Source organism: Condylura cristata, unplaced genomic scaffold (assembly GCF_000260355.1).
Source record: "Condylura cristata isolate star-nosed mole 26May11 unplaced genomic scaffold, ConCri1.0 scaffold00004, whole genome shotgun sequence".
Taxonomy (NCBI): domain Eukaryota; kingdom Metazoa; phylum Chordata; class Mammalia; order Eulipotyphla; family Talpidae; genus Condylura; species Condylura cristata.
The window spans coordinates 40,184,769-40,256,857 of NW_004567105.1; the positions used below are offsets into that span (position 1 = coordinate 40,184,769).

A 72,089-nucleotide genomic window follows, 5' to 3' on the forward strand; every position below is an offset into this window, starting at 1 on the left:
AACGCTTATAAAAATATATGCACTGAACAATAGCAGAACTTAAGAGAGACTTTGACAACAACATAATACTAGAAGACTCTAACCCCCATTTACAAAAATGGGCAGGTCAACTAAACTAAACATAAATTAAGAAACAACGCTTTTATTTATTTATTTTAATTTTTTATATTTTTTGCATCATGCTTCATTTTGTACATTTTTTTCAGCTTAGTTGTAATCCCCATGGACTTCCCACCACCATTTTACCCCTGTGCCATCACCATAGTCCCTTGTGCTCTTCTGGTCCCAGTTTTGATACTGTTCCCCTCCTCTCCTCTGTAGAATGTCTCTGGTTTACAGTTGTTAGTTGATGCTCATTTTTACCTTGTTACAATTACTTTTTTTTTTTTTTCATGATCCCTTACACTCCTGCTGTGAGTGAAACTATCCAGTATTTTTCTTTTACTTTCTGGCTTATTTCACTATGCGGATCCTTTTTAGCTCCAACCATGTTGCTGCAAATGGCATGAATTTGTCTTTATTGCTGAGTAATATTCCATTGTATATATGTACTACATTGATCCAGTCACCTATTTTGGGGCATCTGGGTTGATTCCACATCTTCTCTATTATAAATAGAAAAGAAAAAATCATAGGGGTTCTGGTGTCCTTTTGAAATGATGTTTTTGTGTCCTTTGGGAAGATACCTAGGAGTGGAATTGCTGGATCACATGGAAGTTCCATTTTTAGCACAGCTTTCCATAGTGGTTGGACCAGTTTGCATTTCTACCAGAAGTATAGGAGAGTTCCTTTTTCTCTACATCCTCAACATTTATTGTTACTAGTTTTTTTTAGTATATACCATTCTCATTGGCATGAGATGGTATCTCTTTGTGGTTTTGATTTACATTTACCTTACTACAGTTGTAGTCCCCGTGGGCTTCCCATCACCAATTCACACATGCGCCATCTCCTTAGTCTAGTGTACTTCCCTCCCCCAACCATTTTTTATCCCATTCCCCTTTCTACCCCCATAAATAGTCTCTGGTATATAGTTGTTCATTATTATTATTATTTTCTCACCTGGTCCTTTATACTCCCGCTATGAGTAAAGCCATCCAGTATTTTTCCTATTCTTTCTGGCTTACTTCACTAAGCATGATCTTTTCCAGATCCATCCATGTTGCTGAAAAAGGTATGTGTTTATTTTTGGTTGCTGAGTAATATTCCATTGTGTATTTGTGCCACATCTTTTTAATCCAATCATCTACTTTTGGGCATTTGGGTTGTTGCAATGTCTTTCCAATTGTAAATAAAGCAGCCATAAACATGGGGGTGCAGATGTCTTTTTGAATCCGTGTTTTTGTATCTTTTCTGTAGACACCTAGGAGTGAGATTGCTGGGTCATATGGAAACTCCATTTTTAGCTGTTTGAGAAACCTCCAAACAGTTTTCCATAGTGGTTGCATTAGTTTGATCCTGAACATTTTTTTTATATGCCTGTTGGATGTCTGAATTTCCTCTTTGGAGAAGTGTCTGCTCATTTTTTGATGAAGTTAGTTGCTCACTTCTACTGAGTTTTGTCAGCTCTTTGTATATTTATGTGTTTAGTCCTTTACATTAGTTTTGTGTGCAAAAAATTTCTCCCAGTGGGGTACATTTTTGTTTATCTCTTTTGCTGTACAGAAGCTCATTAATTTGATGGAGCCCTAGTTTTTTATCCTTTCTTTCACAGTCCTTGCTTTGGGTGATGTATCTTTAAATATGTTACTAAGGTGTACGTCGTGTAGTGTTTTGCCAATATTTTCTTCTCTATATTTTATGGTTTCAGGTCTATGTCTAGTTCTTTAATCCACTTTGAGTTAGGTTTTGTGCATGGTATGAGGTAGTGATCTAGTTTCATTTTTTTTGTATGCAGAAATCCAGTTTTCCCAGCACCATTTTTTGAATAAACATTCTTTGTTCAATTGCATATCCTTTCCTCCTTTGTCAAACATTAGCTTTCCATAAAAGTTGTGTGTTATTTGGGCAACACTACACTGATAAAGAGATGGAAGTTGTGGAGCAGGCTACATGATTCAGGATGCTGCTCAAGAGCAAGATCCTGGCCTTTTTATTGGTAAACTAATCATACAGAATTAATCATATGAGGAAGCAGAAAATGAGGCAGGGAAGTAGAAGAAATAGGGCAGGGTGGAACTGTACTTCTCATCTGCTGATAGCTTGATCTGTAGACCAAGCCCTGACTCCCAGTCAGGATTTCAATGTTATCAATAAGGCATTCCACTGATTAGCTTCTTAGGTCCTGTTATACCTCAGTCAATGGTCCCTTGGAAGTTCTGGTCATACCTCTTGATGCATACCCTTCCCAGAGTGATTCAGCTTTATGCTCTTGATTCAAAAGTTCCCTTGTAGGATTGGCCTCCTATGGCCAGGCAGTTCTGACCTTGCTTTAGGAATACAGAACTGTAAGTAACAAAATGGAGGCTGAATAGGCCATTTAGGATTAGCAGACCCATAGCTGTGGATTTGTATCTGAGTTTTCTATTTGATTCTATAGGTCTGTATGCCTGTTCTTGTTCAAGTACCATGCAGTTTTAATTGTTATGGCTTTATAATATAGTTTGAAGTCTGGGAGTGTGATACTTTCATTCCCTTCTTTCTTATTCAGGAGAGCCTTGGCCATTCATATTTTTTCGTGGCTCTGTATGGATTTCTCAGTATTTGTTCTATTCCTTTGAAAATGTCATTGAAATTTTTGTTGGAATAGCATTGAATCTATAAATTTCTTTTAGTAGTGTGGCCATTTTAATGATGTTAATTTTTCTAATCCATGAGCAAGGGATCTCTTTCCATTTCATTTAACAATGTTTTATAAATTTTCTTTGTCTTCACATCTTTTTTAGGTTTATTCCCAAATATTTGGTCTTTTTTCTTTTTCAATTATAAAGGGAATGGTTTTCTTAATGTCCTTTTCATATTGATTATTTGTATATGGGAAGGCTACTAATTGTTGTGTGTTGATTTTATGTCCTGCTACTTTACTAAACTGGTTGATTATTTTGATAAGTTTTTCTGCAGAGTTTTTGGGATTCTCTATGTATATTATCATTACATCTGCAAATAGTGATAGTTTTACTTCTTCTTTCCCTATTTGAATTCCTTGTATGCCTTTTTCTTATCTTATTGCTCTGGCTAGGACTTCCAATATTATCTTGAAAAGCAGTAGTGAGAGTGCACATCCTTGCCTTGTTCCTGACCTTAAAGGAAATGATTGTAGCTTTTCATTGAGAATGACACTGGCTATGGGTTTGTTGCATATGGCCTTTATTATGTTAAGGTATGTTCCTTCTAACCTGAGAATTTCAAGAATGTTTATCATAAATGAATGTTGGGCCTTATCAAATGATTTCTTGGCATTTATTGACATGGTCATATGATTTTTGCTTTTCATTTTGCTGATGTGTTAGATTATATTAATTGATTTTCAAATGTTGAACCATTCTTGTGTCCCTGGAATAAATCCCACTTGGTTATGGTGGATTATCTTTTTGATATATTGTTGGATTCTATTCCCTAAGATTTTATTTAGGGTTTTTGCTTCAGTGTTCATTAGAGATATTGGCCTGTAGTTTTCTATTTTTGTGTTGTCCATGAAGAAATAACAATTTTAAATGAGGAACTAGAATGGATAGACCCAACTAACAGAGATACACAGAATACTCCACCCCACCCCCACACTGCTACCTACACAATTTTTAAATATATATATATTTCTATTTATGCATACAAGATCTAGGGTGTAAGCCCTAGGTGCAGGGGGTGAGAAGATTCACCAGAGACAGAATAGGGAGCAGAGCAGGCAGATCTACTGAAATACACTGCTGAAGGGAGCAGTGGATGAGACAGAAGAAGTCTACCATGCCATCTGGGTTAACTCCCTGGCCAGGATCAACTCATCACAGAAACTGGCAATAGCTTGATAATGCTGAGAATTTAAACCCTGTGCCACCAAGGAGGCCCCTGTATATACAGTTTTTTTCAAATGCACATGGGAAATTTTCAAGAATAGACCATATCTTGGGAAAGAAGTCAATTGTTAATGAAACTAAAAATATTGAAATTATAACCAGTACCCTTTCTGCCCATAACACCCATAAAATTAGAAATCACCTATAAGAAAAAAAATAGGAAAAACTAGGAATACATAGAGAGAATACAACATGTTGAGTAACAGCAACTGGATAGAAGAGGAAGTAAAAGTGAAATTACAAAATATCTTGAATAAAAATTATTTTACAAATTACCAGAATTACAGGATAAAGCATAAAACCAGTCTTAATGGGAGGATGCAGGCCCACATTAAAAAGTGAGAAAAATCCCAAATATAAAATCTAATATCACACTTTAAATTAAATCAAAAAAGAGGAACAAGCAAGACCCAAAGTTGGTGGAAAGTAGGAAATAATAAAAACTAAGGGTAGAAATAAGTGAAAATGAGATTTAAAAGACTACAAAATGTCAATGAAACGAAGAGCTGATAATTTGAGAAAATATCTCCAGTTAAAGATATCTCTAGTTCAAGGTAAACCTTCTACCTAGATAACAAAGATGAGAAAAAATATTGATACTTTACAAAGCAGAATTATAAATGAAAGAGAAGAAATCATTGCAGATTGAACCTAAATATGAAGGATCATCAAAGATCACTATGAACAACTCCATGCTAAAAATTTGATTAACCTTGAAGAGATAGATAAATTTCTAGATCAATATAGTTTATCTAAGCTAACCCAAGAAAAGACATTTGAATTGAACAAACTGATAACAAACATGGAAACTAAAATAGAAAAACACAAAACATAAAAGCCTCCTGAAAACCAAAAGCCCAGGACAAGATGACTTCATAAATGAATTTTTATCATTATTTTAGGAAGAATTCTGCACATCCTGCTCAAATTGTTTTTAAATATATAAGAAGAAGGAGAAATGCTCCCTATATATATTAAGATGTCAACATTACCCTAATACTGAAGCCAGACAAAAACAGCACACAAAAAAGAAAATTATAGACCAATATCCCTAATGAACATGGATGCAAAAATCTTCAACAAAACAAATGCCACAATATAACACAAAGCTTGTTATACACCACAGTCAAGAAGGATTTATTCCAGGGATGCAAGGATGGTTTAATATACATATCAGTTAATGTAATACATCATATACAGAAAAGTAGAGATAACATCAGTAGATACAGAGAAAGATTTGTTAAGATTCAGCACCCATTTATGATGAAAATTCTAGCCAAGATGGCAATAGAAGGGACAAACTTCAGTATAATAAAGGGCCATACATCACAAATCTACAGCCAATATTGAAAATGAAGAGTGAACTCAGGTGCATTACTTCCTTTCACGGCTCCCAAAATAGCTGTTTCACTTAAGTCTCCTTATAAAACCTTCCCACCCCTGAGCCTCAGGAAGGGTTTTAAATCTCCACCTACTTCCTTGCTGGGCCATCCACCGCCTGGAGACTCTTTGTCCCTGTCCATTCTTATGGTTTCTGGCAGGCTGTCCAGAAAGACAGTGGTCGACCCAACACATCAATATGTTCAGGAGGACCCACTGGGCCAGTAATCAACATGTCCAGCCTCACAGGACCTCTTCTAGTGGCAGCTGTAATTTGACTCCATTGATCTGTGGGACCATTGAAGTTATCTAGCTGCCCAGTCCTCCTGATGGCAGGAGAAGCAGCAGCAACAGCAGCCCAGCTGCAGCTACTCCTACCTCAGGTGGTCCAGAAGTGGTTGCCTCTGGCCCTCAAACTAGCAATGCATTATTTCTCTGGATTCCCACTGCATTAGCAATCTAGGCAGCTTCAAAGATTGGTGAGGAGGTCTAATTCTTTAATCCCTGCACTCTAAAGACACTTCAAAAGAGATAGGCAAATTCAGAGCAATCCAGCTTCCTTAGGGTTAATGTCAAAATGCTTCATTGAGCAGCTGCTTCAGGGTCCCCAATCCTCTAGAGCTGCAGTACAGGGGCCCTCCCTCTCCTGGCTCACAGGCCTCGTCTTCAGGCAGGACTATAGTCTCTATCTTCACCCTCTTCTCCAGGGGCATATGAGACCAGGGCTGGCTGGACTCCCACGCAGGATTGAGAAGGTGTTAGAGCACCAGGAACAGCAGGCTAGAGCTCCCCCGCCTGAATTCACAGCTTCAGCTTCCTTGCCACTGGCTTAGCTAGCCTGGCTTCTCCTCTGGAACCCGGTAATACAAACCACCCCTAATTTTCAGATTGAAGTCATCTGTGGGGAATCAGAAAGACGAGTGAGTTTAGGGGATGATATTTTGGAGTCTTCCATTGTATTTTTGACACATCACAAGCATATCATAAATACTGAAGTAAACACAGCAAAACATCAGTTTGTCATAGCAGAGCTGCAGGTACAGAAGGGCCTTCTCATGATGCAGAATGTGTCGAAGATGTTTCAGGAGAGCATTTTAAATGTCCAGTCAGGAAGAACATATGCTCAAGTGGACAGGTGCTAGGCAGCCACCTGACATAGGTATTGTGTCATCACAATGTGTCACAGAGGAGTGATGTAACAGAAGAATCCAAGGCATTTCAGGATTTACTCAGTCACTGTTTCCCCCTGGCAGGAGAAACACCAGTGAGGAGATAAAAACACAATACAACAAAAACCACTATGGACAGTGTCATGTTCTCCATGGAATAGAAAAAGAAAGTGATTGGTGTTCTTCCTTCTAACAGCTCGTTGTTACTTGGAAAATGAGTGGAAGACCTAAGTCTAGGAGGCGGGCCAGGTATTTTAGGGGTCGTGCTGAAGAAGGGAGTAGTAGTGCCAGCATGAATGCCATACACCCAGAGCCCAGGAACCCTGACTCCAGTGGGTATGTAACTTTACAGAATGACTCTATAAGATCTTATATTGTATATGTCAGGTGTGCTGGTTACTTAGAAATTAACCCAATAAAAATTTCCTCTTCTTTGGAGAAAATCATTCCAAACACTCCTCTGTAGTTTTCTTTGCATCACAGGATTCATATGGCATGATGACTTTCTAGGTCAATGGTATTTCGATTAATTCCAGGGGATGTGGACCAAGACTATGAAAGAGCACGAAGCCCTGCAGTTGAGTGCCAAAGATCCCAGCCCCTTCATCTGCCCCTTCATGCTGCCTGCTGGGAAAAGAAAAACTGCAAAGTAATGAAATATCACCATCCCAATGGCAACAAAGAAGCTTTCTCACAGAAACACAACTCTCAATGAAAATGAAAGGGGTACCATAAATTTATCTTTGTGAAACATTTGAAATCACAATCAATGGTAGCAAAGCTTGCTACAGAGAAGAGGACTATATCCCAGAGGTGGGGTGAAGAAGCACAAGAAAATTGAGAAACAGAATTTAACAGCAAGCAAGTGTTTTTACCAGAAGAGCTTGCCCTTTGTGGTTAATGTGTTAGTTTTCATTTACTTCAGTATATCAAAAGGAGTCTACTAGACTATAGTCAATCTGTGGATAGTACATCCCTACCTGACTAAGAATATTTAAAAGGAAGCAGTGATTTCAACAGTCTACTTGGCTGGAGGATCTATTGATAGTTGAGAAAATCTTTCTTAGTTGCTTTTGACACAGTCTCACTGGGTCACCAATAAACATAGTAGCTTTTTGTAGAGAGATAAGTTTCTTACAGATCCCACATGGTGGAATTGCATGACTTTTTTTTTTTAACTTTTAAAACATTTTTATTGAAGTATCATTGGACTATATAATATCCATAAGTTTTAGATGTGTATCATCATATGTCAACATATGATGTATGTACTACATTAAGTTCACCACTAAAAGTTCAAATTTATCCTTCACCATAATGAAGACATGATTTGCATGATTTATTCACCATAATGAAGACATGATTTGCATGATTTATTCACCAACCTCTCCCCCCTATTATTCTTGTAACCATTAATTTGGTCTTAGAGTCTAAAATTTTACTTTTGTTTTATTTCTTTTCTTTGGTGACTCTACAGAATTAGAATCACCATACTTGATACTCTCTACTCCCTGTGGTATTTGATCTATTTCTAGAGCTGTAGTGTTACAGGCCTAAGTGACAATAAAGCTCAGGAATTCATTGAAAGAGTAAATGCTCTATATTATTTGGGCAGCAATGCAAACTTTAAATAAATTACACATAACAAAATGTAAATGAGTTAGTATATACTTACTAAATGTAAGTAGCTTCCAGACCTAAGGTCATTTTCTTAGCATTCTTAGACATATAGCAGAGAACTATGTTTTTCAATTGATAGAGAAGATTATTAAGCCACAGTCCAAATGGCTAAAATTACTTCCTGAAATTCTGAAACCACAACCCCATTTCTTCAATAGTGATCCAGTGCTTCTCCTGCTACATCAAGTTGTCTATAATGAATGAATGATCCATCTGTCTCTGGTTTTTCATATGATTAAAGTAAAAAATTTAGTTTTCTGTTGGACTACTTTGTTCCAAAGCACCTATCTTTATCTACTTTATCTTATATTTTTTTCTCTTGTTTGGTTTTAAGAGAATTTGGGTGTGAAAAGACTAACTGTAACCCACATTGTAAAACTATGGAAAAATCTACTGAGTCTACATATCCTGTCATCAGCTCCTCTTTTGGGAATATTCCTAAAGGACATACATAGGGGTAGTCATCAAAAACCACATACAAGAATGTCCAAGCGCCATCATAAGAATATACTACATCATTTAACAGGGTTTGTGATGCTAACCAACATTACAGTGGATGCCCATGTGCGTATCACACGGCAGAACATGCTACTGTAATGGAATGATGAGCCGGCCATGTTTCAAGGGCATACGGAGGACTCACACACTTAGACTGAGCAAAGGGCTGCAAGCATGGCTTATTTATTTGCAGTTACCAGCCTAGAGAGATAGACATCAAATAGGTGAAGACATAAGTATATCAATGTGTTAGGCAAATATTCTGAGGGAAATAACCCAAATACTATGATAGAGAAGAGCAAACCGATGCAAGTTAGACAGGGCAGAGCAGAGCTCTCTTAGAAGATGACATTTAAACTGGTAAGATGGTAACTGCAAATAAATGAGCCATGCTTAGAAGATGACATTTAAACTGTCCTCTGTCAGTGGTGACAGAGCTCAAGAGAGAGGTGATCCTTTCCAGATGGGAAGCAGAGGATCTGACGGGGCACAAGAAACTGTTGACTGCCTGCAGCAGTTCTTCTGTTCAAGGTGGGCTACATGAATTTCTTTACTTTATGAAGGCCCACTGAGTGGTGCAATTAGATTTTATGCCCTATGTGTATATTATACTGCAACAAAAAGTAAGAAGAAGGGTAATGAGTATTTTGAATCACTTAACTTTTGGTTGTTTAAGCTTAATAATTAATTTCCCAAAGTCAAACTGTAGCTTCATTTTAGCTCATTCTATATCCGGAAATCTAATATAACCTTTCTACTTGTTTATAGACATTAAAAACTTACATACATAAGACATATAAAAAGAGTATGTTAGTAATGTTTGCAACAGTGAGGGATAAGTATAATGTGTGTGTATATGTGTGTGTATATGTGTGTGTGTGTATATATATATATATATATATATATATATATATAAAGTGAATATATATGTATAAATAAATACATGTCATCCTAGAAATATTTTCTGTCAATTTCAAAAAAAAAGATTGGGATTTAGTTAATTCAGACTCAACTTAGAATAGCCAAGCTTGTTAAATTGGCTTAAATTAAGGTTAATGAAGATATATTGATAAATTTTTGTGTGTTGTTTTTATTTTTCTTAGGTTAACTCGATTGTGGACAATTATCCTAAGTGTGGTGTTTATATTGACTTTTCTCCTTATAGGTAAGGGACTAAGTCTTTGTCCTTATACAGCCAATTTATATGGCATGCCTATGTGAGAACAGACCTCAATGGAATGATTTACATTTGTAAGTTAAAGTTACAGAAAACACTGGAAGTGATCATGTGTACTTGAAGCATTCTTTCTTTTTCTTTTTATTTCTGACTATAAAAGGAATACAAACTGCTTTACTGGAGATTACAAAATGCTTTTTTCCTTTTAGAATCATGACTTAAAATCACTGAAATTGTTTTAAAATTATGAATCCTTAATTTATATTATTATTATTACAAACACATACAATTGATCTTTTCTAAATCTGGATGATTGAGATTGGGAATTTGACAATTTAAGATTCTGGCGCACCACAGATACTTGAAATACGAACATGTAGTTTGCACTTTTCTCATAGCCAAGATCATGGGGTTCAGGAAAATTTCTCTTTAATACATGCATTTGAGGCATACAGTGTCCAACAAAATCAAGATTTCAACCTAGTAACTGCCATGATCTTTGTAACATGATAATATTCAGGGTACTCGTGTATCCTGGGCCTTTGCTATCCTGTACCAACCTGAGCTCAGCTCCACTTTCCATTAGCTAATCCTAACTGTCTCATGCAGCTCAGCAAATATCTAGAGTAGACACCAAATAATCCAGTTTCTAATGGAAAATTGCACACTGCCTGAGACTTTACCACCTCTGGGCTGTTTTTCTTAATTTTTCTTTTGTACAACATAATGCTTTGGTATTTGTTTACACTGAGAAATGATTAGCACTGTAAGTGTAACTACCCTTCATCACCACAGTTACAAAATTTTATTTTTCTTGTAATGAGAGCTTTTAAGATTAACTCTCTTAGTACAAGGGACTTTGATCATGGATCACAAGTAGCATGGATCATAGGAAGTACACCTGAGGGGAGAATGTTATACAAAAATATAGCAAAGACATAAGAAACTAATTTTTAAAGATTCATAATGACGAAGCTGGTGTACAAAATGAAATGTGACCCCCAATGTCAAAATATACACACAGTAAGTCTTTAAGAAAAATTAAGATTTATTCTCTTAGTAACTTTCAAATACCCAATACTGCATTATTAACTATAGTTTCTATGATGTACATTACATCCCCAGGCCTTATTTACCTTATATTTGGAAGATTGTGTCTTTTGAGCCCCTTCATTAATTTATTCTACCCCCTAACCCAAAAACTTCTGGTCACCACTAATCTGTTTTCTGTATCAATAACTTTGGCTTTTGTTGTTATTTTGCTTTGTTTTCTTTAACATATAGGTGAGATGGTTTGGTATTTGTAGTTCTCTGACCTATCATTTATCAAAAGTACTGGAGATCCATCCATGTTGTGAATGTCAAGTTTTTTTTTTTTATGACTAAAAAACTACTCCATTATATCTCTGTGTGTATATACATATACACACACAAAAATACACATATACACACAAAACACATGTATGCACATATACATATATAGATATATACACGTACCTATATACATATCTACATATATGTGTGTATGTGCACGTATATGTGCGCATATATTTATTACGTACCTTCGTGTATTTGTACATATATATCTCATATTTTCTTTATCCATTCATCCATTTATTAGTCAACGTAAACTAAGGTTGTTTCCATAGCCTGGCTATTAGAAATAAAGCCGCAATGAACTTGGGGGTGCATATATCGTTTCAAGTTAATATTTTCTATGATAGTTCTATTTTAACTTAGTAGGAACCTCCTACTGCTTCCCACAATGGCTACATCAATTTACACTCCCACCAGCAGTGGGAGTTCCCTTTTCTGTGCATCCTTGTTAGTATTTATTTCTTGGTTTTTTTCATGATTGCCATTTTAGCAGGTGTGATAACATTGTGACTTTGATTTGCATTTCCCTGATGACAAGTCATTTGAGCATTTTTTTATGTTCCTGTTGGTCATCTGTATTTCTTCTTTGGAAAAATGCGACTGTATTTAGATATTCTGTTCAATTTAAAATTGGATTGTTTGGGTGCTTTTGCTTGTTTTATTTTGTCTATTGAGTTTATGAGTTCTTTAGTATTTTGAATATCACTCTTTATCAGTAGGTTTACTTATTCAGTAGGTAACTTTCATTTTGCTGATAGTTTCCTTTGCTGCAGAAACTTTTTAATTTGATATAGCAAGTCCCATTTGTTTATTTTTACTTTTGTTGTCTAATTCAAAATATTAAGGCTGACGTCAAGTAGGTCAAGAAAACCTATGTTTTCTTCTAGAAGAGTTATGGTCTCGTTTTGAGTGAAATTTTGTTTAATTTTGAGTTAAATTTGAGTTAATTTTAGAGGGTCTAAAATAGTGATTGAGAGTAATTCTTTTCCATGTGGTTATCTAGTTTTCCCAATACTACTTATTGAAGAGATAGTCTTTTCTCCATTGTACAGTCTCAACTCTTTTGTCATACTATATAGATCATGTATGTGTGATTCAATTTCTGAGTTCTCTATCCTGTTCCATTGACTATGTGTCTGTTTCTATGCCAATACATGTCGTTTTAACATTTTGCATTTCTGTATACTAATAACCTTCAGAAAAAGGAATTAAGAAAATAATCCCATTTATAATTTCAACAAAGTGAATTTAGGTACAAATTTAACCAACATGAAAAACCTTGAAATACTGAAAATTCTAAGACACTAATGAAAATAATTGAATAAGACATAAATAAATGGAAAGATAGTTTGTGTTCATGGATTGAAAGAATCAGTATTTTCAAAATGTCTGTAGTAACTCCAAGTAATCTACAGATTCAGAACAACTGCTATTAAAATTCTGGGCTGTCTTAAATTTATCTTTGCTGACTTCAAGTTGTTTCCCTCAGCTGCTACCCCCACCCCCATCTCACTATTTTGATTATTTTACAGGGCTCAAAATATCTTGCTACTCCCAACCATTGTCAACTATTATTTCAATGAAGAATTAATTCTTTGAACACTCTGCAGTCATTTTCCATATTATTACCCATAGATCTGTTATTGATTATAACAGTGTTTATCTCCCATGCTTAAAGACATTTCTGTTACTACAGGTAAAATAATGTTCCAGTTAAATTCATTAATCAGAATTTGTCTTTTCTTTAATAGGACTTAGAAATCACATGCAGCTTAAAGAAACAGGATTTCCTCAGAAAATCAGACACTTTTATGCTCTAATTGCAGAATATGGCTCAAGGCTTTACAATTACCAGGTGATGTTTTGTTAAATAATTTGCCCATCTCTCACATAAAAATTTAATATGCTACAAGGTGAGCCCAACTTGCTACATGTTATCTTTATTTTACATAAGAATACCTAATAGAAATAATATAGGAACCAGAATTCTATTAGTAGATTTATAGTTAAGAGAACCTTAATTTCTCCATACCCTCTAATTCTGCAGACTCCTACAAAGTGTTTGTGAACCTGGTACCCCTTTTTGTTTCCAAGTTTCTCCCTTTCAGAATGAGAGTGTCTATCTTAGGCCTGTCCTAACCTGTGTATTAGAAGCAGCTAACTTGTTTGAATTCACAATTTCACGGTTAGGGGGACTGATTCAGGATAAATTTCACCATTTATAAATTTCACCTCCATTTCACCAGCATCTGATTTAGATAATTACTTGGATGAGACTTTGAATTTAAGACTTTTGAGTTGAAGCTCAAAATTATTGGAAATTATTGGGATGGGATAAATATATTTTGCATGCAACAAAGGCAGGAATTTTGGGAAACAGAGGGAGGAATGCCATAGACTGAATGTTTATATGCCCCCATACCCAAAGTATGTTAAAAACTAATCCTCACTGTGATAAAATTTGGAAGTGGGGCTTTGGGGAGGAGATTGAGTCATATGGTGAGTTCCTTATGATTAGAATTAGTATTCTTATGAAAAGGTACACTAGAAAGCAGTTTTACCTCTTCTGACATGTACAGACGTCAGTGTGAAGATCTTATGAATCAGGAAGCAAATGCTTACCAGACACCGGATTTATTTAGGGCCTTGATCCTGAACTCCCGCCTCCAAAACTGTGAGAAATAAACTTCTGTTGTCTATAAACCACTCAATCTGCAGTATTTTGTTATTGCAGCCCTAATGGACTAAGTCTTCTAACACACGAAAAATAGCAAATAGAACTTTATTGTTGACCATTGCCTAATGATCTGGATGAGATGAATAGTTATAGCTAATTGGACTTAGTCTGAGACTGACATTGATGTCCTCTTTCTGGTCCATCCCATGGCTTTCTCCAGTACTCTACACTGAGTCTTGCATATCTTATGCTCTGGCATCCAAAGATCTGAGAAGAGTGAGAGGAATTATAGGCAAGACAACTACACCTTAATGGGAAGAAGGGGCAGGCCAGCAGTCGCCATTGTCAGTGACCTTGGACCTAACTCATGCATTTTCTCGGGTGTCTGAAGTCCTCTGCTTCCCAGTTCATCAATTATTGCCAATTTTTAGTCAAATCCATTTATTGCCAATTTTTAATCAACTTTCATGTGATGGCTGATTCTATGAATCAACTTGGCGAGGCTATGATGCACATATACTTAGTGGAACACTGGTCCATTTGTTGCTTTGAAGATATTTTTTATACGTTACTAAATCAGTAGACTTTGAGTAAAGTAGATCATCCTCCATAATATGATGTCCCTCATCCAATTGGTCAAAAGTCTTGAGAGAAAGACTGAAGTCTCTGAGAGAAAGAAATTCTGCCTCACGTGGGGCCTTTAGACTTGAGTTGCAACATCAGTTCCTTGGGTGTCCAGCCTTCCAGTCTGCTCTGCAGATTTCAAACTTGCCAACCTCAAATTCATATGTGTCAATACCTTAAAATAAACCTATGTGTATATGCACACAAATCCTATTAGCTCTGTCTCTCAGGATAACCTTGGATTATATATATTAGTTGAAACTTAGCAGCTTGATAATGCTTTTTAAAAAGGAAGGTAGATATACATTTCCTGTCACTCACCATGGAAAACAGATAACTATGTCCCAGAAGTGATCTTAAACACATTAAATCTGTATTTCATGTAATCCTCAAAATGATCCTTTAATAGGAGATTTACTAAATCCACTTACAGGTTAAGAAGCTGGATTAGAATGAGTAAGGGAATGAATATGTGTCCCTGAGGCTGTAATTCTGGAGGTAAAATTCAAACCCAGACTTTGCTTATTGTACCTTCTTTTTTGAACTGTTAGCAACTATACACTGAGGATACAGTTTTAATTGCCATGTACTGCACAACTTTAGTGACCATGGTCACCATCAAAAAGAATTTAAGAGCAATAATTATAAATTACTTTCTCCATTTGATTGTTTTGAATATAAAGCCCTAATTAGAGCAGCAACTTGCTGTGGGTTTTGTTTTTTTTTTTTAAACCAGAGGCACAGTCTGCAAAATAATAATCCTCTGGAATTCACCTGCATTTGTGTCCTTTAAAATTAGGTATGTTGTGGGAGTTTTGCTAAGGGGGTAAAAAACAAATATCCATGTGAGGCATTTGTTAACATTTACATCGAAGTTGTCCCTACTCAAAAGACAGTAGCCAGAATCTAACATATAAAATTTTGGATCTCCGTCAACATTACCCAAAAAAAACAAAAGAATGAAGCCACTGCCATTTCTTTGCTATCTTTACTTGACCACTTCATTTCTCAAGAGGTGGTTAACCTACATCTGCCCCACTGACTGCAGGTCCCTCCTCCCTCACTGGGCCTTACTAAGATGGGCCAGCAACAGCTCAATCCTGAGATGTCCTGGTAAAGCCATATCCTGGCTACTCAAGAGTCAGACTGAATGACCCTGTAGAGATCTCAACATCCCACAGGTCAGACTAGGAGGAATGTGCAGCCCTGGTAGGGCCTCTGAAGGCTGCTAGGGTTCTGAGAGTTTGTTTGTATGATGCTCAGAGACAAATGAATACCCCAAAGCTAATAACTCCCAGGAATTTAAGGCACCACCATGTACCAGACCCACCTTTGATGTTTCCAACTCCTGTTCTTTTCTTCAAATGTGATCATTAGTGAATATTCTTGTGGAATCATTTGCAAAAGAATAGATACAGACAAATGAAGATTTCAGTGCATCTGAATTTTTCAATTCAGTGCATTTTTCAGTAGAAGCAAATAGTCCACAAGTATCTGAAGTGATACTGCATGGTACATACTTCAGTTTTCTTTAAGTTTGCTTTACCCAATCCCAAGGGGGAGGGAGAAGAGTAGAATAAAATATTCAATGCTAATATAAATGTAACCACGCAAGCAACCTTTGCTTTCTCTCCTCTCCCTTTTTCTGTTTGTGTCCTGTATCCTTTTATACTATAGATGCTCCTACAGTGAAAGTTACCTGAAATAATTTAGGGATGGGGCAATAAGACTTTTAAAAATCTGAAAATTTAATTTTCAAGGAACTCTCATATTCATTTATCAGCAAGCTGATTTTGGAGTATTTTTCTATATGGTCTCTTAAGGCCAGAACAGAAAAAGAAATAAATATTGAAAGCACTGCTCCTACAGGCAGGGAATTTACTCAACAGAAACTGAAAAAAAAGAGGTGGGGGGGAGGTCCGGGGTGGAGGCAGGGGAGGGAGAAAATTTCTCTCTACTAAAAATAAGCTCCCAGATCCAAAACCTTGTCAGAAGAAAAATGTTGGGGCAAGCTTATATTAATTTTTTCAATTGGGGAGGAAAAAGCAAGTTGATTAATTTTCTGCACTGCACAGCATTTCACTGATGCTATCATCACATTTCACACTACAGCCTTCGTGAGATGCTCCCCTGTGCATTACTCAATTTTAAGCAGAGCAAACTGACCAAAAGTTGGAGTCAATGAAACAAAAATTTATCAGCAAAAAAGGATGGAGTGTCATTTCCCAGACAGCATTTCCAAGATCTCCCAAAAGCTATGTCCTCAGACTGTGCTGTTTATTTAATAAAACTAGGGATCTGAAGATGAAATCGTCTGAATTTCATCAATGGGCCCTGAATCCAATAACAAGAGTCCCTATAAGAAACCTAGGTGAAAATGAAAGCCAAGACCAGAGTGATGCCGTCACCAAAAAATAGGCATGGTACAACCACCAGGTATTGGAAGAAGCAAGAAATAATCTCAGTCCTCATGACTCCTGGGCTTCTGATCTCAGTACTGTGGGGTGCACATTTCTTTTGCTTTATATTGAGTGTGCAGCTCTTCAGGGGAGAGTCCGGAACTCGCACTGTATGTAGGTTGGAGTTTGGGGCAGAGAGGAGCTGTTCCCTGTGATGACCTTGCTGATCGCTGCAGGATGACACTGCTTGAATGCCTGACAGCAGCTTGATCATTCTTTTCCTGGCACAGGCACACCTGTCCAGATGTGAGATGCCCATTCCATTGCCCGGTCAGTGTCTACACTGATGTCTGCAGTTCTATACAAACGCCACAGTCCTTGTGTAGAAAGGGACTGCCTGTTCCTGTCCAAGGGCTTGACTATGTCCATTTGCTCACCAGCCCTATTTTCCCCTTCCTCGCCCTCCCCCTCTCTTTACACCTCCCCCTTTCTCCTCCTTTTCCCCTACTTGCTCCTCCCCCTTTGACACCCTCCACACCTCCCACCCCTTCCTCTTCCCCTGCTGCCTCCTTGCCAATCCCAAGCATTCTGACCCTCCTGCCTCTCTTTCAGTGTCCTCAGAATGTATTTAGCACTTTCACAACTTGGAGAAATAGGGAATTGTGTGTCCATCTTAAAGCTCCAATACAATGTCACTCATCATCAGCTCTCATCTTCAAACATGAGAATTATGTACATTAAGACTGAAAAAGACGCAGCATTTTTAAAAAGATTTATTTATTCATACAGAGCTGGGGTACAGACTAGAGTTGCAGGTGGTGAGAGGATTCACCAGAGACTAGGTTGGGGAGCAGGACAGAAAAATCGATGAAGTACACTGCTGAGGGGAGCAGCAGGCTTGTCAGGACAGGTCTCCTGAGCCATGGATCACCTCCAGGCCGGAATCAAATTTGCAATGAAGCGGCTGCTGCTCACCTGCAGTGCTGCATCCTAACCCGTTGGCACCCAGGAGGGCCCAAGGTGCAGTATTTTAAAGGACTCTGGTGTCTCCTACCCATCATCCATGTGTATCAATGTAGAATTCTTACTTTCTTCCTTTTATGAATAAAAGTAGCTCTACTTGAATGATTGTTTTTATTTTTTATTCTCAGACAAGACTTCGAACACCAAAAGTACAACTGGAAATTTTAAAGTAAGTTTTAAAGTGACATTTTTTGATACATGCAACTCTGGTGTGTTTTATGATTCTATAAATGTAAAATCCTTTCTATTTTTATGAGTCATGCCATAAAAAAGACTGGGTGGTATATATTTCAGCATTATTTATAGTAAATAATGAAAAACTAGATTTAAAAAATAGGTCATTCAAGTGCATTAGAGTATTTCCATGCAATGGAGAACTATAAAACGACTAAGACAATTATAAAATATTATAAATAATTGTGAAAGTGCAGTGGGATATAACATTTTGAATACAGTGAGTCCCACAAGCAGCATGAGATGCCTGGCTCACCTACTCTACATATCACAGCCAACTTACAACAAAGCAAGAAACAACCCCTAAACCCAAGCAAGTGGCCTACATATGTGGTAAGGGGTAAGGAAACTGTAACGAGACTATTTAGAGCTATTCAGGGCAGTACAGCCCAAGAGAGGAGGGACAGCTAGTGTCTGGAGCTCCTCAGCTGTTATAAATTCAAGGGCACCTATTCCTGTAACCAGTGCCGCAGCATGGCCTGCCAGGCAAGCCTGGCCTTTCCCCACTGCTGCCTAAGCAGCGGGTATTACTGAAAAACATGGTGGTTTTCCCAGCTGGCACCAAAAATTGCTGCCTATGGTCAGCCCCTCCTTTGGGCGCCAGCCAGGTTAAAGAGTCCAGTCAGGCAGGGATCAGCCAGAGGGAGCACCCTGAAAAGGATATAAGGCAGCGCAGGAGAGAAGCATCCACGGCCTACCTCTGGAGAAGTCAAAGAGCTTCACCTGCTCCAGACCTGCCCCTGCCACCACCTGGCAGAGGCACCAAGGCCCTGGGCTTGTCTCAAAGAGCTGTGTTAATTGGGGCAGCCGGTGACTCACAAAAAGTAGTATCTGCTCCAGCACCACCTGTTAGTGGTGCTGCCTCCATTGCTATTTGGCCAGCGACTGGTGCTGGCCACCCCCACCTTCAGACTGTGGCTCTGGGCTGCTGTGGCATCCTCCCAGTGGCCCTGCCTGTCAGTGTTCCAGCTGTGGTGAGTTGGATCCTAGCCCACTGCTTGATGGCTGCCACCACCTTTTAGTCCTTGTTGGCAGGGTGTGCCGTCTTGATGAGCAACCTTGTGTTTGGGACTTTTGCACACTATGGGCACTATCTGGGGTAGAATAGCCATGGCCCTAGAAACCCTTTGCTTCCCATTTGTTAAACCACCCCATTAGTGTTTTTCCCTGAGCCCAGTGGTCTTGCAGTTGTGCACACAGGTGGAAAGCCACAGTGATCTGTCCTCTAGTGGGCGCTGTCCTTGGGCAGCCATAGCCCTGTGCCACACCCACATCAAAGACTTTAAAAGTCAAGCACTAAACTGGAGAGAGGGTACAGAGTCTGCATGAGAACAGGAGTGCACCACTGGATAATTGTAGGAGTAAGGGTGCAGAGTGGCTGTTACTGGCTTGCGCCTGAGACTATCAAATTAGAATTCTGAGAACACCTCAGACCAGTTAGAACAGCTCAAATCAGTTTCCCTGCATCCTCACAGAAGAGACTATCATTTGCTGCCTGAGGCTGTGTTATGTGTAAAATCTACCAACACCAAGACAACAACTAAACAGTCTAACTAACCAGAGCTTAAGCTCCTGGACCTGAAGAACAGAAGCAAGCCCAACAGGGTGAGGCCTCATACTCTGGAAAGAGGACAAGTTCTAGCTTGTGGCCTGTCTCCGCTCTAGTCCTCATCCAGCACTGCATCTAGTGTTCAACCACCACTTAGAGGGTGAGTCTGACAGAAGACGACTGCATGAGCTGTTTCAGCTGAGGACTGAGCATAGGGGAGGGGATTACTATGGATCCTCACCACATAAATTGGGTACCCCAAAGCACTGTCATGAACTTAACCCTTGCTGTTCCCTGGGCATGATCTCTGACTGCCCTTCTACCCTGCTCCCTTCCTATTACTCCTTCCTGGCACCAGAGTGTCAGCTATTTGAGCAGATACAAAGACTAGGTTTATGAAATAGATATCTGAAGATCCTGGGTAAAAAAAGAAAAAAAAAAACTAGAATTATATGCAGTTTCTTGGAAGGGGGTTATAACCAATTTATTAATATTTAAAAAAGGAAGCGCCTGACAATCCATAAAAACTGAAAATGAACCGACAGAAAAAAAGTATGAAGAGAGAGAAAGAAAGAGAGAGAGAGAAAAAAAAAAAACAGGAAGCCTAAGTCCAGTGGAACTTTGGAATAAACCTGTTGATTTTAAGGAAACTCCTACCCATGCTTGCCAATTTAAGAAAAACAATGAATAATCAAAAACAGTACCACAATAAAGTATAAGAAAAATGAGATAGTTAGCAACTAGAACTCATGGATCTTAAAAATGCCATAACCAAACTATAAAATACAATGGAGGACCTTAGCAGTAGGCAAAGGCGAGCAATAGAAAGAATCAGTGAGTTTAAAAGTACAATGATGGAGAACACATGAAATATAACAAATACTTTAGGAAGGAGAATTTTAAAAATTAAAGCTGATTTATCTCAATTTTGTTACTAGTTTTTACATAGAAGAAAAACGTAGAAGCACTATCAGGTAGCAGTGCTGTATGGGAAATGGAGTGGAGTGGACAAGGCTCTTCCACCCCTGCCACTGGCCTCTGGGGCTGCCACCTGCGGCCTTGTGTCCCTCCTAGGTACCATTGCCCACAGGGAGAACATCTTATTGCAAAATGCACTTGGGAGCATGAGCACGGGGCCAGAATGGGGCATGCAACCTGGCTGATGGCCACCTGGCCTAGAAGCCAGGAGCACAGGTAACATGTAGCTGTGAGTCCGGTCGCCCAGGCGAAGGTCACTGTAAGGGAGATTGTTAGGAAAGCTAAGAGGAGCCAGAGACCACAGAGGGGCAGGGGACTGGGAGGCTTGGTTGCTGCTTCAGCCTCCCAGCCTGCGTGTCTGCCTATACCTGGTCCCCTGCTTCAGCATTAAAGACAGGCATATCAGATCTATCAAGGGCTCCAAAATCCTTTTTCCTCTGGTGGAATCAACCTTGAACCTGCCCACCATACACCTGATTTGCCAAAACACTTACTTTTCAAAATTTTTAAAACCAGCCCAGAGTACTACTTGTGGGCCGTGCAAGCAGCAGTGTAATGGGCATTTTACCATTTGCCACAGTAGTCCCACTGGGGCTCAGGCTGCAGGCAAATGCCAGCAGTTCCTGGCCTCGGGAGAGACTGCTCTTTCAGACTCAGAGACTCTCAGACTCTTGAAAGGAATGTACTTTCTGTTCTCTGAAGGAAAAGGAAAAAAAGAGCACCCAGGAGCCAACCTGCAAAGAAAGAAGTAGAGTAGCTTTGCTGAGACAGGGGGCTGCTTCAAATGCCCCAGCCCTGCCTCTGACATCTCCTGAAAGGAACAGCAAAGGCGCGGGGTGTGGTGCCTCAGAGCTGTTTATTGTTGCTGGGAGACAACAACCCACATAGAGCTGTAACACTGGTGCCACTGCATCCTCATGACTGGTCCTGACTAGCACTACTGGCCAGTGCTGCCTGGCAGTGTTGATGGGTGACCAGCACTCTGTGCCTGGGTCACTTTTTTTTTTTTTTTTGGTTTATTTATTTACCCATACAGAACTGGGCTACAGGCCAGATATGCGGAGGGTGAGAGTCTTCACCAGAGACAGAGTGGGGAGCAGAACAGGCAGATGGACGAAGTACACTGCTGAGGGGAGCAGCGGGCGAGTCAGGAGAGCTCCGCCATGCCATGTGGTCACCTCCAGGGCAGACGGGAATTGAACTCATGAGGAAGTGGCTTTAGCTTCTAAACCCACTGCACCCACTGCACCACCAGGGAGGGCTGCCTGGGTCACCTTTTGAGAGCTGTTGTTCGTCTAGCACTGCTTCCTGGTGTTGTAGTCTCTGTCGACTGGCCCAGCACCCAGTGCTTTCCATCCCGACCTTCATATTGTTGTCACGGGCTGCTACGGTAGTGTTAGCAGCCCCACCTATGAGTACCTCACAGGTAGTGTGAGGCCCAGCTGTGATGAGTGGATGTCACACCCACTGCTTGCTGGTGCGCCACAAACTCTAGGCCATTATTGGCAGAACAGAGCCATTTGGATGAGGATAGTTTTATTTGAAATCTCTGAACACTGTGGACAATATTTGCAGTGAGGTAGCCAGCCACTTCTGGCACTGAGAAATCCGACTCCCCTGTGTGTTGTTAAATAAGCCCCGTTGTTGTGCCCTTGTCAAAGGGAAGGATGTCCTAAAGGAACTCTGCAGAGACTTATGGACTCCACCCCCTACTCCAGCTTTCTGGACCCTACACATTACTCCAGTGATTGGAAACTACAACTCCCAGCAGTACCAGGGAGAAAACTGCGAGGACCCAAGGGTGGAGCTAGCAGGAATTCTGGGACATTTGGGGGATAAATAGGGCATGATTGCATCTCTTGCTCTCTTGCTGGGAAACGGCTCTCCGGACCATGTGACTCTGTGTGTTCAGTCAGCCTAGCCCTAAGGTATTCCAGATACTTTGTATCCCGTTCTCTCTCCCTGGGTTGTTTCCTATTCCTTTCCCCTCATTCTCTCTCCCTTTGTTGTTTCCTATTCCTTTCCCCTTTTGTAAATAAACCCGCTATTGACCCTTTTGTATGTACCTGCAGTATAACTGAATTGTAAGCACACGGGTGAGGCCCCACAGACAGGCGGCCCAGTCCACTCTGGGCTACCCTGTAACACCCTGAACCTGAGTAGTCTTGCAGCTGTGCATGTGGGTGGGAACTCTGTTTCGCAGCCATCCCAAGCTGGGTAGGTTCATCTTTAGTTCTTGCAGACAAAAATATAGTTTTGGAGCCTTCAGTAGATTTTTATAGACCTTTAATGCTGAATTAGGAGACAGGCCACTTTTCTCTCTCAGTATTTCTCTGGCTCTTTCCTCTCCCTGACCTCTTGACTCAAAGAGATGGCCACCCTTATATCCTCACACCACTCGAGCAGGTGTTCCCACTTACAGATGTGTATGCCCATGCTCTGGGCCCAGGTGTCGTCCATAATTACAGGTGCATAAGGAAAACTGCATTGCCGTTCATAGATGCTAATGGCGGGAGGGTAAAAAGCCTGCCAATTCCGTTTACAGACAGTGGCCTGTCTTCTATTGGACACTGTCCTTTGAGGCTCTAGCCCTGCTATTGGCCCCCATGCCTATGTCCCGTATGGCTGTCTCAGTCAGCGATCACGGTGGGACAGGAGGCAGATGCATCTGGCCTGGACTCTGAGAAGCTCTGATTTCTCTGCAAAGATTTTTTGGTTTCTCCTCTTCCTGTGGAGATGGGCTGCGGAATGCACCTTCTTTCTTTGGAGTCCAGGAACAACGTTCCCTTTATGAGTCAGATACTGACTCTGAGGTCAGAAACTGAGCATGTCCTTTTTTAAAGATTTTATTTATTTATGCAAAAAAGAATTGGGGTAAAGGCCAGAGACACGGGGGGAGGGTAACAGTATTCACAAGAGACAAAGTGAGGAGCAGAACAGGCAGATTCACTGAAATGCACTGTTGAGGGGAGCAGTGGATGAGACAGGAGAGGATCACCTTCCTGGCCAGTGGCTGCAAATAGCTGCTTAGTGCTGCACTTTAACCCTTGTACCACCGGGGAGAGCCCAGCAAGTCCTTAAACACACAGTAAGGCAGTTAGTATCTAACTCCCAACCTGACTCTTGCCCTGACTTAGATGTTCTTTTAGGTTCCCTACCACCACACACACGCACATGCACACGCACGCACGCATGCACAGTTGATTATACCATTTTCAGTTCATGGCTAATTGATTTGATCATAGCCACAATCAGCTCATAGCTCACACCTGATCGATCCATTCTGTAATCCAGGTACCAAATCCATAGGTATCTGCCTGCCTGCACCTAGAGGAGGCCACAGCACAGGAGCTGACCCACTAGGGGCCCCTGCTCCTCCCTAGCAGTCCTGAGCCTGGGGCTGCATGCCCTGGGGCAGTGTGGTAAGGGAACTACTGCCATCTGCCTTCACTGCTGACCTCTGCCTGCAAACTGAGCCCCAGAGGGGCCATGAGGGGGGGCAGAAGGTAAAATGCCCACTACCTGCTGCTACTTGCACTGCCTGCAAGCAGAGCTGTAGGGCTGGGCATCTGAGCCCCAAGGTGTGTGTGTATGTGTGTTGTCTGAGGGCGTGTGGGGTGCTGGGGGAGTTACCCAGCCTGAAGCCAGAATCCTGAGGAGGGGGGACTGTAGGTATTTGTCTGCTTAGAGTGCCCCAAATACAAGGACCACTCTGGACAGCTTCCCTTGAAAGTCTTCACTTTTTCTATGCAGTGAAATTCAGTGTTTTTGCTTTAGGTATCTGAGTCCCCTCACTCTAGGGTTTGTCTTTCACATAAACTCCTTTGCTGCCCCTAAACCCAGCATCAGGAGGTACCAGAAGGTCGGCACCAGCTTCCTCTAATCTTGGGGTCTCCATTTATAGGAAGGAAAGTCAGACTTTGGAAAAGAACTTCCGGGAAATTCTTGTTTTAATTGAACAAATAGATGTCCTGAAGGCACTGCTCAGAGATATGCGGAATGGTCTGTACAATTACAGCTGGGAGGCAGGTCTGGGAGATACCACAGAGGATGAGGACCACATGGGGGTCGAGGATGAGGTAAGACTGGGGATGGTGCTGGCCAGGGCACACTTGCTATTTCCTTCTGAGGTCACATGTCAAGCTTCTTTGAGTGAAAGAAAGTGGTGTGGACAGGAATGTGGCTTGCATTTTCTTAAAAATTCTCCCATGACTCTGGCTTATTTTGACTACAGTTTGCCTGTGGAAAGCCAGCTTTTCATAGTTGTGTCACAGAAAACTTTGCACTGCATTAGGGCTTCCTTCCCACAAAAGAAATAAGTGACTCAGTCTTATTTTCCAGGAGAAAACAAAAAAGCAAAAGACTGATATATGGCCACCTCTGAATGACAACACACAAATGCTTAAGTAACAAAATGTCTGTATTTGTGGGCTTAAAGCTTGTGTTTAGGGAAATCAGCACAAGAGTTAGGCCACCTCATGTGATCTCCAGTTGCAGTGTGAGGAAGGCACAGCGCAGGTTTTCTGTGACCCTGCAGCCAGTGAAAGGAGAGTCCTGGAACCCTCAGTGGTTTTCTCAGGCTTTTAGTGAGATTTCTACACCACTTGTAGTGAGGCAACCAGGGGCAGGGCAGGCAGCCCTCAGCCCCCAGCAAATCTTGGTCTTTCTGGGCTCTGCTGTTCTCTTGGGGGCTCTGCTTTGGTCTCTGCACTGACCTCTGCTGCTGTGCTCTGAGTCTGTTGGCTGCCGCCACCCTCACATGCTCCACACTCCAGGTGCGGCCATCAGGCGCGCATGCAAGACCACAGGTGTCCATCCTTGATGCTAATAGCAGGCAGGAAGAAAAACCTGGCGACTTTAATTTACCCTACACCATGAACTTCGTCTTGCTTCTTTTCCCTTAACAAGCTTGAGCTTCTTACTTTTTCTCAACCTCTGCTTTTTGAAAAGTACAGAATCCTGATGCTGACTCAGAATTTGAGCTGTTATGTGCCTTTTAGAGCCACCACATCTGTAAAGCATAATACCAGTTTCAAAGGATATGTAATCTCAAACATAAGCACTTGTGTACTCTTGTAAACTGCAGTAAAATCTCTGGATTTTATGGTCTTGACGACTAAGCAGAGACACTTATGAGGGAGGGAACACAGAAGGTCACACACATCATTTGACCACCACCTGGCCAGGGACACAGAAGGGGCATGAGGTCCACCATCCTCTGTGATCTCAGGAAAGTGACTGGATATAGTATAGCTTAGTTACCTCAGCTGCTGAAAAGGACAATTTCGCGAACTGTGACAGTGACACTGGAAACCTGTGTCCAGCGCCTACGTCAGCATGAGACTCAGTAAATGTTCATTGTTGCTACTTCGCAAATTTGGAACTTAGATTACAATTAACAGTGATTGTTCAAAGCTCAAGCAGTTGACAGAGATCAATAGAAAGTATTGTTATTGTTTTTAATTTGTACAGGAAACATCAAGGTTGGTAGATTACGTACTTAAAAAGTTCCGAGAAGATCAAGTCCAGATGGCTGATTATGCCCTTAAGTCAGCAGGTGAGTAAAGATGTGAAAAGGCCATTCTACAAAGTCAATGCTCCAAAAGGATCTCTTCTCTATTTTTTAATAGGAAAATATGATTATCTATCAACTTAAGAAGGAAGAGAAATCAATAAATCTAAACAGAGATTAGAAGTAGTTGTAATTGATTGCTTTGTGAGTACAAATGTCAGAGAGAGCAAAAACAGTGTAACTTCATTAGTATGCACCAAAAATCACCACAGAGAGGGCTGAAATAACACAGAGAAATTGAACCTGAAGGAAAATGCTAGGAATTCACTAACAGTGTATTACTTTGCAATTATATTACAACCATAAAGCAGTTGGCTGTGTAAAACAGGCAATGGTGAACCAAAGAATTCTTTTATTCACCCGTTTTAGTTGGCATTTTGATGTACTGATAACTAGTCTAAATGTATCACTAGTGACTTGATGATGGTGCTTAAAGGCTGATGTAATACTGTTAATATCTATTTAAAATTCTTAAGGATCTAGGCTGTGAATCATTGACTTTAATATTCTTTATAAGACCTCTCTGTAACAATCTATAAATGGTAAGTGTTTGGTAAACAGTGTGAAGAGAAAGGAAAAGGAAGGATGTGAGAGGGTGGGGTAAATAGAAATTATGCAACATGACACTAATTTAAATCAATTGAGAGACCAGATTTATACTAGGGGGAAAAAATGTAACTTGCATGAAATCGAGAGCATTTGGATTAGAAGGATTACCTGGATTACCTGATTATCCTGGGGGGGGGGGAAGGGGGAAGTGTACATGTGCTCAGAGAGATAATGAGAACAGACTTGCCTGAATCTGAATTCCCTGAATATCAGGAAGCATACAGCTGATATAAAACAGGCAGAAGTGAATCATAGATCTTTTATTCACCCTCATTCATTGGCATTCTAATGTCTTCTTTTCTATTGAGTGTATTTATGACTTTCACATTGAAAAACCCATGGTCACTTTGAAAAATCCATGTTTTTTCAAATGTAGTCCCCCAGGCAGCCATTGAAGAATAAGGAAAAGCAGAAAATACATGGTTGCTCAATAAATTTCAGCATTATCAGTTTCAGAAATTTTGTGAAACTATACAGAGTAAACTTGCAATGTAACAAAATTTTAGTGGTAATAAAAACTAAATGTCAGACTTTCCTACCATTTCCTAAGTATATGCATTTTATCATATTCATAATTTTCCTAACAATACTTTGCCAACACATTTTTTAAAATCTAACAGATTTTTTTGAGTTATGTAATTTTTAAAATTATTTTATAAAAATTTTAGGAGCCTCTATTATTGAAGCTGAAACCTCAGAAAGTTACAAAAATAATCAAGCAAAACTTTTCTGGCATGGGATTGGGTTCTTAAATTATGAAATGCCTCCAGATATTATTCTTCAGGTAACAGCCATATTAAAAATAAGCTATTTATATTTTGGATTTTGTTCCTATTATTTGATGTGAAAAATATAAATGTTTAAAATGGTGGCCACATAAGAGTGTCTAAACTTGTCACAGAACCAGAAACTGAGTTCTTGCAATTTTATAATTATCAAACTATATTAGTTATTTCATGTTTTACATTCAATGAACTGTGACTATTACTTACATCTATAATTTCTACAATAGAACATGCACATTCCATTTCTTTTAAGTAGATGTTGTGGCCCCCCTTTTCTACTGAAGACTGCATCACTCAGCTCACATTAGTTCAAGATATGTCCCTCCTAGCTGCCAGTACTTTGCTATGTGCTATTTATACCTGTGCATTCCTATAAAGTCCAGCTCTAACAGGGGAATCCAAATAAGACTTCCACTAACATCTTAGTTTTCATCCAAAAGATAGTAGGCATCAACAGATAGTAGAGGAGTTCTGCACTATTCATGTACTTATTTGATGTTAAATTCACATTTGATTTTCTTTTGAAGGCAAAACCATGAATCTTATTCCAGACTATAGCCTAGAGCTTGAAAATGATATACACGTTTTTTCTTATTTACCATTGCATGAACATCGCTATCACCATCTTACCATCTCCATCAATACCACCATCATCACCTTAATTATGATGGTGGTCATCATCAGTACCACCACAAACACCAAAACCATCCTACTCTAACCACATCGCTATCACAGCTACAGCCTCCACCACCATCATTAAAACATCTACCACTATCACAGTCAACACAACCACCCTCATGGCCACCACCATCACTATCTTTTCTACTACCTCCACCTCCTCCACCACTATACTTACTACCACTACCATCCCTATCTTTTTTACCACTAGCCCTACTACTAAGTAGTTGTCTTTTGTTTACAATCAAATTAGATTTCCAAAGAAAGCATTCTCATGATAAAGGACTGTGATTAATATACACAAAAATTTTTGTAGCAGGGCAACCACGTATAGGGTTATTTTGGAAGTTTTCTTATTTGGTACGTATCATATAAAGTACCCTAATAGATTAAGTGTGAGATTTGTACATAGTAGTTATTAGCTGACTAGTAATGTAGGAGGATTTTTCTATCCAGATAGAGTAACTCAGTATTTTCTTTCCAGCCAGATGTCCACCCTGGAAAGTGCTGGGCCTTTCCTGGCTCCCAGGGTCATGTACTAATTAAGCTTGCCAAGAAGATCATACCAACTGCTGTCACCATGGAGCACATCTCAGAGAAGGTGTCCCCCTCGGGAAACATCTCTAGTGCACCGAAAGAATTTTCTGTCTATGTGAGAAGCTATCTAAATCTCTAGAGTGGGTTGTGATAGAGGGTAGTTGGCTAGGAATTAGAAGCTGGGATATCATCTGTAATATGTAGCTAACTGGCTGCATCACTGTGAGAACATTATTTCCTCAATCTCTATTGTGTCACCCACAGAGTGAGAGGGTTAGAACATATTTTAATTAATTTTATTTTTTACTTTAACCAAAGTTATGCATGTACAGTTAAAAATCAACACTTACATATACTTATGAGATTTGATTTTTCCTTTTCCTACGCCCCTGCACCCTCTTTTTTACCCTCCAGAAGTTTCTGCGTGTGGCAGATTTAGCTGTTTATTTGGGTCTTGCCCTCATGTGCTTTTGCTGTTATTTCTTAATTTTCAGTTTTGGTTATCATTGATTAATGTCCTCTGAAAGAAAATGGAGATTACTTTCTTCCATCACTCTCCTATTCTCCTGATATTGTTATGTATTATAAAAAAATGATTACGATGTAATTCACATACTACCAACTCCCCCATTGGGAGGGTGTATTTTATTGACTTTATTCACATAGTTGTGCGTCCATCACCACAATGATTTAGAATATTTTCATACTCCCCAAAGACACGCTATACCCCTTAACTGTCAACTCCCAACCTAATCCCTTAGCCCCAGAGCAATCCTTATCTGCTTCATCTCTATAGATGATTTTGCCTATTCTGGACATTTCATATAAATGGAACCATATATAGTCATTTGTGGATGGTTTCTTTTACTGAGTATGTTTTCAAGATTTATCTGTGTTATAACATATCAGTACTTCATTTTCTTGAATTGTAAAGAAATATTCCACTATATGGCTATACTACATTTTCTTTTTCCAATCATCGTATGATGGACAATTCCATTGTTTCCACTTTAACACTGCAATGTACAGTTATAATGTGAACATAAGTTTTGGTTTTTCTTGCATCTGACCTAGGAGTATATTTCTAGATCACACAGTAAATCTTTGTTTCATGCGGGAGGCACTGCCAGATGGTACAACTTACTTTTAGTTTGTCAAAATTCCAGGTTTTCACTGTGGCTATTGGAACATTCAACCTTATCACACTTGAATGCTGTTTTCTTTATGGAAAATTTTTCATGTCCCCAAGAACAATCATTTCCTCATTTTAATTTATTTTTCTTAGTTTTCAATATTTCTATCATTGTGTTGGTGATCACTCATGTGAGATTTCTACATTTCTTTTTTGAGATAAGATTTTGAAGACTGCTATGTCTCATCTGCTCTCTCACTGATGCACAGCTGTAAACAGGATCTTCATTCCCTCCTGAGATTCAACGTATTCCCTAGTATTTTTTAAGATTTACTTTTTTTATTTACATCTGCATATAAGAACTGGGGTATAGGCCAGAGGTGCATGGGGTGAAAGGATTCACCAGGGACAGAGTGGGGAGCAGAACAGGCAGATCCACTGAAATACACTGCTGAAGAAAGGGGAGCAGTGGGTGGGTCAGAAGACTGCTATGTCATGTGGGTCAGATCCCTGGCTGGCTGACAGATTGAACAGCTCTTGCTAAGTTTCTGCAGACAACCTCCTAGTGTTTAGACTTAACCCCTTATGCCACCAGTGAGGCCCATATTGAGTCTTTTTTGCTGTAGTCCCTCTTCAAGTGTCTAAATTTCTTCATTCATGGAATGAAGCTTAAACTTCCTCTTAAGCTTTTTAAGATACTAATCAAAGTCTTGTTTTACTTCATATCTTTCTAATCCTCCCTGCTTTTATTCCCAAGGATTGACAGAGATTTCATCTCAGTCATTAGGTGCTTGTCTCACATGTCTAGAGATCCTTATCTAACCCATTGAAGAGCTAAATTAGAAAAAAGTTGTCTGAAAGCTCTGTGTGCAGGGTGGAGCATGAAACAGGACCATTTCCTCTGCAGATGCCAGAGTACTGTATCCAGCAAGTTACTCCTAGGATTGTCCCACAGTCTTGTACTCAGGAGGTCTCAACTTTGCTAACCAAATGCCAGGAGCTGCTAGGAGAATTCGTGCATGGACTCAGTGCTTGAACTATGCCTTAATCGCCAATGTTTTGTTGACTGCTCCTGTGGTCAGCCATGCTAGAGCTAGAAAAAGAAAATAATCCTGTGCTGGGCCAGGGCCAGGGTGATGACTGGCTTGGGCCTACAAACACCCCTCTCTACCCCCCATGTATGTATGTATGTGTATATGTATGTATGTATGTGTGTATGTATGTATGTATGTACTGTCTATCAATCAGTCTCTGTCACCTATGAATCTACTGGCCAGCCCTGTGATCAACTTGTCTTTTGTCTCACAACCTATGAATTAAACATCTTTTTTTGTATGAAGCAACTGCGACATCAGGCACAGCTCTGTACCTCGATAGATAAACAAAGATGCCTAGAGAATAGTGACTACTTGAACAGACAACTGCCTTCATTTATTTTAACCAAGTGCTCATTCATTACAACCTCCGCATCTGTTGCTTTTTTTATAGGGCATCTTGGAACAATGTGAAGGGGAAGAAATTTTCCTAGGTCAGTTTATATATAACAAAATAGGAACCACAGTTCAAACATTTGAGCTCCAGGTAATGAAAACACTACTTAGGGTATGAGTGGCCCCATTCCTGTGAAGGGTTTGTTGGGGGTTGCTTAGTGCAAATTATTATGTGAGGATACTTATCATAAAAGTTTGAGTTAAGCAAGATTTATCTGAACTTCAATTCTTGGCTCCAAGTGCTTATATGCATTTTGATGTGAAAAAAAAACAGGCAAACACCAAAGCATTTTGTAAGTCCTATCCATTTGACTGAGAAAGTCTTTATCTTACTCTGTCCCCTTGATACTATTAGGTTAGCCGCTATTTCACCTTCCTTGGGTCAAGGGGATGGGGATAATGGTGTGATATGAGATGCTAGAAGGTAGAGAGGCAGAGAAAGAGGGAATAAATACTAAATATTAGATAATAAGAGCAAAACTTCCCTTCCAACTCATTGGTGGAAAAATATCAACTAGTAACATATAACCCCTTGAAAGTCACTAAGGTATTTGAAGTTTATTTCAGTGTTTCCCATTAGCTGCAAGAATATATAGAAGACATTTCATACCATGTACAAACAAATATTTTATGATACTATTTGGTCAATGGTGAGACAACCTAAGTTGCAAATAACATACGTGTTAGCAATGAATGTACTTGCAAAGTTTCTCCTTTGATTATATGGCCATCCCCTTCTCTCCCTCCCTAGAACTAGTAACTAGTAACTAGTAACTAGTAACACTATTGTGTTTAGTAGTGGCAGTAAGAGGCACTTTGGTCTAGACCAATATACCATCTTCCTTCCCTCATTTGTTTTTTTAGCTCTTTTATAGTACTTGAAAATATCTGTGTTAGGAAGGAAAAAAATTAATATTAGCAATCCTTGTGCTTCTTCGAGATAGATTTCTTTACAAAGGTACTAATTTTATCTTTTCTTTATTTTCAGCATGAAGTTTCTGAATCTGTAGTATGTGTGAAACTTAAAATCCTCAGCAATTGGGGACACCCAAAGTATACTTGTTTGTATAGATTCAGGGTCCATGGTACCCCAGGAGATCACACCTAAAACTGCTACAGAAAGTCATGACCTCAAGTCCAGAATATCTAAGCATTCTTATTCCTTCATATTCACCACACTCATAAGGATAAACAAAAATTGGCAGAGGGTTCATACTTGCCAATAAAATGTTGAATTTTACTAATAAAAATATGAAAAAAATCCAGTCTCCTTGGGGTAATTTAGCTTTGAGGATGAATCACACTGTTGGAGTTAAGAAGTAAATTTGTATTTAGAAAAAGTTTGGGTATCACTCAAAAGTCACATAATAGCATCTTTGCCTTCACTTATTCATTCACCTATATCAGAGACAATAACCCATTGTCACCACTGTTGCTTAACACTGATCTGGAGGCAATGATCAATGCAATAGATACATGAAAGACATCAGAGATGAAGATTAGTGAAATCCGACAATGACAATTTTCAGATGATTTGATAAACTCCTTGAAATATAAGAAAGTCAGTTAAAAAACACATAAAAGAATGTCAATTAAAATACACATTATGAACAAGGGAGAAACTATAGTAAGCTGGTGGACATAAATTATTTCATATAAGTCAATATCATTCATAAACACAAATAATGCTCTGAGGAGATAATTTACAAAAGCCATATCAAAGACAAAACATCAGATAATTTATCCAATTGGATGAAGAAAATCTTGAGCAACAGTGGATGACTAGAAAAAGGCCTCAATAAATAAAAAAGCAATTTATATGTGGATAAAAAATTCAATTATTCTTAATTCTTCTTAGTTTTTGCTAAATTAATCTAATTCAGTTTAATCAATAATTTAATTATGGTATTTATGAAGCAATTATGGAATATTAAAGATTTATTGTTAATTATGTTTAGGAACCCGTGTGATAATGGTATCTTACTGATATTACAAAAATTCTCATCACTTAAATTTAAATATTTAAATATTAAAGGATGAAGTGACATATCTGGGATATATTTTTAAATAATATAAAAGGAGGAAATGGGTGTGAGGATAGATAAAGGATTGATGAAGGATGACAAGCAATGGTTCATGAAGAGACTGTCTATGAAAAAAGGCTCCCTCCCACTATTCTGTGTGCTTATATATTTGGTATTTACAATATAAGAACATTTAAAAAATATCTAAACACATATACATAAAAGATCAAAGGGTTGCATTTTAAGCCAATTTAATTCTAAACATTAGAAAGTGAGGAAACCTCTGGAAAAAAAAATTAACAAAGGGAAATAGCTCCGTGACACAAATATATAACAAAAATGCAATCTGTTTGGTATTGAGAGGCCAACAGAATAGACACAAGTCTGCTTCTATGTAAGTCAGATAAGATTTACATCTATGTGAGAATAAAGTAAACGATAGTCTTAAAGGGGGCTAGTAAAAACAAAATCTTACGGCAATTATCTAATCCAAAATTGCACCCATACTCATTTCATAGCATGATTAATTCTCGATGTAGTAAAAGATTTATGTTAAGTAATGAAACCATAAAAAATAATAAGATAACCTGGGCTAATTCCTGTATGGCATTGGATAGGAAGACCTTTGTAAACAAGCATCAAACTTCAGAAGTCACAAAAGAAAGAAAAATAAATTGACAATTTGTCAGTATTTCTAGTTCTTCTTTTGGCTGTATGTTCTTAGTTCAGGGCTTCTTAAGCCTTTCATGTTTGGACTTTGAGGGCAAAGTATTTGTATTTGGAAGAAAGTTAAGAAATCTATTAGAAAATGAAATAATGCAGCTGTTAGAAATTCTGTAAATCCTATAGGTCTATTATTTTAGTTATATAAAAAAACTCGTTACTTTATCCCCTGTAATAGTTACTGGTCTGCCCATTAAAGTCACTGCAATAGCTTTGCTGAAACATTAACACATGATTAGTCAAACACTGTTTGCAAAGTTCTTTCAAATGGTGAATTCTCAGAACATTTGGAACTTCATCACGAAAAGTAGATGCCACTCTCATCCAGGCGCCTGACCCCGAACGCCAGCACGCCAGTAACCCAGGCCCTGACCTCCTGTTAGGGACTTTGTCCAGAGCCCCACTTCCCAGGGCCACTACTCTGGGGTCCACCTGTCCCGGTCTCCTCAGACAGCCACCTCCCCCAGGGCGGGACTCCAGACGTCGCGGAAACGCTAGCACTGCGGAACCAATCGAAGCGTCCAGCGTTTCCGGCGGGACACTTAAAGAGCGACTCTCGTCAGCGACTGACAGACTCCCCGCTCCCTGATGCCGCCATGAAGTTCCGGGCCAAGATCGTGGACACCGCCTGTCTGAACCACTTCACTCGTGAGTTGGGGCATAGCCTGGCCAGGGCGGTGTGGGGAAGATGGGAGAGGGCGGGCCGGAAGGTGGGCGTGCCCCCGCCGAGGGCCTGCGGGTAGGGACCCGCGGGAAAATGGAGCAGCGCGGGAGCGCGGGGACTGAAGAACTGGCGTGGGATAGAGCCCTGCGTGCGGGGAGGCGCGGGAGCGGAAGGGTTGGGGGTCGGGGGGTGGGGATGGGGGAGAGAGTGCAGGAGAATGGGGCTAGGCGTGCGCAGGGCCGAGGGGGAGGGCTGAGGGACGCTAGAGGATTGGGCTGGGAAAGCTGATGCCAAAGATTGCATCCAAAACTTCATGCCAAGCACGCGCCTTTTTTTTTTTTTTTTTTTAAGAAAAGAAAGCCTGTCTCTGGCCTTATCTGTAGTTATCACCTGTTTGGCTCAGATACCCTCCAGGACGCCTTGGTCCCTCCCCTCCTGCTGTGCCTAGTCCTACCCTGACCATAGTGTCGCAGCTGCACCCTGTAGGCTCCTGTTGATGGCCCTATGTTGATGGCGTGTGACCTCTTCATTAAAATGATTTACAAAGGGATACCATTGTTTATCCGCAGGAAGTAATTTTTCTTTGCAGCTGTATCTTGTTAACTACAAGCTCCACAAGTTTTCAGGATGCAGGCTGCAAGTCTTAGTGATTCCTTACTCCAATCCCCTGCTATAGGTGTCAGTAACATGATAGCCAAGCTTGCCAAAACCTGCACTCTGCGTATCAGTCCTGAGAAACTCAACTTCATGCTCTCGGACAAGGTGGCCAGTGGAGGAGTGAGTATGTGGTGTGAGCTGGAACAGGTGAGAAGAAGCTCCTCAGAGGCAGGAGTTCCCTGAGTGCCATTGGAAAGGGCACAGGTGGACCCCGGATTTTCTTCCCTTAGGAGAACTTCTTCAGCGAATTTCAAATGGAAGGTGTTTCAGAAGAAAATAATGAGATTTATTTAGAGCTGACAGCAGAAAACTTATCTCGAGCCTTGAAAACTGCGCAGAATGCCAGATCCTTGAAAGTCAAGCTGACTAATAAATACTTTCCCTGTCTCACAGTCTCTATAGAACTGGTGAGTAGGAGGGGAAGAATTCTCAAATTCCAAGAGAAATAAACTAGATACAGGCTTAGATTTTTTAACAGTATGTGGAAAGCTAATTTGTTTTTATTAATATATAAAATATAATATCTATGGCATATAATTATTAGTTTTCCTTTGGAGTCAGTTTCTTATATTTACATAGCATTTTGACCATATACTATTTCATTAGGATGCTGCCTTTTCCTAGACAGTCTTTCCATATCTTCATCTCTCCATTTCTTATAGTGGTATTGTCTGTATCTAAATGATATCTCATCTGCTGTAGTACCTTTACATGACCTGTCATTCTAGAGCAAAACATTTGTCTTCCATACTAGCTACTGCCAGTGAACTTAATGCACGTGACTCTCCTCAGAACACACATATACCACAGTCTTTCACTGTTTAAGAAGGAAATCCATATATATGGCCCAAGTATCTTGGAGTCAAGTGGGAAGCTGCCATCTGCTCAGGGGTTCACTGATGTGTCGCTTTCGTTGCCAGCTCCCTGCCTTTGGTGATTCTGGAGCTCCTACTTGAATCTGTTTTCTACTCTGTGAAGCCCTGTCTTCCTTTGAGGCTTAGTGTCAGTGTCTCCACTCCCTCTACCCCTCCTTCTTTGCTGTACTCCTCTATACGTGTTATGTATTTTATTACTCTTGTGTAAGTGTTGATAATGCTCTCTGCTAAAGAAGAATCTTCAATTCATTTTTTTTCCCCACAACTCTGTAATCAGGAGTTCTTGGAGTTAATCAGTTTTTCACATCACAATGTGAGGTTGATGTACTTCTTAGTTACTAAAGGAAGACAAGGAAATCACATGTAGTGATTTCCCAACCCAAATTGCAGGATACTTTGTTTTATGTGTCATACTGCTGTTATCACTTCAGTCATACAGGCTCTATAGAACACGAGTGTCCTGTGCACACAGAGTGGTCTCTTGGCTCCTTCTACACAGGGACTTACTTAGGTCTCACAGCTTTACCCACCTGTTCCTGTGGTGGCTCAGCTTCCCCCTCCTTGCTGCTTATGGCTAGCTGCTGCTCCTTGTCTGTTGTAACCTGAAGCTTGGCCAGAGAGGCCGTTCCTGTTGCCCCGTCTGGGAACCTGACAGACTCACCTGGTTTATTTTAGTTTCTGAAGGGTGTGATATTATATGTATAATATATAGTTCATTGAACTTTGCTGTCATTGCCTGCTTAGTAATTGATTTGTCCACAGAAACATTGGGGGCCTTGTCTTGTTCTCTAGAGTTCCCAACTCTTATCGGCACACCACTAGGTACATCATAAGTACTTTTTGAATGGATTTTGGTGGGTGAATTGAAAACAATCCACTTAGATTTGATTTGATATTTTAGCTTTTTTTTTTTGTCTTTCAGTTTTGTTTTTCATATTGACATTGAAATTTAAAAATTTTTTTTCTCTTGTCAGTTATCTATGTCAAATAGTAGTCGCATTATAACACACGACATCCCTGTAAAGGTTATTCCTAGAAAATTGTGGAAGGACTTACAAGAACCTATAATCCCAGCATCTGAGGTGAGTTGCTCATCATATATTAAATGACATGATTTAAATTTTTAGAGTTTATAGTTTCGTAATATATATGAAAGTTCTATATGCCTGAAAAGAAAGGGATGGTCATTCTTAGGGATATTGAGGGGAAAAGTTTGGAATATTGTCTTCTGTTTACATAAAACATCGTAAATGAGCCAGCACTGCATACAGTAGAAAAACACTCTTTACAGCTAGGGGGAAAAATGTCTTAGGAATAGCACCTAAGTAAAACTAAACAAAATTGATATATTTTGGGGGCCCATCATATCTCTTGGAAGTCATGCCTTGGGCCCCACTTTGGGTTTCTCAGAATTTAATTTTTTCCTCATCCTGTCAGAAGCAGTATCTATACTATTTATGTGTGGTAGCAAACAGGAGACGGCCCTAGTCTTGCTGACAGGAATCTCAGAGCCATTAAAATCACTTTGGTGCCACAGGGTCCTTAGCCTTTTGTTCACCATTTATTGAAGAAGAAATTATAGAAATAACCCTGTTCCTGGAAGACAGCTGCACCGATTGGGAAAAGCTGCATCACTTCCATCACTATTGGCAACCCAGTCTGAGTATTGGTGCAGAAGCTTGCTGGCCATATTTTTTCTCAAGTCCCCTGAGCTGGGTGTGAGCATCTCTGGAGGATAGCCTGTGGGGCGAGAGGCTTGGTCCCCCTGGACTCATATGGGGAATCTCAATCCTGGAGCCAGAAGAATGCCCACAGGGACCTGGTGACCAGGGTAACCAGGGTAGGTTCAGTGATTGTTTTTCTTTTCATATTTTAAAATGAACTTTATTCACGCAATTGTAAAACACAGAATTCTAGCCTTAAGTATATACATATCAAAGTAGACACTGAGCAACTGTTAGTAGTTGGCTATATTATTTTTAATACTTCTGACTTTTTCTGATTGGTTTTCTAGGTTAGTATTTATTTACCAAGCTTGAAAATTATGAAAAGTGTTGTGGAAAAAATGAAAAACATCAGCAATCGCCTTGTAAGTAATTTATGACTTCCTTCGGAAAGAACTCTGCTGTATGTGCTTTAGACTGTGTATCCCAGCAGGAAGTGGGCTTGGGGGGGAGGGGGTGGCGCCCTCATGTTCCCAGGTGGTGTCCAGAATAGACAGACCCCTCTTTAAGGGAGGAGCTTAGCACAGTGTTGAGCATTTGCAGCTTTACTCAGGCCCTTGGCGCCTTTTTATTGCTCTTCACTCTCCTTCATTGTGGAGTGTCCTAACCCCTTGTATTTCTAATTGTGGTACATTACACATATGTTAGGCAGTTCTGGCATTCTTTCCTTATTTAGACAGACATTATGTATTTTACCTGTTAATACGTATGTTGTTAGTGAGTCACAGCAGTGATTTTGGAATGTCTTTATATAGCAACTTATATCAGGTATCCTCAGTTTATACCTGTCTTGCCTTAAAACAGCTCTTATGCCACAAAGAAGGATAGTTTAGTTTTGAGTTTATTTTTATGTTGGTCTATTGCTCATGTGTTGAAATGCCATAGCATGTATGGGAAAATTGTGGTTAATTCTTGTTCACAGCTGGGATTATCCTGAATTTTTCCTCACTCAGACCCTCTTCCCCACTACCACCAAAAAAAAAAAAAAAAAAAAATCACATATGATAATATTTAAAAACCATGGTTCATACCTGAAGGAGCCTAAACAATTATTCTGTACCATCAGCCAGGCCTCATCTCTTGTCCCTTGGACACACCTTCTCTTCAGAACCTCTAGACTCTTCATCCTTCCTCATAATGCCAGTTTTCCAGGTCTGTCACTGCCATTTCACACTTATTTCTTGTCTCCCATCTTTCCCCAGAAAACACTTAGCCATTATCACAGTCATCCTAGCTCCTAGGCCTTCTCTCATTGTCCTTACTGTGAGACACTCTGCTATTGAGCTGTTCTGTTCAGTACTACTGATAAATTGCCTGTGGGAGTCTTGGAACCCATGCAGAACTGCTGGCCTCTTGAAAATGGAAACCATCTTGCTGTCATTGCATCTAGCCACTGGCTATAGGAGTGCCCCTCATGGGCAGTTAGAACATGTTGGGTGGACCTGGATGAAATTTAGCTTCAGGACATCTTTAGAATTGCAAAAGATTTCTAAGTCTAGAAAGGGTGTATGAGCCATTTTAACTCTACAGTTGTAATTCTTTCACTATATAATCTTCATAGATTTCATTTTCATCATAGCCAAATTCTTTCAAAGCTGTGCTTTCTGAGACTGTGTTCTTCCATAGCTGCTGGCTGTTGATCAAGTTGTCAACCTGTAAACTTCCTCCAGGGATATCTGGGTACCTCCAGAGAGGTTCAGAGGAGCCCAACAGAGAAAAGGAGGCAATTAACCCAAGTATCCACTTGTTTGTTCTTTCTGTCCAATGGAAATGAGTCAGCAAAGTAGCTGAGATTAAAATCACCAGAGGTATTTTTCTCTGATTTAGAATGTTTGAAAGACATTTTAACTGTGGTGTAACCTCTGCAATCTGGAACATTAAATGGGAAATTAGCAAGTGTACATAAGCCAGATTAGCCAAGTACATAATAAGATCTACTTGGGTGACCAGAATTCTGTTTGTGAAGGTTACATGATATAGACTTAGTAATTCAGCACATTGAAAATACCTACTCTCATTGGAGACGCTGAGCTGTCTTTCTTGAGCTCTTGGGCCTTTCCTTCTGCCTTTAATGGGCAATGGGGTCAGGGGGAGGGTTTTGCACATGACTCACACAGCAGCAGAAAAATCAACATGGGCCACTAGCAATCTCCATTGTGTCGTGAGATAGTGCTTCATAGACTAATGCGGTGGGGTCTTGTGACAGTGCAGGTTTTCCTTTGGGAGCTGGGCTGGAGCTGAGACGCCAATTCTGAAAAGCTATAGGGACACTGGTGCTGCCTATCTTGGACACATCAGATAGCCATGCTTTGTGATAAGAGCTGTGCTGTTTTGTACTTTAAATATTTTCTCAGAAATGTGGACTCATAGCTACACAGCCCAACTTAGTGATTGAAACAGGGAAATCTGGTTTAATGGATGAGAAATATCATGATGTTGTGGCAAAAGTGAGTCCTCAGAGCCACACAGACCCTGGCCACTCCCCTTGTTGCTCAATTTCATAAGCCCAGTGCTGAGTGGAGGTTGCGGTTGGGGGTTAGGGGGTGACGTTATTACTTTTTGGCTGTTGAGAGATAATCTATGTTAAGGGCACGTGGGGTCAACTCACCATTCTATAAATGGTTGGTATATAATGAAACATGGGAAGATGTACAGTTTTATCCAGATTATTAAGAAATAGTGTGTTGATGAAGGTAGCAGTACGGGTATCAGTCACACCAGACTTGAGGCTGATGTTCAGAGAAAGAATTGGTCATTTGTTTAGCTCCTACAGAGAGATTGCTCCCGTACCACTGTCTGCAGCTAGGTGTGCTCAGCAGAGAAGGGCTGAGGGGGCTGACCTTTGAATACTCACATTTTAGGAATTTAAAGAAAGCCTCAGGGAGTGATTAAGCCTGAAGTTAGTATAAGACCACTGTGAGCTGCTTTCTTGAATATGTCTTTTTATCAAACCATTGTTTTTCAAAAACAGTGAAAATGTACCCCTCAGATATTGCTTATTTGAGCTTTATAGAGCCCGGGGGGAGGGGGGGATGGCTCAGAATGGTCACAGGGATTGTTGACATATTTTATTTCAGTCTTGTTTCTGGATTATAGGAGAGTGGACTAAGAAATATAGCATTATATTTCTGAATAGTAGAAGATTGGTTGATAATACTCAATGCAGAGAGAAACTACTCGATTCTGTGGTATGTAAGTTTGGGGGCTATTTGCCTACTTAAAGTCAAGAACTTCAGAGATCAGAGCTCAACTGAATTAATAAAACTTTTGCTTTTGTTGTAAAACTCTGAGAAATAGTTCACCAATTTTGAGAACCAGGAGACTAGCAAATTCTAAATTGTATTCACTAGGTGTAGGCAGACTGCCTCAGCAGGGGTCCCCACTACTCTCACCTTGGGATCACTGCACCTCCCAAGGTACCTGCACTCTGAGACTGCTGTCTTATGTTGCCAATTGCTAGGTAGCAGTCTTGGTGAATATTAGTTGAGCAAATGTGACTTGCAAACTGCTTTCCAAAGACCTGCCAGGCTTTTAGAATATGGGTAGATGACAGTGTCGGAAAGACAATGTGGCTTGGGCAGGTTAGGGAAATCGTAAGCCCTGTGGTCGCATATGTGTCTCCCTGTGGACTTCATTTCTAGATTCTCTCCAGTTAAAAGAACTCAGGGGTTGAGGTGGTGGAGGACTGAATGAAAAGAAAGGACGCTTTTGTGATCTGTGGAGAAGACAAAGACACAGGGAGAGTGGCAGGGATAGGAGAGCAGGTAGAAATTTGGGGACTGTGGGAGGTGTCAGTCATCTGACCCAGCTGTGTAGACAGTGCTGGAGCCATGTGGCATCACAGCCTGAGAAATCATGGATTCTTGACAATGTCTCCAACCCTTTGGAATTTAGAAAGCACGTTTTCCAACATCTGAGCTTATTATTTTTTTAAGATTTATTTATTTATTCATATAAAACTGGAATATAGGCCAGAGGCGCAGTGAGAGGATTCACCAGAGACAGAGTGGGGAGCAGAACAGACAGCATGACGACTACAGTGCTGTACTTCTGCCTACCATGTGGATCATCTCTGGGGCCAGCATTGAACTTGCACTGAAACAGCTGCTGCTCACATGCAGGACTATGCTTTAACCCTGTTGCGCCTCCAGGGAGGGTCCTGAGTTTATTTTTTAAACTTTCGTTGTTTTTAAATTCTAAAGGTTTTATGTTTCTGATTGTTAACTTTGTAGTTATGACATGGTTTGGCCCACTCATAAAAATGGGCCAGTCAACAAGCATATTAATTTTCTTCATATTTTTCTCTTTCTCATTTTATAATAGTCACATTCTGTCTCTTTTGTCAGCATAAGATAACTCTAGGCTATTCTGTTCCTGTAATCCCACATTTAGTTTTGACTTTCACACTTGCCTGCTACAACTCATCCTCTTAAAGGTCAATCAGTCAGCAGGTGTTTACAGGAATATTTTATTAGTTTTCAAGAAAGTGTTTGCAATGTGGCTTTGGCCTGTGCTTCTCTTATGCCCATTACCTTCTGGTATGGAATGTTACCCCAGGGGACTTTTCTCTTCTTTTTGAAATCCAGTTTGGACATTGCAGTCAGAAAGGTGTGGACTGTGGCCTCCCTACATTTAGGTCCACATCTCCTTGCCTGGCCAGTTTTGGAATGCTGGTTGCTAGCTCGTCTTTATTTCCAGTGTTTTGGTTTTCTGGAACTCTAGTAAACTTGAATTTTTCTCACTATCCTATAAGCTACTCTCTCATAGCTTTCTATTCTTTCTGGCCCTTTTTATTTCTGCTTCTATTTGGTAATTTTTGTTTTTAACTTTTTGGTCATTTTCTTTTCTAGTATTCTTTGTTCTTGCCTTTCTTCTAGTCTAGTTTCCTATCTGAGTTTGTCCTTATATTTTTAATTATTGTCTGGGCTTGCTAGTGCTCTTTTTATATTTGTATACTATCTTTTTATCTCATTTCTGAGCTTCCCTAACTCTGATTCATGCTGTTTTTTTAGAGCTGCTATTGTTCTTAATTTCCCCTAATTCATTTTGAGGTAAGTTACACTTGGCATCTACTTTATGCAATGCCTTCACACATCTGAGTATACTATGTAGTTAATGGTATTTCTCTTATCCTTTTTTCCCTGGAATATCTTGGTTTGAAATTTGACCAGAATCCTGTTGCTGCAGATGGTTTTCTGTGTCTTTTGGGAGTATCTTTTGGGTGTGGGAGCGAACCAAGATAGTTTTCTACCTTCATAACTCCAGGTTCTCAGTTCCCATGTAATCACAAAATATTAGCACATTAAAGCAGCGTCACCTGTAGCTACCTCTCCTACCTTCCTGGGACCTTTCCTCTGCCCTCTCATAAACCCTATCACTCATCCTATTCTATTAGAACTTTTGCATGTCCCACCTTCCCAGTGCAGGCTCTCTCCTGTGAGGAGCTGCTATTGGCTCCTCCAAATCCCACCCCTTTGCCCCAGCCTCCCAGTGGAGCACCCCTCCCCCACTCCACAGTTCTACCTGAGCTTTTCACTATGAGGGCTACTTCTCCTTGGGTATTAATAGAATTTCTGAGCTCCTGGTTCTCTGGCCTTGTTTCTCTCTACTGCCTACACCACATGGGTCTTGGTGCTACCAGTGTTCTGGGGTTTGTGGAGCCTCTTGTCGCCCTGTTTTGTGGAAGCTGATTTCCATAGGTTTTTTCTTTTCTTTTTTAAGACTATATAAAATACTCAATTTGCAGATTATTGAAGCAAACCTAAATGGAGAATTGAACTTGAAAATAGAAACTGAACTAGTGTGTGTTTCAACTCATTTTAAAGATCTTGGAAATCCTCCACTGGGTAAGTTCTTCAGTGTATAGTAGTTTGCTGTTGATGAATTGTTCCAAATGACAGCCTTACTGAGTCTCAAATAAGAAAAAGGTTGAAATTCAGTAGCTTATTTTTCTTACTTGGGTAGAGGACAAATCACCAAGGCTGATAGTCTACCACTGCCAGGCAGTGGGGAGGGGGCCTGCATGGGCACAAAGCGACACACTCTTTCCTCCTCTAGAAAACCTGTGCTCAAGCTAAACAATCTCCTGGAACTCATCCAGTTCTTACATGATTTTTTCTGCTTCTAAAGATTTCAGTTTCTCACCTGAAATGGAATCAGAAAGGTGGATAATATTTCTTATTTTCTCCTAACTTAATTTCTTTAATACTTAAGAAATTCTATTAGCAAATTCATAACTTCTCACTCATGTTCTTTCATACAGGGTGATAAGGGACTAGGGAATCAATGAGCAGTGAGAGCTGAGGTAACTGACTGGATGTGTTCAGAGGGGATTAGAACCCTGTACAACATAGTCAGGGTCTGGGGGTTGGGATACGGGGATACTCATCCAGAATCCAGGCAAGGAACCAGGGATAGTTGTTCCCTAACCACACTCTTGTGTTCTGAAGCAAGCATACAACTGTTTATATATATATATATATATTTTTTTTTTTTCCTATAGGCATATTATATAGCACTACAAGGGATTATTGTAGTGAAGAGCATACTGCTGCAGCAAAATGAAATCTGCATGATGAGACTTTAGTATTAGTTGAATGAAATAAAATATTTTGGTGGTTCATTTTATTTTGATAAGTAGTAAAGAGTATTTTACACTTCACCAGAAGCTGAAAGGATGCTTTCTTTATTATTCTACTTTAGAATGAGAAGCTTTGAGCTAGCTCTGTATATTTTAGCTTTCAAACATTTAAGAGTGCTAATAGATCTAGTTCACTTTGTCTTAAAAGGGGAGATAGGTAATATATCAGGTCCCTGGAAATTAATGTAGTATTTTACGGTGACAGGACTTAATTTTAAGCTTATATAATGAGTGATGATTTCTCCAGGATGCTAAAATCAGTAGTAAAGTAAATCATTTACTTAAGTAAATGGTCATTGTGCTATCTCTGTTTCCTGTTACATCCAAAACCGGCATATTTTAAAATGTTCATGTCATTTTAGCCTCTGAAAATGCTTCTCAAGATAGGAACCCAGAACAGATGGCTGAAGTACACATAGACATTAGGAAGCTTATGCAATTTCTGGCTGGACAACAAGTAAATCCTACAAAGGCCATATGCAGTAAGTGCATTTGATTTGTTTTCAAATTTAAAATATTTTAATCAATTCTAGTCTCATAATCATATGCAATCTCAGAGCTGTAATGGTAAACCCAGTCATGAGGACTTAAGTTTTCTAGGGCAAGGAGACATTTAGCATTTGGCATTTTTGGCTTCTGGGCTCTCTGGCTTGGCAGATGGGTTTGAATTGTCTGCCAAAGAGAAGCTGTCTGGAGGATTGGTGCTGAGTACCCACGTTTTGTTATGTTTATCTCCCCTCGTGCTCTCTCCAGGTCCCCAACCCAGCCTGTCTTGTTTCTTAAGTCACATATATTGGCCTCTCTGCTTCCTGCTGAACCCCAGTTGTTGAATATAGTCTTTTGGTTCCAGCTAAATCCATCTTCATCAAACACTTTAGCACACTTCATTCATTGGCCACACATGAGAAAATTCTTGTCAATCAAGATCCTCCTGTATCTTTGCCACTAAGATTACAGCATCTAAAATGACCCTGTGACTTTGCTTAGAAGGGACCCCTCTGAGGTAGTAACTCCTGGTTGAGCAGTGAGGCACAGCAGGACAGCTGAGAAGTACAGTACAGGAATATGCCTAATAATCAGTCAGCATTCAGTAGAGAAGGACAAGAAAATTCTAGGTGGCTATGTCAAGGACCAATCCTTTAGAATGACAGTTAAGAAGGAAAGCAGGAGAAACCAGAAAGGAGAAACCCCAGGAAGGCAGCTTATGTGTTAGCATGATGATAGGCAGATAGTGCAGAGATGGGGCCAGGATTACGAAGGAGAAGTGTTAACCAGGTCAGGGTGGAAGTAAGAGACAAGTGTCCTGCTGCATCCTGGGAAAATTTGACATCAACTCTGGCATGGATGTCTATAGAACCGAGAGTGGCAGAGGTGTGGTTGAGTGCAGGTCCTTAGAGGTTTAAGACCACACTTCTCAAAAGTCCATCGTACTTATTAGGCCTCAGGGATCACCTGAAGGCCAATGACTATTCATAGCTCTGGGCTGGCTCTTGAATCTCTGGTGGGCGATTCCCACTGCCCCTGTTGAGTACCTGAGCTAACCCTCCTGTGTGCCTATTGGAAGTATGGCAAGTGGGGATTGTACAAACCCAGGATGCTCTGCTCACTTACGCCTTATGCTCAAAAGACAGTGGAGTGTTTTCATGGACTAGGTTTGTGCCCAAAGGGTGACCAATGTACTCAAATGCAACAGAACTAGCAAATTGTGACATAATAGAAGTTGAATTCCTCCTACCTCCTTTTTACTCCCCCTAAACCTCCTAGTCTACCTCTGGTTTCTGGCTGTGGGTGGCATGTGCCAAGTGTGGCTCTGTGTCAGGCCCTAGGTGTACTCCCGACCCTCATTCTCCACCAACCACGTCTGTGCTGGCCCATACCCCTCCACACCCCTTCTGCTTCTCTCGACCCTTATTCCGCTTGCCGCTCACCAGTGACTGTTCTCTGCACCTGGGGCTTGCTGTCCTGGTCCACTCTTTGTTTCTTTTCCGTCTTCTGGAGGCTAACCCCATAATGCTTCTACCACTGCAGACCATTATGTCTCTCTTTTTATTATTTCCCCTCCTGACTCCCCTTGGTGCTTCAGTTCTGGAGTCAGCTCTCAAATAGTAGTTTTTCAGCTTGCCTTACTGTCTATGTCTAGTTATTTTATGTTCCACATATTAGTGACAACATACAATATTTATCTAGTCCTTCTAACTTATTTCTACTTAGCATTGTCCTTTCAAGTGCCATCCGTGTTAGGCAAATGGCATGAGTTTTGTTCCTCCTTGGCCCTAGCCCCAGCCGGCCTCAGCCACATTTTCTTCTGAGCCTTCAGGTACAATGTGTCGCCCTTCGCCTCCCTTGCAGCTCCTGTCCTCCCAACTTGCGTGCTCGTGGACCCTGGCTACTTCTTGAGAGACTCTGTTGTCACTCTTCCCTCACCCCTTGCTCTCTGAAGAACTGAGTGGCTTCCCACTTCCATTTCTTTTTGGCCTTGTGCTGCTGCCCTGAAGTGCACCCTGAGCCACACACAGTGGCTGACCGAGGTCCTTGACAGGGTTGGCAGCATTTCCGAAATCACCAGGCAGGCCTACTGCAGTACTCCCTCTCATACTGCTGGTATGTGACCTGCCTGTCACAGGGGAAGGGAAAGCATGACACGACTTTCCTCAGCACACTGAGGTTGCTTACTGACCGGAAGCTGTTTTTCCCTGGTGGTGGTGATTTGGGTAAATGTTGCCAGGAAGTCTGCCTTGTGGATTTTCATCACAAGCCTTGGAAGCTTCCCTGCCCCCTTCTCTTTCCACTGTCTATGAGTGAACTGGCCAAAACCAGGCCCTTCCTTCAGCATCTCTGGCTGTGGAAAGCAGAGAGTTCACTTGCTGCCTCTGGAGGACCCAAACCCAAGGCAGAGATTAGAACTCTATTAGGGATGACAGTGAGTGTGCTAAAATGGCCTTGATAGTAACGAATTTTCTTCTCTCCCCAGATATTGTAAATAAGAAGATGGTCCACTTTGATCTGCTCCATGAAGATGTGTCCCTGCAGTATTTCATCCCGGCCTTGTCATAGTGCCACCTACCAGAAGTGGTACTTCAGGTGCCTTTGTGATGACCAGAGAGATTGTGAGGGCAGCATGTTCTAGGTCATATTTCTGAGTTCTCACAGCAGCACAAACCCTATACATTTTACTTTCTCCTCTGTGATATTTTAACTAAAAATTTAATTAATGAAACAGTTGGAGAAACCTACCACTTTCTGTTATTTCTTTGACTGTTTTGTCTGTCTGTTTCGTTTTCTAAACATGATAAAAAAAAAAAAAACTAATTTATCCAGGCTTTAATTAGCACTTTCCTATATTTAGAATTGGTATAGCATTCAAATTTGCAAAGATGTTGTCCGTTGAGAATGGCACTTCTCCCCCCCATGCTGCTGTCTCCAACTCAGAAGTCCTCCCTGCAGGAGCAGACCTGGAGCACTCACGTTCCCTGGGTTCACCTCTCCTCCTGCCTCCTTGGCTGCTCAGAACATCATAGGGTGTCTTCTGCGCCTGCAGGGCACGGAGCTTTGTGTGACACAGGACACTGCTGCGAGCGCCAACAGGTGGCCTGGCTGTCAGATTGCCGCTCCTCCAGCATCTCCCTCAGCTGTGGCTCCCAGATTACTCCTTATCTTTATACTGCGGTCCATGTGGATTTGTCACTCTGGAAGACAGTTTGGTGCTTGGAGGAGGAGCTTCAGTGTGTGCTTCATGCAGAGCCCTGCTTCTGCCTATGTCACAGCAGGTGCTGCTCCTTGGGGGTCTGCTTGCTCCCCCGAGGCGTTCTGCCCTGTCTCCTATGATTACATCTCCCTCACCCTCCGGAGAGGCCCAGAAACAGCTCCAGATTACACGGCGAAGTTGAGTGAGGCAGTTTGCTTAGGATGAGAGAAAGAAATGAGAAGTCAGCATGATTGAGATGTTCTTTTATGACTTTCTCCCATTACTTGGTAAAGCCAGTGCATTTGAGTCTGAAGGTGTTAACTGATAATTGAAATATTTGTTAAACCAACAAAACTATAATATTTTGTTAAGCCAACTTTAAAACAAGGCATCATTTTCAATTTGAAACCTCTCCCCCCATTTAGCTTATAGCAAAGCCAATTCCAGTTGTGGTGTTAAAAATCACGGTGCTCATTGATATGATACCTGAAGATAGTTTTGCAAAACTTAAACTGCTATTAAAGAAACTGTGTTAATATGATTTAACAATGTGGAAAATGGGTTACTTTTGAATATTCAAATGATGAACGTTAATGTATAATCGATACAGTCTTTTGGTATAAGTTAGGAGGAAAGCTATGTTTTTCTTATTGTTGCACACGTTAGTGTGCCTATTGTGGCCTCCTTTGGTTGGTGTCTGGTGTTTCCGGCAGCCCTGTAAGACCCTGGGCAGAGAGTGTCGGAGTCAGACTCAGCAGCGCAGACATCGTGAGGTGAGCAGTGCTGCTTTCTACTCGGCAGTGAGGGCGCCAACTGCCCTGGAGTTCTGACTTCTGGTTTTTCATCACCCTTCCCCTCCCACTTCCTTGCTGACTGACCCGAGGAACCAGTCATACTTAAAATAAAATAGGCATTTTATCAGTCATTTTACAGATCTGGAAAAAGTATTTTAGTTTTAAGTCTGTAGTGAAGTAAGTTTCTGTATGGCTTTATGTGATTTCCCACATCTCTGAATAGTATTTAATACCTGATTTTAATGAACTTACGATGGCTTAGTATTTTTTTCTCTGTAGCTGTGGGGAACAGTCCTTCACAGGGAGTCAGGAAGCCACATCTGTTTCTTAACCTTGCTGCTCAGCTTCCCTAGGGAGGGAGAGGCCTCTCAGAGCCTCGAGGGGATGGCTGTTCCCCCGTGCTTTTTGGAGGTCAGGATTGTGGGGTGCAGTGCTGCTTTATTCAACAACCTACCAGGACAACTTGTTAAGTCAGAAAAAGCAATTAGTCTATTTAGAGGAATCGGTATAATTTGCAAAATCAACCTGTTTCAAGACTAACATATTTCAAAGTGTTGAGGTCTTAAAATAGCTTTCTGGAATTTAAAGTCACAGTTTTTGCTGTCTGTGGTCATGTGAGACTTGGCTGTATGTGGACGACAGTCCTGGGTACTCACACCCATGCCTAGTTTCTTTTGGGAACCATTTCTGGAGTTTGGGGCCATCCTTTGCTGGGTGCCTAGTCTCACAGAGTAGGACAAATTTCCAGGTGCCTTGTCACCCTAGCTGAAGGGAGCTGCTTACCTACCACAGTGCCCAGGTCTGGCAAGGGCCCTCCTGCTGGGACATGGACTTGAATATGGACCAAGTTAGGACATGGACCTAATTTTAACTCCAGGCTGGTACTGCAGTGGAGGTGTTTACTGGCATTCTTGTGCTTAGGATTGATGCCAAGTACAAAGAGCATTGATTTAGAGATGCAGGTCAGTCCTTTCATGTGGATTTAATGTTTAATGGGGCTAAAAGGAAAGTGAGCATCTGTGTGTTTTTATAGCTTCTCAGTGAAGTCATTGAACCAGGAGGCATAGGAATAATCTGTTACAAGATGACTAGGTGTATATTTTCATTCCCAGGCACTGTTGGTGGGAGTGTTTAGTTTGCTGTTAGATATGGGAAGTCCCAGAAAAGCTGTGACCCGATGGATACTTTTGCTTGTAGGAATTTGCACAAAGATGATCAAAGAAGTCCTAGTACTTTGCACTGAAAAAAAAAAAAACCATGAAGTATCCTAAAACTTAATAATGGTATCATAAAAACCAGTGAATTGGCTAAATAATCTATAACCCGACCCAATATTTCATGCTTTGTACACAATGTTACAAAAAAAAAATGTACCACTCTGGTCAAATGTTTATGAGTTAAACTTAAAAAGCAAATTAGACCTGTGTGCCATCTGATCTCAGTTTGGAGAGTAGTAGTGTATGTATGACAGAAGAGAATCCAGGAAAATACCAACATTTATACCTGGTTATTTTTGGATGTTTTGTTTCAACCTTTGTATACTTAAGTCTCTTAAAACTTTTATAATTAACTTTGTAACAAAAAATAAATTATTTTTAAAGGACTGAGTAATGCTTATTATTTAAATGCAGAACATAACCAACTTGTACTGATGGTTCCTGAATATTGGACTTTAGACTTTTCACCCATGTCCTTACTTTCAACAGGTAGAACACTCTATCACATGAAATTAGAGAATGTTCACAATACTGAATGATAACACTGCATGATGGAGTCATTTCCTATCCTAAGTCCAGCCTGAATACAACCTATTCTTTCTGTGGAACTGGCCTTTACGGTGAGGAGAGAAGACCAGACGTGAGGGGGGCTGAGGAGGCTCTGGAAGCGACAAACCTGGCTGTTTGCTCGCTGCTAACCAGTTAAGGGCAGCGCAGTCTTTGACACTTACCTAGACTGAAGTACAGTTACTGTAATGATGAATGAGTCTCTACCTAGCTCCCTAGTGAGTGGACTGCTATCCAGTGACTGCTAATAGCCCTGGGCCCTCCTGCTTAGCACTTTCCCTCATGTGTCAGGGCAGCACTGTGAGTTTAAAGATTTCAACTCTGAGGAAGCCCCCAATTTCCTTAGTTAAGTTCTGGTTTTCTGAGTGGGGCCTCTTCCTTCACAGAAAACTAACCCAACAGTGATTTCGCCTGGACTTGCCTTTTCCTTGGGTCTTCCCTGTTTGAGTAAATCCTGTGAAGGGGCTAGGATGTGTGACCCTCCCTCTTGACTCCTACCCTCCTAGGCAGACCCCTTGGTGAACCTTCCAAAGCAGCCCTTCATGGGGATTGCCAGTTTCTGAGCAGGCCTTCTTGCCAAATCATAATCTAATGCTCACTGTGATTTTTGACTGCTCCCTTAATGGACCTCCCTTCATGCTGGACCCACCCACCTGAAACAGCAGCAAACTGGTGGTGATGGTAACTCAGCATTGTAGCGGAGCTTCTGAGGGCCTGTGCTGGGGACTGGATTGGTCTTGAGTCTGTCTTTGCACAGCAAACAGGGTGTGACAAATCTCATGATCCAGATTGAGGTAAAGGTGATTTTACATAATATTTCATAATGTCAGTTACCTTTATTGAGTAATGTTATTATTCAGTGACTTAAAGGGGAAAACTCCAGACAAAAGGGCAAAGAATGAAAAACAATGGTGGGTGGGGCTGAGATGATACATAGTCAAACACTAAAATTTAAAAACAGTTCTTTTAAAAACTAATAAGTCACCCCACAGAATGTGTATTGACCTTTTTAAATAGCTGCAGTGGAAACAGACAAGTACAAAAATGATTGTTAATTGCCTGCTCACTATGTGGTTTTGGGAGAGAAAACTCTAATGACCAAATAAGCCGTCAGTGGTGAAGTGATTTCTATGGTGATCATTATTTCCCTTCAGTGGAATTGCTATAGGACTGTAGAGGGAGGAGGAGGTAGAGAGATGGAGTAGTGTCATCCTCTATAAGAACCAAAAGCATTTGGGATCTCACCCTATCCATATGTTTAGATAGGAAGCTATGGCTATTTTATTTTCAAATCAGTGGGAAAAATGAAATATTTTAGAAGAGATGAGTGTCATTGATTCAGTTATTCAAACTGTAAAACAAATGTCCTAATTTTAGTTCCAGGTGGAGCAAATGTTTGTTTTCTCCAACTTAGAAAGTAGGTGTAAGTGGGCCCCATGCTGGCTCTGAGTGCCCAGCTAACTGTTGAGCCTCAGATGATTTAACCATTCCTCTGCTTAGTAACACCACTTAGGACATAGACATCTTTGAGGAAGTAGCCAGAAGCAGGTGTGAGCAGAGTAAACCCCAGTTTCTTTCAGAAGAGTGTCTTTCAGTGGACGCTCATGATTGGCTGATTATCTGAGGTGCTAACAGGGTGGGAGGCTTAAGCTCCCCCTTGAATGGAGGAAGGGCTGCCCCTGTGCCTTCAGAACCATTTGCTTTCCTCTGCCTGTGCTCCCTAATTTGGGGTGCTAAGCAGGAGGCCTTATGGAAACTGTCTGTATGTCATTGGGGTGGTTGGTGCTAATTCAAACTCTACCCCTGCTTTTCCTGGTGCCGCCCATTCCTGGGATCAGCTCAAAGAAAGGTAAGTTAGTATTTACCAAGATCTTAGCAATTTCCTATTTTTGTCACTGTTCAGTAAATTAGTAAAATTTACCCAAGTACCATTTTGGGTGCTCTGTTGATACTGGGGGTTGCTGGCTGAGGGTGGGGTGGGCTGCTAGAGGAGATTTAGCATAACTAACAATAGAAAATAAATGTCCATATTCAAGGGACTCTTGGATTAGAACTGCTTGAAAGTGGTGATTGTACTAAGAAGAAAAATGTAAGGCACATGCAATGGCTTATCAATGAGAAAGTCAAGGTTCTGGCCTTCTAGGAGCACCGCAAGCAAACTCCACAACTCAGAGAACTGAGAAAGAGAATCTACTACCCATGATAAACATATTTCTAGTTATCTGTACCGTGTTTTTATGCGTACACTTGTCTGAGTTGCAAATGTAATATGCTTCCCAAAGCTACCAGCACTTACTGAATTTTTTTCTCTCCGCCAAACCACCATCGGCCTCCCTCCCCCACCCCCAGTCACCCTTTCCTCTACGGCCCTGTAACCAAATATTCATTCTTCCATGTTAATTTTTTTATTTCTATTGTTTGTGAGTAATTATGGGGGGTATTGGATTTACATTCCACAGATGAGTGAAACCATGTGAAATCTGTCTTTCATACCTTGACTGGTATCACTCACCATAATTACCTCACACTCTATTCATTTTGCCCCAGATGCCACTTTTTTCATCTTTCTTCACTGCTGTATGAACATCCCCCACAGTTTCTCTAACCAGTCATCTATTGAAGGGCACTTTGCCAAACCCAACACCATTTAAACGGTACCCAGTGCATCTTGATATGCCAGGCCCGGAGAGAAAAATTTCTTTGCTTTCTCCACATGTACTCTGCCGCCCACTGGGCTGTTCCTGCCTTTCTGGTGCTATGAGCTGTGAACTGAAATTTAAGATGACTGTTGCCTCCTCTCAGGCAGCCAGGGTTTCTTTTGGACTTTGTATTACTTAAGTACCTTAAATCTTTGGTGAGGCAGTATTCAGTAAACTATTACCAAAAATAATAACTACCAAAAATAATAAATCTGAAATAGAGAATTTGTGATTCAAAAATAAAATAGGTGGCTTTTGCTCCTTCAGTGTAGTAAAAACAGAGAAGTTTCTAGTTTGACTTTCCAGCCTCCCAAGGCTGCCACCCTGGGTTTGTCCTTTCACACTGACTTCACACAAAGTGTCTTCTCTCCTAGGAAGAGGGCCCAGCCGAGTTGGGAGGAGGGGTGGGGTGTAGAGAAGCAGGTCAGCCAGTGCCCCCTAATCCAGGGATATATCCTAAATCCGCCTGGTCCTTCAGCTCATTGTTCACAGATATGAGGGTTTGTTTTGTTTGTTTTTTGTTTTTTTTAAAGATTTATTTATTTGTACATACAGAACTGGGGTACAAGCCAGAGGCTCAGGAGTGGTGAGAGGTTTCACCAGAGACAGATTGGGGAGCAGAATAGGCAGATTGATGAAGTACACTGCTGAAGGGAGCAGCAGGCGGGTCAGGAGAGGTCTGCCACGCCATGTGGATCTCCTCCGGGGCAGGCGGGGATCAAACTCATGCTAAAGTGGCTTTAGCTTCTCAGTGCTGTGCTTTAACCCGCTGCGCCATCAGGGAGGACCTGGGAGTTTTTATTATTAGATGATTTGAAATAAATTTATTCTATTTTCTTTCTCAATTTCAGGCAGGCACACAGAAATCCCCTTTAAAACACTTATAAGAGGAACTTTCAGAAAGTATTAAGGGAAAAAAGCCATTTCTGATTAGAACATCTTCTGAACAGTGTGTGCTGTGTCCTGGGATGAGAGGTTCCTAGCGCAGGCGGAAATATAATGCCCCATTTCCCCATCTTCTAGGGACTTCCAAAGAAAGACAGCCATCTGACTCCAGTGGCCTTGACCCACCGACACCAAGAAAGATCTTGATCCCCAGGACCGAGAAGTCCACTGAAGACATTTCTGATGACAAGGAAGGGTGAGCTGTTGCCATTTCTCTGGAATTGGTTAAGCTATAGTTTAAGCATAGTCCTTTCTTTCAGAAGGAATATTACACTTTTATTTCATTTTGGAAATATGTTTCTTATGGGAGTTGTCCAGATTAAAGAACAATATGCAGGTGTGGGGGCGCAGCAGACCTCTCCTGTCCCACCCGCGGCTCCCCTCACTAGTGTATTTCAGTCCAGCTGCCTATACTGCTCCCACTCTGTCTCTGGTGAATCCTCTCACCCCCCTTGGCCCCCACACCTCTGGCCTGTACTCCAGTTCTATATGCATGGATAAATAAATCTTAAAAAGAAAAAGAACTAGATGCACCATATGCAGAGTGTAGTTCTAACCCAGCCGCCGTCCTGTGGCTAGGAGAGTGCCTATGACTTTGGCCTCTGGGCTGGGGCATAGTGTTAACTAAAGCACATCTGGCATTGTCACTCATTTCCACCTTCTGCCCCACAAGGGTGCGAACTTTGATGAGGTAGCTGGTCATTTGATGAGGTCTCATGGTCATTGCTAGAAGAAACATCCCTGAAGAAAATTCATGGTGATTCTGGGGGCCCAGGAAGCTCTGGTGGGGTGGTGGGGAGGGAGGCACAGCTCCTCGAAACCTTGGGCTTATCTCTAAAGAGACACCAGAGGGAGCAGGACCCCATGACCCAGTAGGGTGAACTGGAGACTGGATCGTGTGTCAAGAATAGGCTGACCCAGAAAGCATTTGGTAGGACTCCTCCCTGGGCTGTCTTCATTCTTGAGTCGTAGACTCTGCTTCTTGCAGAGCAAGAGTCCCTGGAATTGTCCTCTGCCATGCAGGTTCTGCCAGGTCCCTAGAATGGAGCCCTAGAGAGAAACCTTGCACAAGGACACCTCACCAGAACTCAGAGCCCTCTGTGAGCCTCTCTGCCACTGTATGCCAGCACGCAAGTGTTGTGTTGAGGCAACAAGGCCCCGATAGCTCTACCACTGGACTGTCTGAAACTGACCTGAGGTCAGTGGTCATCTCTGGGATGTAGGAGACACCAAGACCATGCCCCACTGCTGTGAGCTCTGAGCCAAACCCCTAGAGCCTGATGATACCTCTTTCTGGAGCAGAGACCCTGGGGGTCACTTCAGCTTCTTACAGCCATGTTTCATAGCCCAACTATCACAGTGCTCACCTCTACAGGTCCTTACAAAGATGAAAGAAAACCATATCCTTAGTCAATGCTTGCCTTTATCATGTCTGCGCTGGAAGCTTACTTTGTCTGTTTGTTTACATATTGTTGCCATGGTTTTATTTAAAAAACCCAAAATTTGCAAAGGCAAAGAGAGTTCAGCAATTACAGGGTCACTAGCCTGCTGCATTCATGACTGGAGATGCCTGTGTCCTGTCATGTCACTGCTGCCATAATTTGGTTATGTGGGCCATGGGGCTTTTTATTCCAACTCCCCAGTTGCTGTGACTCCCACGGTCTCAGTGTTGGTATGATGTGCACTTCATTATCAGCCACAGAAGTGCAAAGATAAACCCTTAGCCTTTAATAAGGAGGGAGAAGGTAAATGGGGGGAGGTGGGATGAGGGGTGGTCATTGCCTTCATCAGAGTTTTTTAACCTCTAGAGCTCTACATCTTGTTTGTGAGTTTCTACACCTAGGTTCCTAAGGTGCCATAATCAATGTGATTGGTATCAAAACCCCACTTCTGAAATTGGGGTCTTTGGGGATTTCCTGAGTTACATAAAGCTGAGGGTGGCTAGTCTGGTTTGTTGACATAGCAGAAGTACAAGAGGATTTATTGCTTGTCCTATACCCACCATACCATAGAGTTAAGTTTTACAATGTGTGTGTATGTGTAGAGGAAGTTTGTGTGTATATGTGTGTATATGTGTGAATTTTTTGTGCATATATATGGCAGCGGGTGTATTGTGGATTGGAAATAAAGTCTCAATAGTTAGACAGTTTATTAGGTAAACCTAAGAAGAAATGTAAAGGGCTCTTTCCTTTCTAGCTGGTGCAGCCATCAGATAAGACAACATCCACTTAGGAGTTAGAGAGAAAGAAGCAGTTTGAAGACCTGCCCTTTCTTCTCAGGGTGCATTGCAGGCCTTTTTCCCTGTTCCCCACTACCCCCCGCCCCACCTTACCTGGCCAGGTAGAGACTTAATAGACTGAGATAGAAGGCTAATAATATGGTGTCATACATTGCATTTGTGTGCATCTTGGTGACTGGAAATGTCCAGTTCTTAGGGTAAAACCTGTGGCAAGCCTGTCCACCATGGTGTTAACCAACTGCAGTTGCTAAAGGCCCCCAGTCTGTTGCTCTGAGGATTCTGAATTCTTACTGGGTTGGTGGAGATTCCATGTGCAAATTCTTTGAGGTTATCCTCACTGATGCATTCAACAAAGCTACCAGAAGAAATCCCGTCTCCCCCTGGATCACCAAATCAGTGCCCAAGCACAGGGAGGTGCCAGGGTTGATACCTGCAGGCAGGTGGGCCACATGTTCCAACACAGTATTGCTGCTTCTTTCCACACAGCTTGGAGAATGTGCAATGCTCTAGCTCTAGTGTTTTCACTAGTAAGTCATGCTCACAAAATCTTTACCTAACAATTTAGGACAGATAAAAAAAAATGTGGGAAGACATCCAGCAGATTTTACTTTAAAAATTATTCTGATAAATACCAAATCTGAATTTAGCTTAGGTAAGTAGCAACACAGTCATTTGCATTTGATGATAGTATGTGATCTTTTAATCTCCAATCCCTTCTTCTTCTGCGACATGACCCCCACCATCCATTTACAGCCAGCATGGTTTGTGTGTACATTCTCTGGCCTCTAAAACTATAAGCATCTAAATCTAAAAGCATCAGCTTTTTCCATATCTTGGGGGATCTTACGATTTATAAATCTACTTTTGTAAATACATTGTAAAACATTCTGGGAACACCTTTGCCCTAGCCCAGATGAACTAGAACAAAGACATCTGCATAGACTTGAATCTATGAAGTTATGTCCAAAAACTTGCTGCCTTCAGATAAACCAGCCTTTTAACCCACTATGGACCCAGAAGTTGCATAAAGAAGATTTCAAAGGTGGTAACCAGACTTTCCATCTGCACACTGCATTCTTCAAGAGGAGGGATTAATCCCCAGAATTTGCCTTCCTTAGTCATAGAAAGCATCAATATACCTTAAGTCAAAATAACTTAGGAGCAAAAGCCTTATAAAGAATAATTTCTTTTTTGCCATTTGTGACTCTAGCTACATAAATGAAACTCAAACTTGTGTTTGTTAGGACAATTTTCACAGAGTAAAAGCTATTAGACCACTTCCTGAGTTGAAATCCTCACTTTGATTAATAAACTGTCAATCCAGCTATCATTGAGATTTTATATCAGTTGGCACTTTGGAAACAGTGATGGGGTAGTTGAACCGCTCCAAAGGACCTTAGTGCTAGAATGCTCTGAGTGACAGTGAGCAGTGTAAATGATTAATGGGGGCAATAAAAGAATCAACACATGGGGGAAAGTGAAAGATTCTTTATCTTACAGTCACTTAAGAATCAACACCCAGAAAAGCAATTTTCTACTTACTTGCCTGGTTTGCTTTAAATCTGTTTACATATGAGAACCCTACAGCTCCAGGGATTCCAGACTTGTTAATGTTTAGCTTTTTGATGTTAACCCTCAAAAATGTTCCTCATAATTACCCATAAAGGGAGTGATTGTTCCATCCCCAGGGAGCTAGTCACTCCAGGCTCCCTGGGTTCCTGTCCTTGGTGGTGGAACCCAGAACTTTGAAAAGGAAATGGAGAAAGGCCACCAGGCTGGGGCTGCAGCTCCCCACACCACCTCTCTCTGGCTCAGTCACAGCTAGCTAGAGCTAATCCAAGATAAATACTCTGCCCCACCCCTGGACGGAACAAAATGCTTTCATCTTATTTTGCGGCACTTAAACAATTAAATGACTCAGGTGCTGGGTGGAGGTGAATGTGTGAAATGTCAGCACAGCAGCTGTCAGCTGAGGGCTCTTTAATTAACACAGTGCTACAATGGACAATTAACACGTCTGTATGAAAATGGCCTAAATCCTCCTTGTTGAGCCCAGGGAAATGTCTCTGGTTTAAATCAGCCTTTCAAGTTGCACCTTCCCACACATCATGCTATTTGGAAAGGTTTTTGAACTCTCCAGGAAAAATACCTTTGCTGTGCTGTCCTGCTGCACCTGGGAGTGCCCACCTGAAGGGTTTTCCACACTCAGCTTCAAAAGAAAAAGGAGTTACTTTAAGGAACTTGAGGGACTAGGGTGATGGTGCCATGATACAGGTGAATTGATGGGAATTTCACAGAGAAACCACCTACTGCATAAAAATGAAGGTTGATATGCATATATTTAAAAAATTAAAATAATAATTAAAAAAGGAGCTTGACTGTGGTGTTAGACTTTTTATGGATGCAGTTCTTGGAAATCACTGGGATGATGTGGGAATGCAGGACCCGGGAGCACAGTCAGCCAGGATCATGCCACCTAGGGCCAGTCCACAGTGGGTACTGCTCACGGCTGCGGACTGCAGCACAATGGGCAGAGTTAGGCTGACCCTTTCCTTAGCTTGGCTGCCTGGGCAGAGATCACAGTGGAGATGCCTTTAAGTTTGGAAACAGGATGTGCACAATTCCAAAGTTGTCCTTTCCTATTTTTTTCACGTTCTCTTTCCCAGGCCTTCAGAAGAAAAGTATAATTAATGGTAGAAAGGCCAAAGGCCGTCTTTGGAATTATCCAACAGCTTAAAAGAGTCCTTCACTTTGTGACCTCTAGCAATTTAAATAGTGCTGTGTATCCATTTGCCTAGTTCTTTCAATAGTGTCCTCATCTGCCCCCTGGTGGTAGCTTCCTGTATCTAAAACCAGGCTTGTAAAAACAGGGTTTTATCTAGATGGTTCTCCAGACTCTGGAAACACAGTTTAAAAAGAAGAAAAGAAATGCTATAGGGCTAAGTGCACTCTCCCAGCAGAGGAGAAACCATACTCTGAGAATGAGAAAAAATACGGGTTAACACTCAGTGCAAGGCAGTCCTTCCTGGGGGACACAGGGCGAGACCTTAGTTCAGGACCATTTACTTCTCTACACATGGATCTTTTAAGATTGCTGGTGGCTCAGTGGACACAGTTAAAGGTTTCTCCAGCTCCAAGGAGCCACAGCATGTGAGAGAGTGATCAGCAGCCTCAGAACAAAGGCCTGTATCCTAGGGCGTGCCGAGCAAGACTCAGAGTGTTCCAGCTGCATCTTGAGCTCAGGAAGGACTCCTCAAAGATGCACCATGAGGACTGACTGGTGCTGGTGCTGGGTGTAGCAGAAACAGTGTGAACAGTGCCCCTTTGCCAAGGCAACATATTTCCCAGAGGCTCTGCAATCTCATCCTAAAAAGTAACGGGAGTGGGACACACAATGACTGTGGTGATGGTACACAGGTGAATTGATGGTGGGAACTTCATGGGGAAATCATACATTGTACAAAAATGAAGGAGGATTTAATCAATATATTAAAACAAACAAATACAAAGTAGCTGCTCTCCCCTCTCCACTGTGTGGGGAAGGACATACAGGAAAGGACTGCTGGAGCCGGGGCTTCATGCGTGTGACCCATGCCCTTCCTTTCCCAGGGCCAGGCCCACGAGGTGATGAAATAAGTGTCCCAAAGTGAGGTTCCCAAAAGCTAATGTGAGCAGCTGGAGCAGAGGTGATGTGGCAGGAAGCAGAGAAGAAAGGCCCCAGTTTCTGTAAAGGCCCTGCTCGTGCCCACAGATGACCACTGGGAGGTCTCAGGAGAGCAGCAGGGAGAAAGAGGCTGTCTTGATAGTAGTTAGGAACTCTGTCTCAGTGCATATTTTAAAACAGTTCCTCACACTGGAAAGCACAAAAGTAAAAAGTCACAGAAGAACTTTCTCCTCATGGTATGTCAGTTGTTGCGGAACAAAAGAAATCATACCTGATTTCTGGTGCAGGGGGTTAACGCACAGCACTAAGAAGCTAAAGCCACTTCCGCATAAGTTGGATCCCCACCTGCCCCAGAGGTGACCACATGGCGTGGCAGACCTCTCCTGACCTGTCTGCTGCTCCCCTCAACAGTGTTCTTCATCAGTCAGCCTATTCTGCTCCCCACTGTCTCTGGTGAATCCTCTCACCGCCCCTGCACCTCTGGCCTGTACCCCAGTTCTATAATGCATAAATAATAAATATATCTTAAAAAAAAAAAGAAATCATACCTTACTTGTCTGTGTTTCTCTAGGTTGGGAAAAACAATAATCAGACATATTGAGAAGAGAAAAAAGTCATACAGAAGTTAAATAATAACGTGTATACCTCCTGATTCCATGGGAGAGACCCACGTGACTTTGGGTGCATCTTGTATTTGTTTAGTTCAAACAAGGGAAGTTGCAGGGAAAAAAGAGTCAGTCAAGGAGTTCACTGGGATAAACAAAGATGCTTGTGCCTTTTCTTTGGAAAACACTGACAGCTGATCTTCCTGGAAGAGGACCTGGTAGAGAGAAATGCACAAGTAAATATCAAAAGCAACCTTTACCCAGCCTGCAGAAACCCTTCCCATGAAGTAAACCTCTTGCCAAAAGTCAAATTTTGTAATGGCCGATTTTTGTTCCTCTACAAAACTAATGTGTGAGTCCTTAATTTATGAATGAAAAATGTATCTGAAGATCTATCACAGGGTGGTCAGGAATAAAGCTAGTGCCGTTAATTTAGTCATTCTCCATTGATTCCCACACCTGTAGGTATCTCCAAGCTGCCTGCTCCCTGTCAGTGCCCAGCGAGATGCCTATCACAGCTCTGATCCAGGATCACAATCTCAGCACTATCCCTTCCGCTGAGGGAATGTGTGTAGGTAAGTGCTTGGAAGAAGGCTGGTAGCGGAGCCTCTTGGGGACCTCCCCTGTGCTGGTGCTCAGCCAGGCAGCCAGGCACAGGCAGCTCAATCTCGTCCTGCCCTTGGGGATGTGATTCCCAACGAGAGGTAAGAGAATAAACTGCAACCTGCTTGCCTCCTAATCTTTGGTTGGGGACAGTCTAGGCACTCGGAACCCCTGTTCTTATCCAAAACCTGTTTCCTGACTGACTTCTGCAGGAAACTCTGAACTTGACATTGTATCACACTCACCTGAGAGACATGAAAACCCACCCCCAAAATTGTTGAGACTTGGAGGGGGCCCCCAAATTCAAGTGCAAGGTGCCCCACTCACAGGGAAATGCTTTCAGGGTGATTTACTCCTTAACACAATGAGAGTATATTCATTAGTGATCTTTTAAAATAAAAATTTCACATGGTTACCTGAAACTTAATTCCCAGTGTTCCTTTAAGCTGAAGAAATTTTACAGTTCTTGGCTCAAGTTGAACACATTATCTGAGGAAGTTTAAGCACCCCCTTACAACCCCCCCCCCACACACACAGACTATTTGAAATGTGTGAGTGAGGGGAGGTTCCGACATCTCTACTGAAAACCATGCAGTAAGTCTGCTGGGATTCTCATGTGAATTTAACTCCTTTCATTTAGTTATTTTCTCCTTTTGAGATTTTTAAAAAAAGACTTGATGTAATTTTATGATTTTTCGTAAACTTTTTCCTGTTCAGAAATGTTTCAGCTTGTTGTAGAAAGTCAGACTTCAGATAATTTGACCACAGTAGGTTGATAATTGACTGGTTTCAGAGAACCAGAAGTCACTCTTTTGGCTCAACTGCAAATATTTTCTGGATATTTCTTCTTCATGGACATTTCCAGTTGGGGAAATTGCTCCCAAACGAAGTTGGCATGGCTAGCCGGTTACATTCATGACATGTTTGTAAAGGATCCTCAGAAACTTGGCCTTAATTTTTTCCAGCTAATAATTTATGATAATTGATTATCATAATATATTAGTCCCTTGATAGTAACAGTGGGGCTAAGTCAATATTTAAGTCTGACTCAGTATTGTCCTGGAAAACAGAGGGAAGTTAAAGGCCTGCGCTCTTGGACATGCCAAACTACATGCACTAGGTCCACACACGTCCTGCTGGCACAGCCCTGTGTGTGCCAGCCAACCAGTGCCTGCTGCCCCTGGCCTGTGCGGGCCTCAGACTGGGCGTGAAAGTGACCTAAACCAGAGACTGGGAGTTAAAGGATCTTAGACAGAAATGGCTTTGCTTGAAACAAAGCAGAACACCCCTTTTCCTTGACCTTGCCATTCTCTCCTGCTCTGGGGATCAGAGACTTTCCAGGAAGGGCCCCCCTTCGAGCTGTGTGTCTTGGCTGTGGGGTTAGGGCTGCCCCAAAGGCAGTCCTTGTGCTAAAGGCAGCTGCCCAGCTCTTTGCTCACAGGCCTCTGCAGGAGAAGCCAGGACTCAATGGAATAGTTATTTAGCATGATTTGGGACATTTTCAAACATCTACACAAGTAGAGAATAGCACCCCCTTGCACAGGTCATCAGCTTCAGCAGTTTCCAGTTGTGTGCAGTTCCTGGTTGTTCCGTTCCCTCAAGATGCAGGCAGCATGAAGCTGCTTCACCTCCACCTCAGAGGTGGGCTGCTGCTTCCCCTGGCATGCCCACACTGTCCCTTCATGCACATCCTGGCTTTTAAAGTTTCATGTCTGTTGCAAAGGAGAATCAGGATGTAGGCTAGTGGCACACAGTGGAAGAATTCACTAGAGACAGAGTGGAGAACACAAAGGAGTGATTGATTGAAATCCATTGCTGAGGAGAGCAGCAGGAGAGTTTTTTGCATGAGGTGAGGGTCTCCTGTTGTACAGCGACCGGCTGGGATACCTGGTCTTGGGCTTACCCTGATTCATATCAGGATTATCGGCATAATGCCTAGTTCCCATGGAAGCCCCATCCATCCATTCCCCTTATCCATTCAAGCCACCCAAACTTGCCTGCTGGACAAGGAGTGGAGGCTTCGTTTTTAATCTTAGTAGTGATGCATGACAGTGTCTTTATTCCTCTTCACCTCTGTGGACAAATAGTCCCCTGGCCCTTTGGATTTTGGTTCCTTCTACTTTCACGTGCATCTCCAGATTTAGGACACCTCATCTTCATCACTTTAGGACTTAACACTGAGTGTGAGTGCCAAAGGTAGTCTACTTTACATTTAGGACCTGTACAGAAGGGGAAAGATGAAACACAGGACCTGGTATTCCAAGCAGAAGCATATCCTAACACATCTTCATACATGCCCATTGGAGAGCCAGGTGGTAGTAATTGTGGTGGAGCGAACTGAGGTAAGGCCAGTGGCACAATAGCGAAAGAATTCTCTAGAGGACAGAGTGGAGAACAGGAAAGATTAAATATATTGATGAGAAGAGCATCAGGTGTGATAGGAGAGTTTGTGCCCCCAAAAGGGTTTGGAGCTCTCTTTCATAACCTGTTGATTGCTGGGATGTCTGGTCTCAGGCATTGAACTTTGACATAGGATGTCTGGTCCTGTTTCCACATTCCTAGTCAATGTCTTATGGCCCAGTTCCCATAGTACCAATTTCTTTATTCAAACCTCTCAAACTGTCTGCTGAGTAAGGAGCAGAGTCTTAGCTTTTAAACCTGAGTGTGACAACCCAACATTGGTCTTAAGTGTGCAGTTAGTCTCCTGTTTATGCAGAATCGACTGTCTCAGCTTCAAGGCTCTTGAAGTCTCAGAGCGTGTTTTTTCTATTTCTCTAGAGATCCACGTGAATCATGGACTGTTTATAAGTACTGCAAAGCCCCCCTGTCCCTGCACTCTGACAGGGACGGAAGAGGACATGGAACTAAGAAGCCCATGCTCATTAGCAACCTGTGAGAAGGTACTGCTCTCTCAAGCCACTGCCCTATCTGGGGAAATCTTAGTTTTCCGTATATATGTGTGCCGCTCAAGCAATCTCTTTTATTACTTAGAGGTTTATCAGACATGATTCCCTATCCTCTGTGTTGTGGCAGGAGAAAGTATAAGATTTGAAGCTGTGATTCTATTGTGACCAACCAGGATGTAGTCAGAGAATGAAGGGCAGAGGGGACTTCAACACAGGAAGGCTTAACCCAAGGAAGGAAATTCTATTTCTTTTGCCATGTGCTCTGTGACCTCAGCTGAAACCACTAAGTCCTCCTGATTGCTCCCTTGAGGAGTTCTGTCAAGTTCTCTTTTAAACAGCACTGGGCCACAGAGAGGTGTGAGTAAATGCCTCCACATCCGGTTTTCAGATGAACCAAGGAAGGTGGAACTGTGTGAGCTAGGAGAGGCCATCTCTACCTGGGCAGGTATGAGGAGCCCAAAGGGAAAGTGGTGAGCAATATATGGTGGGCTGAGAGGGGCCCAAGAACCAAACTGACCATGTGACTTGCTTATTGTTGAGACTGAGCTTTGACTCCCAGCAGACAAATGTAGGCCAGTAGACTTAGGCTTGTTCTAATTGGAAGGAGTTGGTTTTCCAAAAAGTCATGAATTTCTACAAATCTAGTCAAAGATCATTCTGTAGTTCAGTTTTCTGTGTTCCTCATAAAGATCACAGTTACCATCTCCCCACCCCACTCAGTCTCCCACACTTCAATGGCATTTGTGTCTAAAAATAAATATTCCTAGGGTTTCAACCTGGGAGCTTGTCCATGCTTAGTGGTCACTTTGGGAGGGAAAGTTCAGAGATATTTTTAGGTTTTCAAGAAAGGATGTTTGGAAAAGATGAACCTCTTTAAAAAAATGATTTAGTTTATTTATTTATGCATACAAGAGCTGGGGTGTAGGCCAGAGGTGAGGGAAAAGGGGCTGAGAGAATTCACCAGAAACAGAGTAGGGAGAAGAACACGTGGATCTACTGAAATACACTGCTGAGGGGAGCAGAGGGCAAGCAGGAGGCTTCCTGGTCAGGGATCAAACTCAGGTTGCAGTGGCTGCAGATAGCTTCAAAGTGCTGAGACATAAACCCTTGTGCCACCAGGGAGACCCAGAAAGATGAACTTCTAAGTATCTTAGAGTATGAGCTCATGGAGAGGTTTGGTAAGTTGGCAGAGAATTGTTGTGTTTTTCATATTACCCAAGAGACTTTCCCAAGTCTCAGCAATCCCTACTCACAGACGAGGGGCCTAGTAGACAAACTGTCTGCAAACAGTTATTGTGGAGCTTCCAAGCATACCCACATGAGTCACTCAATAGATGAACAAAAACAAATTCTGGGTGCTGGTGCTTCTCACCCTCACCTTCTCCCTGTTCACTGGCAAAATGAGAGATATCCCCAAGACTGCCCAAACTTCTCAGCTTTCAGTAGGTTCTGCTGTCCCCCATGTAAAGACAAAATATACTCTTAGTGTGTAAGACCTTCAATAGAAAAGAACTTTACTACAACTGATTTGCAAGATTTAAATTTCCCAATGAGCACACAGTTACCAACCCCTTGTAGATAAATGCCCAGTCAAATAGTGTTGGCATAACCAGGGTCACTGAGGCCTAAAAGCTTGCCAAAAGTTGAAAGCACCCTCTGGTGGGACCCGTAGGAAAAGGATAAAGAGGGCCAGGCAAGTCTGGAAGAAAAGGTGCAAGATGAAAATATAAGTCAAGGCAAAGGCTGCCATTGTCAGCCTCCCCACAGGTCTCTCACCCACATCTGTGTCTCTTTCAAGTGTCTCCTTCCATGTCCCCCCAAACCCCCAGGCTATGTCCAAGACCAAGAAGCAAGCACGGCTTCTTCTTCACATGTTTCTCTGTACCACATGTCTCCTCCAAGTGTCCTGAAGTCCTCTCTGTGGTTCCTTTAGCTTCCCCTCATCTTCCCCTTGACGCTCAGCTCCACCCTAAATTTGAAGTCTCCCCTTTTAGACACTGTTATACCCCCACCACACCTGTCCTAGATGACTCAGATGTGGCCCAGTCCAGAATGTTTTGCTTTCAGAAGAGATAGCTGCCTTTAGAGTTCAATCTTTGTGTTCCAGTGTTACCAGGCAAAGGTTTAAAAAGCAGTCACTGGGTAGGGACCTTTCTTATGCATTCCGAGTCTAGCCACTCGCCACCACAAATGCACACAAAAGGGCCTGTGGTGCAGAAGAAAGAATCAATTTATTCTAACCAACAGGGTAGAGGAAAGAGGGGAAAGATCCAGTTACAGATCAATGGTGTGATGTCAAGTTGCAGCTACAGGAGTCAGCAGGGTGCAGCCTGGCCTGCTGTGTCTATGGTCCGGGGGGGCCCCCTTTTCCCCTGGGGAGGGTGTACAAAATCCCACCACCCAGCTCACCAGTGTGAGCTGTTGTTTGGTAAGAGTGGACATGTGTTCCTCCCTATGTGCTCCCAACTGTTAGCATGTGACCAAGGGGCACCCAGGCTCCCAAAACTATTAATGGGCACATGCTCTGAAAGGAATTTGGGCATTGGCATGCACAAAAATAAAACATACTTGTAGTGTGATAAGACTTTTTTCCTAAAGATTTACTTATTTATGCATACAAAGTTGGGGTATAGGCCAGAGGTACAGGGATGGTAAGAGGATTCACCAGAGACAGAGTGGGCAGAACAGGCAGATGGACTGAAATACACTGCTGAGGGGAGCAGTGGGCGGGTCAGGAGAGATCTGCTGTGCCATGTGGGTCACATCCCTGACCGGGGATTAAATTAAAGCTTAAGCAGCTGCAGCTAGCTTCATAGTGATGCGCTTTAACCCATGTGATAGACTTTTAATAGCACTGATGTGCAGAGTGAGAAAGGAAGAAAGGATAGCCTAATAAATCTCCAAAATTACCCAACCCCTTGAAGGCAAATGCCCAAACAAATAGGCTAGGGCTGAAATGTAATTACTGAGGACTAAAAACTTGCCACAAGTCTAAATTACCTTCTGTCAGGGAACCACAAGAAAATGGTTAGGCAGGTCCCAGAGAACAGGGACAGGAAAGATACCAAAATCAAAATACAAGTCAAGATAGTGGCTGGTGTTGTCTCTGCCAGGTGTTGTCTCTCCATGTGTCTTTCACCCACATGTTTCTCCCAAGTATCTCTTCCATTATCTCCTCCAAGTTTCCTTACCAGCAATGTCTGGGTACAAGTTGGGCCACGGAAGCAAACGAGAATGCCCATCTGCCTTCCAGGGTACACAGGTCCACCTGGCCACTCAGCTCCACCCTATTCCCAGTGACTCCTCTGTGTAGGAAGGCCAGTCCCTGGCACACTGGGACTTGTCATCCACGTAAGTGGAAGTGGGGAAAGGAAGCCCACCCACTGAACTGGGGTGCTTCTCACTTCTTATGGAGATGCATTCTGCAGCACATCTCTTCTGCCAACAGTAGGGACAGTAAGGAGCACACTCTGAACCAGAGAATGACATCCTGAACAAGCTCCAACACCTGTCTTTGTTGTCTAGATACATTTTCTTAGTGAGAATTGTTTTGTCCTGATTTCTGTGACCGGCTGCAAGAAAGAAGGGAGGCAGAAAGGCTGAGCAAGTAGAGTTTATTGCTCCCAGGCAGCAGCTGAAACGGAGCTCCCTAGGGTGGGGTCTGCAGCTACTGTGAGTGCTGTAGGGGAAAGTGTCTCTTATGTAGGCTTTAGGTTCAGATTCTAGCAAGATGATTGTCACTGTGCACCTGCATGCAAGGCCAGGTCCTGGTCATTGTGCTGTTGCCCGTATATGGTCACACAGGTAGCTGTTGTGTTTCTGCCCATATCTAAGGTCTCTCCCCCAAACACACACTGCAGGAGTTACAGTCCCTAAAAGTGCTACTGTGATTCTCAAAGTCAGCACTGCAACCTTCTTACCCAAATGTTTCCCCTCTTCTTGTAAACTAAGTTGCTCACCTTTAGCACATTTGACAAAATTCTTAGAATATCCCTTCCTGAATTTCATCAAGTGGCACCATATTTTATATTACTCTTTTTTTTTCAGAGATATTAGGCCAAAAAATATTAGATATTAGGCCAGAAGACCAAAAGGATAAGAAAAGTGAATTCTCTGTCTATGTGTTTGAAACTGTCATCACATTTCCTAAGGGCTATCAGCGCAGAAAGGAAATAAACCACAGAGAATTTTTTTTTTTTAAGTATTTTTTTTTTTATTAAAAAGTTTATTTTTACATCATTTTTCACATTTTTTTTTTCATCTCAATTGTAATCCCCACGGGTTTCCCATCACCAAATCACCCCTGTGCCACCACCATAGTCCCGTGCATTTCCCTCCCTTCCCCCCCCCCATTTTTTTTTTTTTTTTAAAGATTTATTTATTTGTGCATACAGAACTGGGGTACAGGCCAGAGGCTCAGGGGCGGTGAGAGGCTTCACCAGAGACAGAGTGGGGAGCAGAACAGGCAGATGGATGAAGTACACTGCTGAGGGGAGCAGCGGGTGGGTCAGGAGAGGTCTGCCACACCATGTGGTCACCTCCGGGGCAGGCGGGAATCGAACTCATGCGGAAGCGGCTTTAGATTCTCAGTGCAGTGCTTTAACCCGCTGCGCCACCAGGGAGGGCCCCCCCCCCCCGTTTTTGATCCCAGTCCCCACTCCACCTCCACAGAATGTCTCTGGTCTATGGTTGTTCATTATTTTTGTTATTTTCTCGCCTGGTCCATTATACTCCTGCTATGAGTGAAACCATCCGGTATTTTTCTTTCTCTTTCTGGCTTATCTCACTCAGCATGATCTTTTCCAGCTCCATCCAAGTTGCTGCAAAAGACATGTGTTTCTCTTTTTTGGTTGCTGAGTAATATTCCATTGTATATATGTACCACATCTTTCTAATCCAGTCATCTACTTTTGGGCATTTGGGCTGCTTCCATGTTTTTCCAATTGTAAATAAAGCAGCAATAAACATGGGGGTACAAGTATCTTTTTCAATCAGTGTTTTTGTGTCTTTTGGGTAGATACCTAGGAGTGGGATTGCTGGGTCATAGGGAAGCTCCATGTTTAGCAGTTTGAGGAACCTCCAAACAGTTTTCCATAGTAAACCACAGAGAATTTTAATAATACATTTTTGCCACCTATATACATGGGAGAGACCAACCTACCTTTGTGGTTTTAGATTAAGTAGCTTAGTTAGAACAAGGGAACTTATATCAGACAGAGGAACTTGAGTTAGAGTTTTATTGGAAAAAACAGATAAGGGGATTGGGTTTTCCTAAAAAAGATTCTTATAGAGAGTTTAACTATAAATACTGAAAGTCTTTCATCCAGTCCTCTGAGCCTGTAGCTTTTGCCAAAGACATGTTTTGGCTCGACAGATTTTTGCTCCGCTATGGTGGACACTTTATTACTGCTACTAAGTCTTCCTCCCTCAGGTCTGTGTGAGACAGTGTGTCCTCTGGGCCACACCCTTCTGGATTCTGTTTCTGTAGCAAGTATGAGCCATCCATATTGAGTCCTGGAAGGTGACAGACTCACAAGTTCTGAGCTTGAGCATTGCATTGAATCCTGAGCGTTGTCTTTCTGAGCATTGACAACTGTAATTCTGTTCTTTGTATCTGAGGCCCCGGGACCCTGAAGATAGAAATGACAAGGTCCTGGGTTCCAGGATCTCATGGCCCCAAAACAACACCAACAATAAAACCATAAATCTTGCAGTAGCAGGGTCTCAAAATAGGACTGCAGGAGACGTGGGCTGCATTCTCAGAGTAAAAATTTACCTGGAGGGTCACCTGACCCCTTTCTAAGTGCAGTGGGTGCAGAGTAGAAGATATTTAGAAGAAAATGGAAAATGAATTACATGCAAAAAGTAACATGGCATTTTGGGGAATCTGAAAATAAAAACAAATTATAATAAAATATAATGAATATAAAAAATAAAATACAGGCAAAGGTAGATTGAATAGTTTTATGTGCTAAATTTATAAAATTATAATGTCTCTTAGATTTAATAATTTTCATAATCTCAGGGAGCTTGTAATGATCACCAAAACTAGATTCTTATTGGCTATATTAAGCCAATAAGAAGTGGGTGGAGTCTTTTAAAACATCAGGGGCGGGCCTTCCCTGATGGAGCAGTGGGTTAAAGCACAGCACTAAGAAGCTAAAGCCACTTCAGCATGAGCTCCATCCCCACCCCAGAGGTGACCCACATGACTCGGCAGACCTCTCCTGACCTGCCCACTGCTCCCCTCAGCAGTGTACTTCATCGATCTGCCTGTTCTGCTCCTCACTCTGTCTCTGGTGAAGCCTCTCACCATCCATGCTGGTTGCTTTATTTATTTTCTCTGTTTTTCCCTTGTTTCTTTTCTCCTTTCTTCCCTTCTCTTCCCTCCCCTTGTCTCCCTTCTTCTCCTCCTCCTCCCTCTCACCTTCCCTTACCCCTTTCCCCCTCTCCCTCCTCCACCTCCTCCTCCTTCCCTTCCTTTTCTTCTTCTCATTTTCCTTCTCCCCCCTTGCTTTTTTTTTTTAACCCCTTCAACCATTTTAAGTTGGACAAGTTCAATGGCATATTAAGTGTATTCATAATGTGCAACTATTGCTAAAGTACAGAGTAAACTCTGAGACCATGATTGATGTGCTCAGTTTGATGGAGAATAATGCCCCTGTTTTTTTTTTTTTAATTTGTTTATTCATACAGAACTGGAGTACAGGCCAGAGGTGCAGGGTTGGAGAGAGGCTTCACCAGAGACAGAGTGAGGAGCAGAACAGGCAGATAGATGAAGTACACTGCTGAGGGGAGCAGCGGGCAGGTCAGGAGAGGTCTGCCGTGTCATGTGGTCACCTCTGGGGCGGGGATGGAACTCATGCTGAAGTGGCTTTAGCTTCTTAGTGTTGTGCTTTAACCCACTGCACCACCAGAGAAGGCCCGCCCCTGATGTTTTAAAAGACTCCACCCACATCTTCAAATCAAAGAGATCACAGGAACTGAGGACTACAGCTGCCAACATGCCATGAATCTCACTTCCTGAATGGGAGGGTAACTGGGAAATAAGGCTCAGAACTGAATCTATGTGGACTCTGGCTCTCTTGCTTTTCTGGCTTTGACTTTGAGGAGACACTTCATGAAAAGACATTAGAGAAACTTGGAAGAGACATGTGGTTTGGAGACATGTGAGAGTCTATCATAGTCCTTGGCAGAGACAATGGCAGCCATTATCTTGACTTTATGTTGACTTAAGCACTATATTTTTCATGTTCTCTTTCTCCTGTATCAGCTCTCTG

General features: G+C 41.6%; 2 protein-coding genes across 2 annotated transcripts; both read left to right on the forward strand.

Annotated features, from left to right (window-relative positions):
• Nucleotides 1-6,773: 6,773 nt before the first annotated feature.
• On the forward strand, nt 6,774-32,686 carry SUN3 (Sad1 and UNC84 domain containing 3). The gene is made up of 10 exons (XM_012735154.1): nt 6,774-6,895; nt 9,841-9,902; nt 13,043-13,146; nt 18,143-18,183; nt 24,680-24,854; nt 26,248-26,332; nt 27,625-27,740; nt 28,904-29,071; nt 31,577-31,669; nt 32,567-32,686. The coding sequence occupies exons 1-10, from the start codon at nt 6,774-6,776 to the stop codon at nt 32,684-32,686; spliced, it is 1,086 nt and encodes a 361-aa protein (XP_012590608.1).
• Nucleotides 32,687-34,915: 2,229 nt separating this feature from the next.
• Nucleotides 34,916-50,905, forward strand: HUS1 (HUS1 checkpoint homolog (S. pombe)). The gene is made up of 8 exons (XM_004675949.2): nt 34,916-34,973; nt 35,666-35,793; nt 35,877-36,053; nt 37,496-37,603; nt 38,536-38,610; nt 43,992-44,091; nt 45,248-45,367; nt 47,857-50,905. The coding sequence occupies exons 1-8, from the start codon at nt 34,922-34,924 to the stop codon at nt 47,937-47,939; spliced, it is 843 nt and encodes a 280-aa protein (XP_004676006.1). The 5' UTR covers nt 34,916-34,921; the 3' UTR covers nt 47,940-50,905.
• Nucleotides 50,906-72,089: the final 21,184 nt, after the last annotated feature.

Coding starts and splice junctions, on each gene's coding strand:
- SUN3 (XM_012735154.1), top strand. CDS start 6,774: ATGAGTGGAAGACCTAAGTCTAGGAGGCGGGCCAGGTATTTTAGGGGT. Junction 9,903..13,042: donor ATTGACTTTTCTCCTTATAG/GTAAGGGACTAA, acceptor TTTCTTTAATAG/GACTTAGAAATCACATGCAG. Junction 18,184..24,679: donor GTACAACTGGAAATTTTAAA/GTAAGTTTTAAA, acceptor CTCCATTTATAG/GAAGGAAAGTCAGACTTTGG.
- HUS1 (XM_004675949.2), top strand. CDS start 34,922: ATGAAGTTCCGGGCCAAGATCGTGGACACCGCCTGTCTGAACCACTTC. Junction 34,974..35,665: donor CTGTCTGAACCACTTCACTC/GTGAGTTGGGGC, acceptor CCCCTGCTATAG/GTGTCAGTAACATGATAGCC. Junction 38,611..43,991: donor AAAACATCAGCAATCGCCTT/GTAAGTAATTTA, acceptor CTCAATTTGCAG/ATTATTGAAGCAAACCTAAA.